The 72089-nt window shown below is 33.0% G+C and overlaps 5 protein-coding genes, 1 long non-coding RNA gene and 1 other non-coding gene across 15 annotated transcripts; 5 read left to right on the forward strand and 2 right to left on the reverse strand.

Moving 5' to 3' along the window:
* Positions 6092-10820, forward strand: LOC109328070 (two-component response regulator ARR12-like). 2 transcript variants are annotated; one of them, XM_019561327.1, is made up of 6 exons: positions 6092-6439; positions 6863-7015; positions 7700-8089; positions 8411-8487; positions 8577-9776; positions 10296-10415. In XM_019561327.1, exons 1-6 carry the CDS (start codon positions 6310-6312, stop codon positions 10377-10379), a joined length of 2034 nt encoding a protein of 677 aa, XP_019416872.1. In that variant the 5' UTR covers positions 6092-6309; the 3' UTR covers positions 10380-10415. The 2 variants fall into 2 exon arrangements, with proteins under 2 accessions (XP_019416872.1, XP_019416873.1); XM_019561328.1 differs by lacking the exon at positions 10296-10415 and adding an exon at positions 10437-10820 and having other exon boundaries at positions 6093-6439.
* On the reverse strand, positions 11950-33429 carry LOC109328069 (CHD3-type chromatin-remodeling factor PICKLE-like). 6 transcript variants are annotated; one of them, XM_019561322.1, is made up of 32 exons: positions 33343-33360; positions 33177-33240; positions 31434-31600; positions 29973-30110; positions 29717-29871; positions 29275-29436; positions 28130-28377; positions 27923-28018; positions 27467-27603; positions 27182-27391; positions 26949-27056; positions 24340-24390; positions 24135-24234; positions 23122-23264; positions 22896-22999; positions 22295-22433; positions 22019-22188; positions 21565-21631; positions 21374-21496; positions 20518-20627; positions 20358-20439; positions 18485-18673; positions 17934-18084; positions 17253-17361; positions 17088-17162; positions 16095-16156; positions 15906-15982; positions 14866-14996; positions 14237-14609; positions 13153-13273; positions 12726-12799; positions 11950-12617 (listed from the first exon to the last, which is right to left on the reverse strand). In XM_019561322.1, the coding sequence occupies exons 3-32, from the start codon at positions 31575-31577 to the stop codon at positions 12216-12218; spliced, it is 4251 nt and encodes a 1416-aa protein (XP_019416867.1). In that variant the 5' UTR covers positions 31578-31600; positions 33177-33240; positions 33343-33360; the 3' UTR covers positions 11950-12215. The 6 variants fall into 6 exon arrangements, with proteins under 6 accessions (XP_019416867.1, XP_019416868.1, XP_019416870.1 ...); XM_019561323.1 differs by lacking the exon at positions 33177-33240 and having other exon boundaries at positions 33343-33429; XM_019561325.1 differs by lacking the exon at positions 33177-33240 and having other exon boundaries at positions 31434-31580; positions 33343-33359.
* TRNAT-AGU lies at positions 34321-34394 on the forward strand. Its single transcript has one exon. It is a non-coding gene; the product is annotated as a tRNA-Thr (tRNA).
* LOC109328533 (U-box domain-containing protein 45-like) lies at positions 37288-39717 on the forward strand. Its single transcript, XM_019562039.1, has 2 exons — positions 37288-37971; positions 38807-39717. Exons 1-2 carry the CDS (start codon positions 37439-37441, stop codon positions 39714-39716), a joined length of 1443 nt encoding a protein of 480 aa, XP_019417584.1. The 5' UTR covers positions 37288-37438; the 3' UTR covers position 39717.
* LOC109327329 (stromal cell-derived factor 2-like protein) lies at positions 44348-47039 on the reverse strand. Of its 3 annotated transcripts, none has more exons than XM_019560428.1 (6): positions 46646-47039; positions 46423-46563; positions 46085-46225; positions 45309-45358; positions 45099-45228; positions 44348-44757 (listed from the first exon to the last, which is right to left on the reverse strand). In XM_019560428.1, exons 1-6 carry the CDS (start codon positions 46754-46756, stop codon positions 44674-44676), a joined length of 657 nt encoding a protein of 218 aa, XP_019415973.1. In that variant the 5' UTR covers positions 46757-47039; the 3' UTR covers positions 44348-44673. The 3 variants fall into 3 exon arrangements, with proteins under 3 accessions (XP_019415973.1, XP_019415971.1, XP_019415972.1); XM_019560426.1 differs by having other exon boundaries at positions 46423-46569; XM_019560427.1 differs by having other exon boundaries at positions 46423-46566; positions 46643-47039.
* LOC109328323 lies at positions 50216-54311 on the forward strand. The gene is made up of 2 exons (XR_002105425.1): positions 50216-51996; positions 52066-54311. It is a non-coding gene; the product is annotated as an uncharacterized LOC109328323 (long non-coding RNA).
* Positions 69835-71543, forward strand: LOC109328322 (CBL-interacting serine/threonine-protein kinase 5-like). The gene has a single exon (XM_019561733.1). The coding sequence runs from the start codon at positions 70015-70017 to the stop codon at positions 71365-71367; it is 1353 nt and encodes a 450-aa protein (XP_019417278.1). The 5' UTR covers positions 69835-70014; the 3' UTR covers positions 71368-71543.

The following is a 72089-nucleotide window of genomic DNA, read 5'->3' on the forward strand; positions in this document are numbered from 1 at the left end:
ATGCCTAGCTTGAAATTCAAACATGCTACATTAAAGAAGTTTTAATTCAATTACATTTTCATTTTCAGCTCCTATCTCAAACTTTTAATCAGTTTATAAGCTTTTAATTAGTTTATCAATTAGTTCTGGAAAACTCAATCTATATCAAGACACTAATCTATCCTAATTGTCCTATAATCATTTGTGGTATTTCGGCATTGTAGCTTAATTTTATTATAAAAGTAGTTATTGGTTAATAGTTTTAAGATATGCATGCACTTAATTAAGTCTATAAAAAACGCTTCATTCCTGTAACAAATTCTAATATACGGAGTAGTACTTAAGCCATAAAGTTCTCTTACTTGATAAATGTATTAACACAACTTATGGAACCACTTTACTCTCTATTAAAGTATGATTACATGATCCTCGGCGATTTCATTTTGTTTCATGAACATACAGTGTACCTCGTAGAGACAACGTTAAATAAACTTGAGCACTCATAATTAAAATGAAGTTTTTTGTTACACAAAAAGTTAAGTTATACATTAAGCAAGCTAGGCTGTACTGTCCTACCTCCCAACAACCCAAAAACAAATAATAACTAACTAAATAACATTGGAAAAAGAGAGTCATGTGCTTTCAAAAAGCAAGAGGAATCCTAAGATTTTGTTCCACGGTTGAATCTTTAAGATAATGTTATTATATAAGCTCAAAATCATCATGCAAAATAGAAATTTATTTGAATGAAAGTGGACAACCCACGATGGTTATTTGAATAATCATAAATTAATGAGTTCACAGGATCATATCTAGATGCATATAATGCGCGTGGATCTTTCAAAATGTGATTAGAGGAGCATACTCCAAGAAGTAAAGAAGCAATTTTCTCTTCAATCTGTTTTTTTAATCAATATTGGTTGTCGTGGTTTCTTCAGTATGTTTAGTTTCTATCTCTATATATTGGATAAGTCTATTCCAAAATACATTTGCTTATAATTAAAATGAGTAAATGGTCCTTATAACCTTGGATCATTCTTATTAGCTCAAACCCTATAATCCATTAAGTTTCTTAGTCTTGCATAACCTTTTATATAACTCTACATTTTTTTTTCTTCATTTAACCGGCTGAAAGATATGGTGCCAACATAGCCAACCATGTTACATTTTCTTAGGGGTTGTTTGAGAGTTGAATTTTGGAGAGGAAGGAAATGATATGAAAGGCTTGAAAGCCACAAAATACACTTCTAGGATAACTCTCAAGCTTTCTATTTCACTTCATTTCCCTCCAAAATTCAACTCCCAAACAAATCTTTATAAGATAAAGAAAAGTTAGGTTTCCCTAATTGTCCCATACCCAACGGTGGCACTTACGAATAATAAGATTAAATAACCTAGTAAAATAATATATATATATATATATATATATTCTATTTCATCATACTTTGGTGATATTATGAGAAATTCTCCAAGAGATTCATTATACTTCTCGTAATTTCTTATAGTGAAAATATTTTCTCATTGTTTTTTACTTATCAAGTAACGAATATGTGTACTCTTATTCTTCTGCCCTTACTCTATTTTATTTGTCAAATTTTTTTTTTTGGGCATACAGGCTATACCCATTTTACATCTACATAGAAAAGAAAAATTAATCATGTTTCCATCATTTACCTCACATCATGTTTGTCTAAAAGCAATGCCAGCTAAACATGCTCTAACGTTGCAACTATTGGATAGACAATTCTAATAATGATTAAGCTTCTCCCATAACAACCATGGTGGAGATTGTTTTAATGAGTGAATATATCATTGTTTACTCACTTAGAAGCAAAATTACTTTAGAGAACCTTTTTACAGAAGTTTTGTATATTATCTACTTAATAAATTTCCCCCTAATTAATATACTTAAATAATAATAACACCTCCAATTCAGCTAACTAATCTAATTATAGGGCAATAGTTGCCACATTATTATCTTCCGTTATGGTGGGGTTTTAGATATGATTAGGAGTTTGCAGTGGAAATTATGGTTACATACAACCAACTTTCTAATACCCAAAGATAATTTCTTTATTTTGCACAACGGGTGTACTTTACATGATAGTTAGAGATGAATAATCTGTAAGTAAAGTTTATTTTTAGAAAGATTAAAATATTTTGTTTGAAATTGGAATGAGCTCCTTCAATCATAACAGAAACCCCTAATTCGTAAGGTAATTGAAAACAAAGAGGAAGATGTAGTAATAAAGTAGTTAAGTGGTAAGAGTGGAAGAATTAGGAAATGAAGTAATAAATAAATTAAATGTTCAAATCTGTCACCCCAAAATACTAACATATTAATATTTCCCTTCTAAAAAAAATAAAGAGGAACAAATCAACATCCACTAAGTATATGGCTTTTGCTATCATATCTAAAAATCATATGCTAAAGCTTTTTTCCGGCACTCCAAGGGGCAAAGACAGTGGTCAACATAGTGGAATGAGGGATTCAACTAATAGTTAAGTTAAATACTTTAATATGAACAAAATTTACCGTATAAGACTTTTTTACAATCACCCATTATTTATACATTAATTTTCATTTACTCAAAAATAAAGTAATACATATTCATAATATACAATATTTTAATCATATAAAAAACTATACCCTAGTATTAAATAGATATCATGACTGTGTTTTAGCTTTTTACTTGTATAGGCACATGTGTCTTCCACGTCAATAAATTATTTAAAGCACTCACTTCTTCATGTCTCTAATTATATATATATCCATTTATGGGTTTTAGGATACTCATTTTTCATTGAAATATTTAATGATATTTTAGAAGTTGTAGACACAAATGAGACACCACGTCTTAAACTAAAACTTTGAGGCATTAATTCTATGAATATTTCTTATTTATAAACTATTTTACTTCTCCCCATATGTCCAATGTGAGACTTAACACTTGACTAAACACAACACTAAGTGCAAAAGTTTTTTTTTGATACAATAGAAATAAGATACCAAATTAAGAAAGAAGAGAGTGATCCAAGTCAAACAAGGATTGCAACTGGAACTGAATGTCAGGTCTTGAACTCTTCAGGAGAGTAAGACCCAATCTTAACCATGTAATTAACCACTGAATTAGCCTCTTTAATAATGAACTTCATTTCTACTACCCAATCATGATTCAACTAAGATTGAACATTGTTGACCATAATCAAAATATGAGTAATCCGAATTTGAATATCCTAAGAGATAATTTGAACAACTTCAAGACAGTCGTTTTTCATAATTATTTTCCCGAAACCCATGTTCCATCCAATGACAAACCATGCTCCATAGCTAAAATATATGCTAAAATAGAAGATCCCTCTCCGAAGTTAGCTAAAAAATCAACCATCTAACAATATGTGTTATCTCGAATAACATCTCCCTTCCCTTGTACAAGAGCTTCTTATACAGCTACCATCGATATTGAGTTTGAAAAAACCCATCTCCAAATACACCTAGTGAGTCAGGGAGAGGTTCTCCTCCAATGTTGAGGAACACCCAAGGTCACGCCACTTCCATCGGTCATGGTGAGCATTAGGAGCCACAAGATTAACATCCCACATAGTATCTCTAAGAATAGAGTTGTTTTTTCATCTCCATACCCACCAAATGCAAACTAAAAAGAGGAGATTACGACGAAAGTTATAATTCTCAGTTAGCCAACCCTAAAAGGATTGAGACACCTAGAAGGGAGTAGAAGTAAAACAAGGCGCTCCCAAGATTTTAGAAATTAATGTGTAACTAATATTGTCCAAGATTTTAGAAGAGCATGAACAGATTTAATGGGTACAAGCAGGGACTTTAGTCCCTCCCTCGTGAACATATTTTATAATTTATTTACTATTTAGTTTTGTAATAAACGTGATTAATTTTTTAATGGCTATTTTAAAAGTCATACCTAATAAATCATAACACACATTTACCCACGCTCTAATGTTGTGATTGATTAGTCACATGTTGTTATCAATTTATCAGAATTTAAACCCTAGATAAGCAAGATATAAATGTATATTCCCTTTTGATATCTTTGACCTCACATACTTTCTCATCTCGTCCAAATTTGTAGTTTTCTAGTTTCGAAGTTAAGAAAAATGACTTTCTTATTGTTGAAGAACGGAATTTTACTAGCTATTATTCCCCTCTGAAGGATTTATTTTGCCCAAGACTGGATGGAAAAATTGTTCATCCACCATTTTAGATTCCGTTAGACCATAACCCACATCAACCATTTAAATTATATACATCGTGATGCAATACTATAGTTATGGTGACAACTACAATTACAGTTATATCACATCATAATTATAATGTGATATCAAATTACAATGTTGTAGTCATATCAATCTGCTTCAAATTAAAAGCTATTTTTTAATTATAAAATAATTAAAATAATTCACAAACCAACAACTACGTTCCAACATATAATGATAACAATTACGATAGATAACTATAATGATGACTGTAACTATAATTTAAAACACTGATATATTATTGTTCTATATCATAAGAAAAAAATAGAGATTCATTATTCTATATTTATTTATTTTATTTAATAAAGTTAAAATAAAGAATTAAGACTGTTTGGTTTTTTATAATAAAATAAAGAATTAAGATTGTTAGTACATATATTTTTATAATAAAATCAACCAGTCCTACATTATATTAGAAATTAAGACTGTTTGGTTTTTTGAAATAACTATCTTAATGATTTCTTAGGAGCTGTCAAGTTTTGCATGTAAAATAATTTTGATGGTCTTCTCTTTTTAGCCTCTTACTTTCGATTTAATCACATATTATTTTTATGAATGCTTTATATTGATCTAATCAAATATGAGAGTTGGATTTATCTAATCTCAAAATCATGTATGGTTTTAGATATGGCTCTTGTTCCATTATGTTATACTAGTGTAGTGAGAGACAGTTAGTGACTATTAGCTCACATTTTTTACTTTTTGAAGGTAAAGATTTAAATTTTATATATTTTATTTTGGTGAATCAAACTATCTTTTATATTAAATATAATTTATATTGTAAATTTTATTTGATGCATTTTATTTTTTATATTTATTTAATTGTTAAATTAAGATGAGAGGATGGTTAATATGTTAATGGTGAATACAATATAATTATATATTTTTTGTAGAATTTAAAAAGGATTAAGAGTAAAATAGGAAATGAAAAAGTATACAATGTTTTCCCTTTATATATAGTATATAGTGTATATATAATATAGATATATAGTAAAACATTCCATAAAAAGTCACATATTGGACTAAACTAAACTATAAATACTCTAAAAATAAGAGTTTAATATTCATATCCATAGTTAGTATAACTTTTATTTTTTTCATCGAAAAAAACTTAGTATAACTTTTTTGTGTGTACATGAATGCATCATTAGTCAATTTTTATTTAAGAGTAAAAGATTTATAACAAAATGTAAATAATGATAGTCGGATGGTATGCTTGAAATATTAAAAAGAAAACTCCCAGCTATAATTCCTTAATATTTGTAATTTTGAATGATTGTGAGAAAGATGTATGAAGATGAGTTTTATATACCATTTGAGTATTATCTACCACTTATATTTACTCATCATAACTCTCTCCAAAAAAGTAGTACATATAAATAAATGATAATTATTGACTATATATTAATCTTTATACTGATAGTCTATAAATATTATAATTAAGAGTTTAAGATTTATGCATTGATAATGTAAAATTTCATATCATTTCATTGATTTGTATTACTTTTAGTTGAAAGTCAATAATAGTTAACAAATCAATGGTGAATGATTACTATAATGTAAAAAATTCTTACACTGTTAGTGTATAACTATTAAATCCTATCATTAAAAGCATTCTATCTCATTCAATAATAAATATTTGACCTCTATTTTTTTTACTACATAGGGTATTTTGAACTATTTCTTTTGACGTGTGTGACTGTCCTCCAAATAAATATGATTTCAGAAATTAAACTCTTGACATTTTGGATCAGTGGATAACTGGACCAACAGTTCTCTTTTAAATTATATTTCCCATTTTTGTCTCATAAGTCATAACACTTACTAGTGTCCTAAAATTAGTCATGGTAAATCCCAACTTTCATTCCTTCAAAATTAATAAAAATCCAAACTTTCCTTCTTACTTGCATCTCCTCTATTTCATAGATTGTGGGTTTTGGTTTCAAAGTTCTACAGACCCATAAAACAGAGTCTCTGATACTAATACCTATATCTAATTTTTCATTCTTTCAGTTCAGTTGTTGAATTTGTAATCAAATAATGACAGTGGAAAATACAATGGTTGATCCTAGTGACCAGTTTCCTATAGGGATGCGTGTTCTTGCAGTGGATGATGACCCAACATGCCTCTTTGTTTTGGAAACTCTCCTCAAAAGATGTCAATATCACGGTTTGCTTTTGTTCTTTTAACATCTTCAGATTCAGTTCAGTTTGAAGAATCTGTTATATCCCTTTGTTTTGGTCTTAGATTCCAATATCAATACTTGTTTTGGTCAACCACAACTTTGTCAAGTTTTTATTTTTCTGCATAATTTTTGTTAGTTCAATAGTAGTAGTAATTGGATTTTTCTGCTATAACTAAGTAGTAACATATTTTCATTTTAGGTTGATAACTAGACAAAATCTTCGCTTTTAAGTTCACAATATTTGGTTTCATGTTTTTTACCCTAGCATTGGTTGCTTGCTTTCAATGCAGGATCTATATATTATTTTCACGATTAAGAATTTTATTTGATTTACATTCGAGGATTGTTTAGTGTTATAGATGCATATAATGTTAATGTTTTTAGTTATGGCTGATGGATTTTTGCAGTAACCACAACTAATCAAGCCATAACGGCATTGTCGTTGTTGAGAGAAAATAAAGACAAGTTTGACTTGGTAATCAGTGATGTGCACATGCCGGACATGGATGGATTTAAGCTGCTTGAGCTTGTTGGGCTTGAAATGGATCTACCTGTCATAAGTAAGGGGAACTTTCATGCATTCTTCTGCAGTTCATCTTTTATATTTTATTCATTTTGACCCCGATTATTGATTATCAAGTTAGATAGTTACAATATCTGGGAGCAATTTGGTTTGTTTTCTACTTTTCATTTTCTATTGATATGTTTTTATTCATAAGGTATGAGTGAGTGAAAGTTTTGCGAGGCAGTCGACATCCCATATAAAACTTTGTGGAATCTCAATGAATGTTTTCACTCATTAGTACAAAAATACCACATCGTTTTCAATTTGTTCCCTGTTTTCAAGATTTTATGAAAGAAATGGTGAAGACATGGTTGCATTGTTGTAGTTCTAAGTCAAAGCATACCAACTGAAAATGATAATTTAAACAGGAAAAAACCAAACACCACCTTAGATTTCAAATAGTGAGGTTTTGACTTTCTAATGTTCATAGTACAAATATTCAACTACTGTCTATCTACTATTTTACTCCATAATAGTCCCAGTCCTAGTCCTACCAAAGGGTTCGGTTAAGTTTCATAATTGATTTTTGATAAAGTAAACTTTGAGTTATTATGCACTTTTGCTTCAACTTTGAGTTATTATGCAATTTTGATAAAGTCCCTAAACTGTTATGTATAAAGTAAACTTTTTTAATAAGGCTACTTTGAGTTATTATGCACTTTTGCTTCAATGATTTCAGTGTTGTCTGCAAACGGTGATAAGAAGATGGTGATGAAGGGGATTTCTCACGGAGCTTGCGATTATCTTCTGAAACCTGTGAGAATTGAGGAGCTAAAGAACATTTGGCAGCATGTAATCAGAAGGAAGAAGTTTGATTCAAAGGAGAATAAAACAAGCAGCCTAGAGAAGGCTACTACTGATAGTGGCAATGGACTAGGGTCAACAGGAAGAGGAAATTCATATCAAGATGGAAAGGTGAATAAAAAGAGGAAGGACCAGGATGATGAAGAAGATGAGGAGCAAGAGAATGATAATGAAGATCCGTCAACACAGAAGAAGCCTCGGGTTGTTTGGTCTGTGGAGTTGCACCGACAGTTTGTTGCGGCTGTTAATCATTTAGGCATTGAAAGTATGTGCCTTCAAAACAAAACAATTGTTGATATATTTTTTATCATTGATCCATTAGCCGACCCTACCTAGTGAGAGTAAGGTTTCGTTGTAGTTGTTGTGTTGCTTCAAGGGCTTAATAGAAAACTTTCTGTTATTTTATTTTATCAAGATTTTTTTAATACTTCAATAGATATTAGCATTAGCAATCCAATGTTGTCAATAATTTATAACATGATTATTCTTTTCAGATTTATTATGATTATCACTCAAATTTATGACATCCTGTGAAGCTTTCCATTACTGGATATGAATGCTTTATGATATTGTTGTTTGCTGGCAGAGGCTGTACCTAAAAAAATTCTTGATATGATGAATGTTGAAAAGCTTACGAGGGAGAATGTGGCCAGCCATCTCCAGGTAATTTTCTCTTGTTCTTAGTGCTTTAATTTAGTGTAACATAATCCTTTTCATTCCCTGAATGTTTCTTGTATATGAAACGACTGCAGAAATACAGGCTTTATCTGAAAAGAATTAGTTGTGTGGCAAACCAACAGGCTAATATAGTGGCAGCCTTCGGGAGCGCAGATCATTCCTATTTGAGAATGGGTTCCGTGAGTGGGGTTGGACATTTGCAAACACTGAGTAGTTCTGGACAGTTTCATAATGCTTTCGGATCCTTTCCACCTGGTGGGATGATTAGCAGATTGAATACTCCTTCTGGTCTGAATGTGCATGGATTTCCTTCTCCTGGAGTACATCAGTTGGGTCAAACACAAAATTTAATCGACTCCACGAATGATCAACTTAAGTTCCAGCCAGCCATAGTTCCTGTTAACCAGAATGGTGTTCAGGGAATGCCAGTGTCCGTAGGGTTTGATCGTTTGCAACAGAATGAAGGTGTGATTTCTGTTCAAAACATGACCGCTGCTAATGATGCGAGAGCAACTTTTCCCATACATAAACTTCCAGATCGAGGACAAAGAGTAACTGCCAGTGGCTCACACACTCCGCGTTTGGGTATCTCCAACGATGCCTTGATGTTGGAATCACATCCACAAGATACAGTTGGGGGTATAGTATATCAAAAATCATCTTCTTCAGTACGCTCTCAACATTCAGAAGTTTCTTTGTCTTTGCCAGATCAAGGTAGGTATCCCGATAATTGGTCAAGTGCTATGCAGCCATCTGGGGTCCCGACAAAATCTCACCCACCAAGTGAATGTCTTAAACATACATCTCTACATTCTATAGATAACATGGCATCTTTACCCTTACAAGGGGGGAACCTGGGAGGTCCTTCATATTTCCCTTCACTGTACAGTCAAACTCATGATTCGATGAGTGATATGCACTCCCGAAGAGTGCTTTTTACTAATAGACCTGGTCATATAAGCAGTGATGTACCGTTCCAAGATTGGGATGACCATAACCAGGATGGTAATTATCATTCAAATGTTGGTCGCAGCTCAATGAAACCTTTAAGTGCTCCGGTTAATGGTGCCATTTGTCCCGCAGGCCGTAACAGAAAAATGGACTTCAATTTTTGTGACCCTTTACAAATGAAGTGTCATGAGGTCGTGGAGTTAACTGCAGAGACCTCATTGAAACATCAGGGTAATAATATGAACCAGCAGAAGTCTCAACAAAGTCGTTTTTCTAACAATCTTGGTTCACTGGAAGACTTTGTCAGTTCAATTATGAAACAGGTAATGGTGTTTATGCAATTTGACAGTTTTCCAATAACTTGTATAATTCTTTTAATGCATTGACTACAATGTACCTTACATGATTGATGATGGCTTAAATCCATTTGAAGTCCTATTACAGCATTTGTAGATATTTTGAGATAGGTAGATACCATCTTCACCATAATTACATGCTACTGTTGCTTCTTAATTAGTCTCCTTTGATTAGATTTTAAAGATTCGGATTTAGGGAGAGATATAAAGATATCAGCATTATAAACTTGTTTAATACTCAACAGAAGACTAAATTGTTACATTGTAAGCATTAAAACTCTAAGACTTAAATCAACAAGATTCTCTTTTTCAACCCATATATATGGGCATCCCTTGTGGTATACCTGCTAGCCAAATGACTACATAAATTAATCCTTTTGACTCTACATTTGGCGAAACCATCTTGAATGTCTATTCGATGTTCGTAAAATAACTACATCTATAGTGTATTTGTTTTAACAGTGCCATCTTATATGTCTATTCCAGGTTGATAAAGTAACTTCGTCTGTAGTATATTTTTTTAACAGCGGCTGTAGTATGTTTGTTGATCATATGAATGATGTATCTTGAATCTGTTGTAAAGATTTTGCTCCCCCACTTATCTGATACCGTGTTCATGTCATGCAGGAGCAAAGATAATTTGTTAGATGGAAACTTATTCTGCAATAATTACTCTGCTGGATACCTATGCGATAGAAAATTTAGCAGTATATATGAGCATCACGTCTTCCTTTGTCGGGTGACAAGTCTTTCTGATCGTGTTTAACTAAGCTGTCTTAGTTTTTCTGTAGGACGTAGCTTATATAAGATTACTTTCTTTTGGTTTTAGATTTCATACTTAAGGGCTTCACAATTTATTAAGACAAATGCACTGTTCATGGTCCAATATTACATTTTGGAGTAATTCTCAGGTTGCTTAATTTGCGTAGATATGCTTTTGCTAGCAATTTCATTAGTGACCCATAAATAAGATGATTGTGATGATAGCTTTCCCCGATTTGTGATTGGAAATGTTTTGTCTGCTAAGTGCATTTATTTTAGCAGCAATGAAGCACAATCTTCCATCGTATCCAAACCTAGATAGCAATATTTTTGGCAAAAATTAATAAACACAATGCTGCATGGCAGATGTAGGAAAACACGATTTATGTAGCCTAGAATAATCTCCTGCCCCTGAATTTATATTTGATCCATTTCCATGTTTCTAGCCTTTCAAAGAGATCCTATCATTGCTAATATTAGTATAGTCTTGATGTATATGAGGTATAGGTTTTAGACAATTCCTTGAATGTTTGATTGTTATATATAAGATCGTTTGATTAGGCAGTTGAATTACCGAATAACTCCTGAGCATTCTCTGAGTACACAAATCACAGCTTAGGCAGATTCTAATTGGTTCTTTTCAATCTGCTAACCAGTATGGCTATGTTTGAGAGTTATGAAAAGAAGAGAAGAAGATACATCAAATGACTAAGAAAGGAAGGAGAAAAGAGGGCTACTCTGTCCTTTGTTTGGGAGTATGAATGTGAATGAGAATGGTAAATTAATGATAATGTTAACATATTTTGTATTTTTTCCTTAAAATGTAATTAACAATGAAAAATAAACGATAATATATAATGAACATAATTTTACTAAAAATATTTAGATATTTATACATTTTGTCCCAAAAATAAACATATGAAGAGTTTTAGAAAGTTTGAGAAACCCTTTCACACATTTCCTTCATCCAACACCAGCAATTTTCTAAAGCCATCTTTTCCCTTCTAATCACATCAGAAGATTGTGCCACTTATTGTAGCAAAGTCATCAATTCATCATACACTTATTATTTTTGAATAGGGATCTTAGTTTGGAAAGGCTAGTGTCGTCAATAACAGAAAAATCATAATAAAAATAATCAGAACCCACAATTTTATCAATAAATTGTGGGGGCGATGGAACCAGAATATCTCATTCTCAATTCCATACTACTAAAATTACAATTAAAACACAAGAAAGAACAATCCTATAGGATTAGGTAATTAGCCAACGCTACCTTAAAAAATTCCCTGTTTAATAGATTTACCTTTTCTTGTTAAAACTTAAAGCTCCTTAAAAATGTCTTGGGAGAACTTCATCAGTTCCCCTGCCACTGGAATAAAAATCAAGGTTAACATACTTCAGTGTGTACTAAATATACAGTCGATCACTGTTCGATTCAAGTCCTTAAAAGATATAAACCTCATTCTAAAATCCAGGGACCATGAACAATTTCCAATGAAGTTTATTCAAATGAAGTTGCAAGAGATTTAATGACTACTGGATATCCTGCAGTCTCCGTTGTTCTTAATCTACACCCTTAATGAGCAAAAATATTGCTCAACACTATTATGCTACAACAAAATATAGTCTACTAGGTTATGTTTAATCATCCGATTCCCCAGCACCAGATTTATCTGTGTTTTCATTCAGTTCAGCATCATTCTTAGTTTCACCCATTTCTGCATCACCTCCCATCTTTTGTACTAGGCTTGAGTAGCTTTCATTTTCAGGTTTGGGCTCTATTATGAGATATTTGCTCTCATTGTCTGCTGAGTTATCAAGTTTCCGGTCCCCTTTTGCTATAGCAGCCTCTGCTTTATTGTCTGAATTGGATACTGTCATTTCCGCAGTAGTCTGATCTTGTGCGAGTGTAAGGAGACAGTTAATATCTTCACAAATGGTTCCTAGTGAAGGGATGTTCTTCACCAAATTTCCCTCTGCTTGTTCCCTTTCCAAAGATGTTCGAACTAAATCCAAGGGGTTTTCCTTCACTACCTTGCACATCTGCCAAAACAGAGGAAAGACTGTTGACACAAATCCTCTCTTTGTATTGAATGATATTGTGAAGTGATCAGCACATTAAGATAGCGTGATAAACAAAAACACTTTTACCTGATTGTAAAGTCGAACTAGTTCCATTTGATTTGGATCCTTATCACAAGCAGCACCCGAAATCTCTTCCAAAACTGCAAAAAATTGTAGCACTGCGAGTAAAACTTTGATCCCCTAAACTGGGTATGCAGATAGCAACAGTAGAAATTACGAAAACATTATTAAAAATGGAACAATGAGGGGGAAGTCGCATTACAATAACATAAATACTGACCACATTTATAAAATATCTGGTATTGCACTCACCAGTTCAGATTTTGCTTTAATGTTTGACAGCACATTCAATTTCTGTTGCCATGTGTAATATTCTAATTGTCTAGGTTACATGAAATAATTCCTCTATTATGTATGTAAATTAGGTAGTTCCTATTGTATGGCCGTAGAGATAAAGTATCTGATAATCTAATGTGCATCAATAGAATCATACCTATTGCTTCCACCAGAGGCAGTTGATCATTCATTTGGGTGTCAGGTCCCCCTAATTTATAATTTGGAAAACTTGTAGCTTTGGGCTCACTTTTATGTTCTTCATTTGCTTTTAGATCACCCTGCATACAAAGCTCATGGGGAAGAAATGACAGTCCGCAAGCAAGTCAATCAAACCATTTCAGATACGAAACCTATAGTAGCTGATGACCAACTATGAAAACCAAAGTAAACATGCAGTCACAGATGAAGTATAATAGTGAAAATTGATATATGCAATATCAAAAGAGGCTCTTGACAAATATTTGTACAGTCCACCAACAGTAGAGACCATGGTACCGAATCATAGCCTTCCATATACATGATTTAAAATGAGTATCTGGACATAGACACTAATTTAGTGTGTTGTCCTTTGTGCCTAGAGGTGGACTTGAAAGAGCTTCCTTAGGATTCTACCTCAATTCAAAGCAGTAAGTCTTCCTCTTACCAACTGTGAAGTACAGAGCTCCTTGGTCTTGGTTTAATTCTAAGGATCAAGAATTGAATTAGATCTTTTCGAACTAAAAATAAATTGTGGTGAGCTCTTTCACTTCCTAAAAAATGGAAAGAGAGGAGAATTCTTTCCCTTCCGGGAATTAGTAGATCTCCCTCTGATAATTAGGACACTAACAGTCACCACTCAAACCCCGATGCAAAGAAAGTAGTCAACCTTTTCAGCCAGAAAATATGTTCTTAAATACCTGAAAGTTGGGTATATATGCAGAAAGGTTGCGTGTCCTCTATTATTGCTTTCCAATATATATTTTTAGCTATCTTCAATGACAACTAAAAAGAAATTTCATTAACAGGTTTCTTCATCTCTCAAACTTCACTATAAGGCAAAATTCGAGCACTCTTTTTATTTTACTCTTTAGTAGTCCGTTTGACTGGCAGTACCTTACAAGGAAAGTTCTGATTAAAAGACAATACACCATTGATCAACTAATCAACCAAAATTGTAGACTCGAACCCTACGTTATGCATTACCTATAGAAGTAAATGAAGGACTAAAGATTTTATGCGCCAAGAAACATTAATACACTTACGAAGTACTCTTTCTGGTACTCAGCATTGAGCCCCTTTTCCAAGAGAAGAACCCTCTTCTTTATAAACTCAACCAGTCTTCTCTGCATGTCTCTAAAATGATATAATACCAAGGAATCTTGATATAACTGTGCTTGGTTCTTAGCATCAGCAGAACCTTGTGCACCATCAGCTGCTATGTCAGTCTCACAATTTTCCCTAGATTGGCTGGGAGGCCCTTCCACATTTGCTAAATTTGGACCATTTTGCGCACGAGAGCCAACGTGTCCTGGCACTGGTAAAGTTACAAGGGGAAGATTCAACTCTTTACAGATGACCTCCTGAATAGTCAGGTCCTTATCATCAACAATAGCTTGCCACCTTCCATACCCGTGCCTTTTTGGAAAAGAATTATGTAAACGAATATATCAACATGAATCCACGAAGGTTACAACTAACAAGCAACAAACTACCAATCATCAATTGCAGATCATAGCATTTTAATGAAGTACAAAGAAAAAACAACACACAAAAACACACAGTAGAAACGTAAAATATCAAGGCTACATTATATTGGTAATATCATGCAGTAAGAAGATGCTGCTTGTTAAATTGTTCAAGAAAATAAAATATATAATATTAAAAGGCATACTTCAACACAGCACCCAGTAAAACTCTGTCATGCTCATCCTTCCATATTTTTGCACCCTTCAAACCAGGATAGCGAAATAATATGTCATCTGAAAACAGTGCAATTCGAGGATTTTCTGATGCAAACTTGACCTGTCATTCCATATCCCAAGAGGAGGAAAACACACTCATCAGCAAGAGGAATATACACTGAAAGAACACATTACCATCCCCACCCCCGTGATATGAACAGAAAAAAGAAATGTGATTTTAAATTTTAATACAATGTCAGTGAAGTTTTTAACACTATTAGTCATCAACAAACAAGAACAAACCTCATTATTATAGAATTTAAGATTTTTCACTCCAAACCAAAAGCTTTTACCTTCTATATAAAAAATGGTGGCATCACATGGTTCACCGAGCATAACTTTTTATGTTTTCAGCAGACCAAAATAAAATTTATGAGCATGGAAGCACACATTATTTTTTTATAAAATATTTTCCAAAAACACTAAGAACAAAGGTGTTGAAGCATAACAGACAAATAAAGAATCACTAAATGCATTTCATAGCTGAGCAGACATCCAGAAGTTATCCCAAATTCTAATAGTAATAGTTTAGAGTTCGTTTGCGAGTTGGATTTTGGAGGGGGAGGGTGGAAGGCTTCAGGCAATGAAATAACTTGTGAGATGACTTCTCTTTCACTTCCTTCCCCTCCAAAACTCAACTTGCAAATAGACCCTTAAAGGAGGGGATCCTTAGGATAATTTTGAACTCAGCATGGAATGATACTAAATTGCATACATGATTCTTGTGTGGAGAAAATATCTAAAAATAGGAATACTTGGTCAAAGTACATCTAGTGGGAGAAAAAATAACCACTCCAACCGTTAATTCATTAAGTAGTTATTCATTAACCAATCTCTGATCATTGCAAACCAATTGGATGCTTAGTTGTTCTTAAACCTCCTTATACTGGGGTAAGGAAACAGGGAAGCAGAATGATAAAATATGCTAATGATAAACAGTTAAAATCCAGAAAATGAAACTGGAACTTACTTTGTCCTTTATCAAGAGCAGAATTGCAATCCTAACAAGAACATCTTGTATATGGAGACCTTCTTTGGGAACACCGTCTACAGGAAAGTTATAAACAGAAAGTAAATATTAGGAAAATGAATATATATACATATATAAAACTCAAGAAAGCAAAAATGCAAGAAATAATAGCAATAAGAATCTACCCACCTGCAAATGTGGAGGAATCAGTTATATCTTCAGCGATATGAGACAAGAAAAGGGTCCCATAACTGTAACAAAATATATCACGTTCACTCAGAATTACTTAAGTATGAACACAAGATAGGTAAAAAATTATTAAAAAATATTTCCAAACTATCATATATCATATGTTATAAATGAAATTTGTGTAGGTAGGCTTGAGTTTTTTAACCCTAAATTTACTTATAGCTTGCTCTTCATTCATTCATGTACTAGCAGATATCCAATAAAAAATATAAGCTCGTGCCTAAGATGCATACATACCACAAACATATAAATTACCAATTAGAATGTCATGGATTATTATGAACACTATAAATCACCGAAAAATAAAAGTAAAAGGCAAAAATGAAAGAACATTTTTTTTTTTAAAAAGGAACTGCTCATAGTTAAACGTGAAAGACAAAATACAAACTTTTTCGTACACAAAGTTCAAGCAATTCTTTACAATTATTAATGAGCCAAAACTTTTAGACGCGACAAATTGTGAAGAGAAAGAAGAAGAAAAAAAGAAAACAACAAAACATCCTAACATGCAAGTCAACCACATGTACAGACTAGTTACTAGTAAACAATTACACGCAGAAGTTAACACAATCTAATTAAGCCCATTAGGTCACAGATTCAAATCCTAGAAATAACCTCTTCACTAGTGAAGGTAAGGCTGCATACATCTACCCTCCTTATACCCTCGTGCACTGGCCCACCCTTCTTATTTTCCCCCTATTCTTACTCTTATATTCAATTTGTTACTATTTTTTATTTTTTTGCTGAGAATGCATGGCACATGTCATAAAAATTAACAGCCCCTTCCCCTCCCCTGCAGCTAAAACAAAACTAAGATAAACTTCCTCAGCTTCCAACATAAAACACATGTTAGCATTAATTCAAATAAAAAAACAAAATCCGATAAAAAAATCCTAAATATGGTAAAACATTACAGAAAACCAATATTAATACTCTTTGATTTCTTCATAAGTCTTCTTTTTCATGCGGGAGGTAAACTCCTTCCAATCAAAATCACCAACCCCAAACCTGTAATTGACAGGCAATGTGAGATAGACTATGATATGATCATGCAAAAGACATTCTTCACTACATAAAGATAAAATGAAAGAAAGTTACCTCATCAATATTTGCACAAATGCAGCTCTCTGATTTTGACTAAAGCCAAGTACCCTGAATGATCTTCCTTCACCTTCCATTAGAGGGAGCGGCTCTGAGCTATCTGCTGCTAATAGATTTGAAGTAATATAAACATCACAGTCAAGGCAAGATGAATGAAGTCCACCATAGAACTCAAAAAATGAGGTTATATTGAAGGTTTAGTCCAAACTCCAAAACATTTCTAGTTTTCACTTAGACCATATATGTTTTTATACAAACATTTTCATAATAGTCCTTACGGTCATTTTCCATTATAACATCATTAATTTAGTTCCTATTAGATATTTTACAAGACAAAAAATAAAAAACAACACCTACTGGACATAAGACCACCTACTGAGAAGAAAGGAGCGCCAACAGGACTTTTGGGATGCAGAAACACATAATGGAAGTTTTACAGAAAAGAACACCTAAAAGAGCACCTACTGGAAATATGAAGGTTTACTAGGTTAGCAAACGGCTGTGTTACAACAGTCTCCTAATAGAAGTTGATTGCGGGGAGCCAGGGACTATATTGGAAAAACATACAAATGTGAGGACTAATTTTGAAAAAACCTATATAGACTGAAATGAAAATAATTGAAAGCTGTAAGAGCCAAAACTTTAATTCAGTCTAAAAAATTAATATTTTATATATACCACGAGCTTTCTTTCTATAAGGCCTTCTAGCAGAAGTAGTTCCAGTTGAATTTGAATCACCATCAGTAAGCTCTGCTTCGTAATTGTCATCTTCACCATCAGTGCTAACATCTTCCAGACCAGCAAGGTCATCCTCCTCAACAGAAACCATCTGCAAAGTTGGAGAATAATCAATACCACCTTAACAAGAATGCACATTAAGAAAAACAAATACACAAAAGGAAGATTATAAAAAATTAGCTAATCAAATGGGTAACTATTAAATAATCCCCCACCAAAAAAAACACACATAAACAGAGTTCCCAGTACCAGAATCCCAGATGTACTCTCTGACTATATAAGTCATTAGCATGTCATTTATTGAAAGGATAGAAAGAAGGAACAAGTTCCATAAGACCACACTAGGATAAAAAGCAACATTAGAGAGCAAACATAATATGTATTGGCACTATTGATTGTAATTTTACAAACTTACTAATAACAACAGGTAATAATAATCTTTTCTTCACAAATTTAATAAAAGAAGATGGCATAAAACCACAATCACATACCATCTTGCGACTTCGCTTCCCTTTGCCCAAGGAACTAAACTCCTCAACCTTATGCTCTTGATACTTGTCTTTTAACAACTCCTCCCAGTAATTTGTTCTTTCTGAACTGTCCAGAGACTCCATTACTCTTTCTTGTGCTGACTCCTCTGCTGCAGCCTGGGCTTCATCAACATACTCAAAATTTGCAACCTGGAACGCTTAATCCATTCGGTCAATCAAAGCATGGAACCCAATCAGAAACCCAAAAGAGAGTGATTAAATAGATTCAGTGCAGTTATTTCTCGCGATAAAGATAGAATAGATATTGCTAAACATAATGGAGAAAAGGTAATGACAGCAGAGTGCTACATAAACAAGAACTTCAAGCACTTTTCCAATCACAGCTTGTTCTTGGATGCTGATGTGAGAAGCAGTTCATTCAAGAACATTGTTTTTTGAGAAACCAGTAGGAAGGATTTTATTTGTTGATTATTTACTACGCATTGAGGTAAAATATCCATCTATTCGTGAGTAAGTATATCAGAGTTGTTGGAAAAGGCTCTCATGATAGAAGCTAAGGGAATGTGTCCACTTATGGTAACAGGCAGAAAGCTTACAATTCCCAACAGTAATTATGCTGATGATCCTCATCTTTATAGGTCATTTGTTGGTGTACTGCAGTAAGCAACAATTACTAGACCTGAAATCTGCTACAGTGCTAACATGTCAATTCCTGGCCCAACCCCTTGACGAGCATCAGAAGGTTGTAAAGCATGCTCTTAGATATCTAAAAGGTAACTTAATTCATGGCCTATGTCAGCCTGCTGAGTTGATTTGATTTCTTACCCTGGAAGCTTTGTATAAGCTGATAGGGCATCAGATCCAGATGACTACAGGTCAGGCTCATGTTCACGTGTATTTTCGGGGCCTAGTCTAGTTTCTTGGTAGTCTAATAAACAGACTCTAATTCAAAGATCCGAGCTGAGGCTGAGCACAACCAACAGAAGCAACAAGTTTGTGAACTGATTTGGATTGTCTCTTCTCAAAGAGCTTGGTTTATCAATTCCACCACCTGTTCACTGTAATAAGCTGAGCAGAATGACGGTCTTGCATAATCATGTTCTACACTCAAGTACCTAGCATAAAAAGCACTTGTCGAGTTCCATAAAATCCACTGTAAAACTTACATGCATGAGTTCATTTTTGCTGTTACACATGTTAATACCATTTGTTTAAGTTTTCCAAATGCAACTATCAATTTAGCAAGCCCAAGTATAGCTCTAGCAAATAGGAATCTTGTTTCAGAATAATTGAATATAACTAAAATAAAAGAAAGCAAAAGATAGAAACTATCACTAAATATTCATGATTGTTTTAATTGCAAGCAAGTTCTTTTGCTGAAAATGGTATTTTAAAAAGAACAGCAAGATGTAAACTATAGCATCAGGATAATGAATGCACTTCTGGATGAGAACAAAGAAATAGAGAACAAATTGCATTGATGGTAATGAATGCACTTCTGGATAATGAATGCACTTCTAGAAACCCACATAATAATTACATTGATGGTAGCAAATTACAAAGGCAAGTCTAGACATGCACAGTAAAGTTAAATAATCCCAGTGGTTTGCCATAGTAATGCTTTCACAACAAAACAAATTAACCCAAAAAGTAAGAGTGGCAGTAGAACTTCTTATGAAGGGACAGTCCAACCAAGTTGTATTTCGTACACCCATTTCTATTTTGTCTAAATATCTTCTGAGGTAAAGTGATAATGATAAAGTAGAAATCAAGGATACCTCAATTCACCATGAACCTAAGTGGGAAAAATCAAGGTATAGAATAAAGATTAAGACACAAAAATGTATATGCATGATCATATGAAATGGTCAACCTTGAAAGCCTTCAGAAATCCATCTTCATCTTCATCTTCCAAAGTAGCCTCTTCATTTCCAACTTGGTCACGATTCAACAATCTATTATGGAGAAATATACATGAAATAAAACTCTCAAGCATATTCTAATTCCATGCTAGTGGAGAAATGCTTGATTACCTATCGATAGCAGCAGCATCATAATGGATTTGGCGGGATTTGCCTGCTTCATCATTCTCATCCACAAATAACTCCTTTGAGCCATACCTTATGATGTCATCTAACTCTTCCTAAGCAAAATCAATAATCAAAAGTTACCATCAGATCTTTAACAATACTATTTTCAATTAGATAAGGTTCACATGTTGAATTCGTTTTTCAATACTTAACACTCTTAACCAACATATGACTTCAATATTTTCGAAAATTCAAACTCTTCATAAACATGACATATGGGGATCAACAAGTCCCACATCAATGGGTTATGAGAAAACCTAAGGACATGTCAGCTTCAGGTACTGAAGTCCAAAATGCTATGGCAATTTGTACAAACCAGCATCTCAAATGATAGCCCATATTGAAGAAGAGTAGAAGACAAGACTCACTCTCATATGTTTTAGACTTGGACGGGCCCGTACATAAATATTATCAAGACTTGATCGGTATACACAATAATTACACAATCAGGAATTTTCAAAAGTGAAGGTGGGATGGAAATTTGACCTTTAAGGACACAGTAAAACAATCATAAAATAAACAAGGCATTGAACAGTGACAACAAATGAGCCTGGATTATTTGGAAAACAAAGATATTTCTAATACTCCAGATTCCAATGCTATACTACCAGTCGACATCTATTTCCCATGTGGTTACTGCACCCCAGACACATCAGTACTTTTAAAAACAAAAGCAAAAAAAAAAAAAAAAGATGGTAGAACCTACACAGTTTGAATTAACCTAGCCCAACCAATGAGACCGGTAGCTACTGCCATCAGCTTTCACAACACAAACCTTTTTTTAAATGTAATTGCTTACCTGATTGATATTTTGAGCCTTTAGCCTCCCTACAACTAGGTGCTCTAACACCATTTTCTTTTTTGTCAACTCCATCATCCTTTCTTCTATGGTTCCCCGTGTTATAAGCCTATAAATCAACACCTACAGTGCCAGGACTAGTATGAATTAAGGCAGTAATAATAAACTACATAACAATGAAAAACTCAAACCTTGTTAGTTTGCCCAAGTCGATGAGCTCTAGCCATAGCTTGTAAATCAGCATGAGGATTCCAATCACTATAGAAAGATAATTTGATCAGTGGATGATTATGAAAAATTGGTTCAGAAATAGAGACTAGCAAATAACTCTAAGCTTTACTAAAAAGTCCCAACTGAGGCTGGCCCACTGGACTCCTTGAAGCCATCCTATAATTTGAGTTGGTTACCAAACAACCACTCAGATAAAATGGAACAACGACAATGAATGATCAGACACCAAGAAACTACTACCTTGCAGTTAATTTCATTTATTTTGCAAGAATAAAATGTGGTAGGGATATATTTTAACACAAAAGGAAAAACCTATCAGACAGCAAAAAAAATTCACGACCAATTTTATTAACATCTTTTTCATCAGACTAATCTTATAGAGAGAGAAAACAATTAAGGAATTAAAAGGTCCACCTATCATATATAATGACCGTGTCAGCAGTTGCGAGGTTTATCCCCAAACCCCCAGCTCTGGTAGACAAAAGAAAGCAGAATCTTGATGAGTTCTTGGCATTAAAACGATCTATCCGTATTTGTCTTTCGGCCCCAGCAACTTTGCCGTCTATTCTTTCGTACTGCCAATTCTAGCATATATAAAAACAACAAAAATAAACAAACTGAATATCATACTACAAAAATCAACTTAGAAAACAATTAGGTTAATAACATATAATAACTACATATCTATACCTTGTAAGAACAGTAATCTTCAAGTAAGTCCAGCATGTGCTGAAATTGAGAATATATGAGGACTCTATGTCCTTGCTCTTTAAGCTTCACCATCAACTTGTCCAGCAATTGCAACTTCCCAGATGCTTCTAGCAGCTGTCTGTCAAATAGAAATGAAATAGAAAAATAGACTAAATCAGTAACATAGTTAATTGATCAATTGAAACAAAGATACTAAAACAATGCCTAAATTCAACATGGCAACCAAATATTTTATTTTAGTTACGTTTACAAAAGCTAACAATTTTCAATAGAAAATAAAAACAGAAACAAAATTTAGCACTTTTCGGGCGTATAATAATAAGAGTGTGACCTGCAACTCACTGTTAGTGATAGGTATGTACTATTAGTTACTAACAGACTCTGTTAAACTATCTGACATTAAACATCATCTTAACAGTGTTATCAGTTCAGATCAACTATTCAGTCTTTTCTGTGTCAGATTTTCTTGATTCTCTTTCAACTTTCTTCTACATATTCTTTAATTTTCCTTAAGGAAGGAAACTAGTATTTCTAATAGACAACCTCAATGTCACGCTTAGAAAATTGGCAGATGGCTTACTTGAATGATTCTTTCGCATCATCAATATCTGGTTCAACTCCTTCTAACATGTAAGGATGGCAACAGAGCTTACGCAGTTCCATGACAACATTAATAAGAGAAATCTGATTCAAAAAATATAAAAATCCAATGATGTGAATACTGCTATGAATTTCTTCTCTCTTTGCTTGCAAAGCTAAGAATAAGAATAAACTAAAAGGTCAGTTAATTACAGAGTGAATCTTACCTGAGCACCACCGCGGCGAGTTAATATCTCATAATTGCGGGTCAAAATTGCCTTATAATATTCTTTCTGTTTGCTGCTCAATTCAACACGTAAAATAAGTTCCTTTTTAGGTGGTAGTTCTTTCATGACATCTTTCTTCACTCCTGCAAGGACATTAAAAATTTGAATCCACGACTCAGCAATAAACGTTCTTATAAACAAATAACAAACTACTTAATTTACTATAAGAACCACTGAATAACCAGAGACCCATTGAAAATTCTGTTAAAGTCAAAATTACAACCACCGAGTTAAATTATCTGAATCTGCAGTACCCCCTCCACCCGGTGCACTTCAACTCAGTGGCCTAGCATTGAGCCGAACAATATTATGGCCTCAGCAATTAAACATCATGTTCTTTCTACAAGAAAGCACGAGAATAAAAAAGTTCTATGGTCCAGTTCCAAAATGGATCATTCTAAGTTATAACAACTGTTGATCACTCTTTCTCTGATTGAGATAAAGACATACTTCTATATGCATAACAAGAGCCATGACTTCTAGGATCCTACCACTTCCCCCCAAAGTGATTGCAGTCTTTGTAGAGACTAAAACTTCTACGAGAACAAGATTTAGACAGATTGAGAAGGGGGCATCAAAATTTTAAAATATGGCATCAATCTTCAAAAAGGAGCACCTCATAGCATGATATAGATTGAGAAGCTTAATATGAGATATGCTCTTGAATTGAATGTTAAAAAAGTGTCCCGGATATAATATTTTGAGAAAGACTTTTTTCTAAATACTTAATGATATGGTAAATTTGACAAATTAAGTATCATAAAATCTGAGTATTACCAGCAGCAGCAGGGTAACAAGTTCAAACAAGAAATAGATAGACAACAAAGAACTTGCATGGGAAATAGCATAAATCAATAGCTCCAGTGCTATAACACAAATACTGAGAGCTAATAGCAATCTAGACAGGCAAATGACATGATATTGTGCCACTTATTCAGGATTAAGATGTATACTTCGCAGCAGATGTGGGGCCAACATTTTATGAAGCCTTGAAATTTGTTCCTCTTGATTGATATCCTTAAACTCTTCCTGAAACTCCTCTAAACTTCCAAACTATCACCAATAAAAAAGGAAGTACATAAGAAAATCTTAACCTCCATGAGCAAATTCAATAACTTCAAATCATAAATTTACTTCTAATACAGTCCTCATACTAACCTTCCCGGCATCAAGGAAATGCATAAGCATAAAAAGTTCATCCAGGTTGTTCTGAAATGCATCAAACAATGTGCCATCAGTACCTTCCATCTTCAAATAGATAAATTCAACATATGCACATGGGCTAAAGTGTATTGGACAAGTTGCCTTAAGAAAATTTCAGTTGAAAACTCAACAAAAAAATCCAAGTCTCCTTTTAAGATTAGTTTGTTTCTAATCAGAATCAAAAGAGAAATTAAATGATACAAAGAATAATAGCTTAATACAATTTTGATATAAATACTGAAACAGAAGGACCAAAACCTATACACCTTCACGAAGGAGTAGGGAACAGAGAATATGGCTGCACAGAGATACTGTACATCATACATACATATAATTTTTATTTAAAAATGCAAAATCAAAAAAAGTTCTGTAGGCACCCATATATTAACAATTTAGACACAAAGATAGACAACTTCATGGAAATAACACTAAATAATAGTCAAATCACAACTAATATGTAAATAAACTCTGATTCAAAATACATGATAGGTGTATGTACGCATCTAGTCCTGGGTGTAAGTGGTATTAAGTGCCCCACATCGGTTGAATAGACAAGTAAAGAACCATGTATAAGACTTGGGCAGCTCCTCCCTCTCAGATCTAGCATTTTGGGTGGAGTTAGGCCCCAGGTGATTCTAATATCCTCTAACAATGCAAACTTCAAAACAGACTTAACTTCAACTATAAATCTTCCCCTTGGTGTATGCATGCATATACTTGGAGTTAATTTCATTAGATCGTTGAAGCATAAAAGTTTAAGAGAAATAATGACACAGTAAATAAACTGTAAATGTGTCCTGTATTTGAGGTCACATTTATTGTGGTATTATTTAAAGTAAAATCATAATGAAAAATAATTTCATCAATGCTACACCTTCACCAGTAGTGACATACTGACAATTTAATTGAGACAGGAAGAAAAAAACATCTAATCTTATAGTTTTTTATATTGTACTAAGTTTTTGAAACCACAAACCCAAATCTTATCTCTCCCTCGTTTCAGCCGTGGTATGAAGAAGTCTCCAGTCACAGCCCTACAATTCATGTCAGAAGCCTTCCGCAAGATTAAAATTCCCAGTCACAACACTCCAGGAAGAAGACTCCAGTTGCAGCATTCTGTTCTAGTTGCAAAAGTCTGTTGTTGTCTCGGATCTTAATTTTACTGGGTTCCGGGGTGACTGTTAACTGGTGTTTGAGCCAAATTCTTGCTGAATATGGGCAGTTATATCCATCTATTGGCATTGGTATATCATGAGTTCCTAAAGATCCTATGTTCTAGAGTATGATCCTACAACGATATTTACCCAAAACAAGTTTTCACTGGGATCGGGTTGGTCCAGCCTACGTAGAAAGTGGTAAAAATTTATGTGCTGAATCACGATTTTGACAATAAATGCACATGGAGAGCTGCACCTCTACATAAATTTACCCTTTGCCAGTTACATGCACATTTTATTAATAAGATAATGACAACATCCAGTGTGTGATGCTTACTACATTACAGCTATTCGCAGGCACAGACTAGCACACACATGTTGGATAGACACCTGCCTTGTTAAGGCAACAAAAATATCACATAGAATGTACCTTGTATAGTAAGCATAACAACATTTCATGATGCATATATTAAAAAATAAGCAATGCTCAAAAAATATATGAACCAAGTTTAGAAAATGGAACTGTAGTACTGGTCAGTGTTGCCCATGGCAGATGGCGGCCCATGGCGGCTGCCAAAATTCAGCCGTGAAGGCGTTGCAGACGGCGTTGCGAGCAAATGGCGGACGTCATCATGGCGGTTGAAAAAAATAAATAAAAAATATAACATAGGAAAAAAATAAATAAATACAATAACACATAAATGTCAAAAGTCTAACTGTCCTCTCCAGTAATGGAGAGGGGTCTCACACATGAGATTCACTACTCCATTTATGCATAGCCGGTATACATTTCCCACTTTTTTCTTGAATTTCTTATTTCCAATATTGAAAATAATAACTATTATAATAATCAGTAACAACTAAAACACTATAATAATAATTATTATTATTAGTTATAATAGTAATCTTAATATAAATTAATTTATATTTATTAATAATTAAACGAGGATTGTTAAAGAGTATGTACAAATATAATTAGTGAGTCATTGTGATAGTATTTTACAAAAAAAAAAATCTTTTTAACAAAATAATTTATAATTTAAAAAATCTTTGAAATAATAATCTCAGTGGAGCAGTGGAGGCAGAGGAAGTAGAGGAGGAAGTTTTGAGAGAGGGAGGGTTTTAATTTTTAAAAATAGAAAGGCTAGGGTTTGTTTTTAAAAACATGGAATGGGCCCAAAAAACATATTTGGGCCCAACTTTAAAAAAAAATCTGGCCAGAAACATAAATGTCCGCCTTGGCGGCTTTTTTTGACAAAAGGCGGACACGGCCATATGGCGAATTTTTTCAAATGGCTAATGGCGGTAGCCCAAAAACCGCCGCCGCCATTGGGCAACACTGGTACTAGTAAGGAGTCAACACAATCATGCAGGAAACCAGCCATGGCAGCATAATTTATAGTAAACCTGAAGAGGAGTCCCAGTCAAGAGCACACGATGTCTGGTAGAGTACTGCTTCAATGAAGAAAATAATTTTGAGTCCTTGTTTTTGAGACGGTGACCTTCATCAACTATCTGAATACATGATACAAATGACAGGCTGTGAGCGTTTAGCAAGAACAAGAATAGAAGTAATAGAACACAACTGGCAAATTCATATTTTTTTTGTTCTGGTACTACAAAGGAAAGTAGAATGCTACCATGCAATCCCAATTTATAGGTTTCAATGATGTTGTGTCCAAGTTGATCATCTCATATGATGTCAAAAGGACATCAAACTTAATCCTGTCTTGCTTGCTTTCACTAAAAAATTGACTAGATTTCTTTCTCTTGATATTCTGTTTTTTTGGAAAGTAAAATTCATGCTCTCGTATAACAGCACGAGCTTGGGCAGATCCAACATACATAATCTGCAGAAACAAACATACAATTAAAAAAGTAACAACATAAATAACAATGTTACTGAGAAATTGCCATATACATACAACATTCATTTGAGGTGCCCATGTTGCAAATTCACGTTCCCAGTTTCTCAATGTCGAAAGTGGAGCAACCACCAGATGTGGAGAAATGCCCTCTTCAGAAAGGGCTGCTAAGAAAGCAATACTTTGTATGGTTTTCCCTGCAGGTGAAAAACTCAGCCAATAAAGTGCAATAACAAACTTTTGCTAAAAACTTCAAATTAAGGGCAGGGTATGAGAAGAAAAAATTCGTAAAAGGAGGGTATATCCCTAGTGGGTTGGTTTAGCTAATAAGGACCAAAGACCATTGCTTGAAAGACTTGTATGTCTTCCACTATAAGCTCTCATATAGGCTTGTAAAATGCCCTTGTCTTGGAATGGTATATCCTCCCACTACCCTGAATTTTTTAATTACCAATTTACCCCCAGAAAGAGGGAATAAATATATAGAGAATAAGACAGAGAACAGAGACTAATTACCCAGTCCCATTTCATCAGCAAGTATAACATGAGTTTGCTTGGACCAAGAGAACCGCAAGAAGTTCAAGCCTTCAAGCTGATATGGATGCAGCATACCTTCATTAAGGTGAAAATGAAATCAGGTGACCTAGGTCGTCTGGATCTAGACCAAAGAAAGTAAACATAAAACATAGTATTTCAAGAAGAACATCAGTAGAAAAAACATACCGCCTGAAAGAAAATCAGGGTTATGTTCATACTGTTGAAATTCTTTCTGATGTTTCTTCAACTCAGCATCAAACTTGTCACTGCTTTTTTGATTAGAGGGAGTAAGTTTGCTGGATTTAGAGCGTAATGTATTAAATCGTTCTATTTCTGGCTGAAATGCAGAAATATCTGACTCATACTCCCAATAGCATTCATCATACGGAAGCTCTTTCCACTTCACAAGATATTCCTTCTCATCATCGTCACCCCTAGACCACTTAAACGAGTTACTCAATGAAAACATGTATTTGTCGACATTTAGTGAAACAAAAGTAACAGAGAATAATTGAGTAAACTGGACTGCACATCGAAGTGTCACTTATGGTTCTATGAGTCTATGAAAAACAATTGATGGTATCATTAGCTTTTTTTCTTTTTTCATTGCATGGATGAAGAAGAAAAACTCAAGAAGAAATTGAAAATATCCTCCAAAAGATATACCAGTATAATATTCTTCCTAATCATCATGAATCCAAGATACTATTTTACACTTATAGACAAGCACAGAATCAAATATGATTCCTCACAATATAAGATGGGAAGACTAAGAGCTATTAAAAATTGTCAGTGAAAAATTGTTAGTGAATCGCATAGAGAATAGTTTTCTGAATAACTAATGTGGCTATTAAGGTTTAGTTAGTTAGATTAAGTTTCAGTTGGTTAGCTAGAATGTTAAGTAGACAGCTCTCATCACTTGTAGGATTCAAGATGATAGTTTTCCTCTCTCTGACTCTCTCTCACACACACACTTTTCAGATTCTAATAAAAAATTGTCTGGCCAAAAATAACAACCACAAACAGTGAAATGATAAAAAATTATTACCCACAAATAAAATAAGATAGTGACATTTAGTATACACGCTGACTTCCTACTTAAACAGTTAGACAGCCTAAATTGAAGAATGATAGTTTGGACCTGACCTAAGATAGCACACCAACACTACCAGAATTCTGGTTAAACACCTAAACCTGCTAAATAGCTCAAATTCTGGAATAAATGCATCAAAACTATCCAAATTTGGAATTGATCCAGACATTAGGAACAGGGTCATCACATGTTATTTTGCACATGGGGAAGTGGAAAATAACGTTTCACAAAGTTGAACCTGCAAGCAAGTACTCGATCAACTGTAGTCCATTCAGGTCGAATGGCAAGAAAATCTTCCTCAGAACTATTGACCAACGCCATTTGACGATTGAAGTTGTTCAGTTTGGTCTTTAAGCGAGGATGAGTCTTGAAAGCTTTCTGAAAATCTTTCTCCAACACCCTAAAGGAAAAATATGTGTAGCCCGTTAAGTGGTAACAAAAAATGATGAGAAAGATTTAGAGAAAGGAAAATCCTAGAAAGCAGGCTTCAAAAGCAAAAATCTTAAAATAAATAGTATTAATAATAATACCGAAAACTAAAAACTGAGAATGATAAAAAATAAACAGAGTAGAAGTGATGAAAGTAGGCTAATATAGAAATATATAATCAGCATTGCAGAAGATTTACTAGACACAATATGAAGCTGGGACATAATAAGAATGAGTTCCCACAAATTTACCAACTGCAATGCAAATATGATAGTCCCTTCCACTTAACAAGGTATTGTTTGACAAAAATTTGCTTTGACCCCGATACTGTGGCATCATTATCAGCAGCTACAGTAGGGCGCATCTCACAGTCTAATATCTTATCGATATCATTAAGTGGGCTAACCTGCAAAGAAGACACCAAAAAAATGTAGCATAGGCTATCACTCAAGCAGAAATCTACTTTAAGTATTGCTGGTAAAAAAATAAAGATATATAAACACTTACACATTCAGGGCACCTCCAACTGTCCGGAACGGGACCTTTAAGTGGTGGAAGTAAACACCTAGGATGGTAAACATAATTGCACGTTTCACAGCTAAGAAGATTTCCACTTTCTCCACAAGCTTGACACAAATTCTCTTTCTATGAAGAAGAGAATGAAACATTAAAACAGGAATGGGGAGAAAGTTATTCCAAAACATTTAGTAGTGTAAACAACGATACCGCCTATATTAATGGAGAAAGATACATATCATTCATGAATGGATAAAATGGCAAGTAGCTTCAACTTTATTATTAATTAGAATGATAATATTCCTAATGTGTATATAACAAGAAAACCTCCATCTTTTACCTTCAGATAAAGGAGGATATTTTGTTAGAGAAAAGAAAAGGAGAGCTACAAGAGCAGAGGATTAAAAAAACAGATCAAGTTAGCTAGGCTTGCCAATTTCTTCTAACAGCCAACAATGGACATCCTCTTTATTCTTAAATAGCCAATAACAGAGCATCACAAATAAGTTAAGAAGACCACTTCATGTTATTTCTAATAAAGGAGAAAATCCATATTGCTAAACAGGCTTATCCAATATGGCACTGGGGGAGAAGCTAGATGGGATCAGCACTTCTTGTTGGTTAAGATTATGTTCCTTCAAAAGCCTCTAGCACCTTAGGCACGCCTGTTCAGGTGAGTCATACCTTGTGCATTATTGATAACTGTTAAAAGGCCAAAAAAACCCAGCCATGTAACCTGATAACCATGATGTTCGAGGGGGTAAATAGTTATAATGTTAAAAAATAGCCAGTGGTCAATTTCTTAGACTCTTAGAAGCAAGCAGTTTCAGGTTTTGCAAATTGAATAACAACAACAACAACGAAGTCCTCTTTCCCCATTTGGTAAGCTGGGCTTCATGAAATGAAAGGCGCAACTGTGTTCTATAAAAAACTAACCCATCAAAAAGGCCATTTAAGTCTTATTTATTTTACACATGTTAAAATTTACCATCTCCACACATCCTATGATATTAGAAGCTTGTTGTATCTCCATATCTATGTCGTATCGTACCAGTATCATATTTAGTCTTCATACTTCATAGCTTAAGGGTGTCTTTGCCTTTACTACCTTAGCTATAGCTATATTAAACTCTTGTATGAGTTGCATCAGCACATTTAAGGACAAATCAATAGCAAGACAAAGAAATGTCCACATCTTTAATATTTATCAAGGACAACTCAGATTTGAATGGAAAGTGGAAACTCCAATACATGGAAGAACACAAACAAATATATTGGTTTCCTGGACCAAATCAACATATTAACGATCTGTCTGCCCTGAGGCACTGAGCAGTACACTAAACACTATAATACCTAAAGAGTAAACAAGATTCGATTAAAATAAGTACAAATTCAAATAAATCAATATTATATCCAAAGAAATTCATCAAAGCAATAAACAATTTAACATACTGCATCACTTCGAACTATCCTCTCAAACTTCTCCTGAGTTGTCCCAGGTTTTCTAGGCAAAAGATCATCATCATCTGAGTCATCTATATTATAAATTGGCTTGCGATCAGATCTTACACGAAGCCTCTCAACCAAGCTACTCATGTTCTGCCAAAAAGATAAAAATCCTAATATGAGCAAGAAGAATAAAAAATTAATTCTATCAACAAAATCCTTAAGAGTAACCAACTTCCATAATGAACCAAGAATCATCCAAGGAAGAAAGAATCATGGTGACTAGGTTAACATTTTTGCATATGAAATAAATGTAAAACCTGATACAAAGGAAAAAAACCTATTACCATTTAGTATAACTTCTCACCAAAAGAAAGCTTTAACAACAAAAAACATACAAAGCTGTTGCTTTGCTTCGCTTCAAATATTCACAAGAAATGCATATGATTGTGAATGCCTTAGATGCATCTTATGTGTAACAGAGATGTTGATGATAAATTTTAAAAGAAATGGCACAAAGATCATAGAATAAAAATTTTGAATTATGGAACATACGATAAGGGGGTTTAATGTTATTTCCAACCTTAGAATGGTCCGATCAGAATCATGGCCAAAGGATTCACATTAATAAGTTGTTTAGAATTAGTTCAATCTAGTGAACACCTAGATCCCTAATTTTTGTTTCATAGTGTCCCTTTGAGATAAACTAACAACAGATATACATACAAGGTGCATAAGTAATACAAAACTCTAAAACCATCCAAGAGAAGGACAGGAATTTGGGTTGCTTTTCATTGTTGAAAGATAAACTCAAGCGCAAACCATATAGTTAAAACATATTCTTAAGTAAAAACCCTTTCGTTGTCTGCCAGCTTCCATAATATCCTCAAATAGAATTCATTTGCTCTTAGTAATGTGACTGAAAACATTGTATGGATAGAGAGGAATGAAGAAGAGAGAGAAGAGAGAAACTAAAGAAGAGAGAGAAGAGAGAAACTAAAGAAGAGAGAGAATAGAGAAACTAAAAGAGAGAGAGACGAGAGAAACTGAAACTATAATTGTATTGATTTGATATTTTCTGATTACTACTGAATGCAGAAGCTAGGCTTCTATTTATAGAATATGTTACAGCAGAGGCAGTTACATTGGATTGGCAGTCACATAATTGTAACTGCCACTAGTCTAGAAGCTTCTAACTGTGATTAATTGGACAGCTAGGCATATTACTAACAAAGCTTATACACATAAGCTTAACAACTAATACAACAACAGCTTATTCTAATATACGAGGTACTTCAAGTCACAGGTCAATGTATGTATAGTAAGGATTATTGACAAATTCTCATAACACGATAACTGAATTCTTCAATTTGCAAAAGGAAATACAACGAGTGAAACAATCAAATCAACCACAAAAAATGAACTCGGGCTTAAGCAACTGCATATAAATGTAAATGTAAATGCAAATGGAAACGAGATAAATCTATTTATAAATGCTTCAATTAGGCTTATAAGTGCGTTACCACAAAAGAACAGTAAAATCATACTAATAGAAGTTTTAAACTACGGAAAGAACACTTCCTAATTACGAAAAGAAAGCAGAAACCCTAGAAAAGCTGAAAATTCATTCACCGTTTTCAAAAACGGTTACAAGAAAAATCTGTTGTGAGTAAAGGCTAAATCAGCGAGTTTATGAGGTTATCAGTGATGGAAGTGAAGTGTTGTGAGAAAATTCAGAGTGGGAAGCACCGTGGAATGCGAGATTTTCTGGCGATCTGAGAAAGTGAGTTTGGGAATTTCGCGGGAACGCAAGCTTTGAGATAGAAAAATAAGAATATGAATAATTGAAAATGGAAAATAAAATAATATATATATATATATATATATATATAAAGAGGCGGTGAAGGAGACTCACCAGGACCGAACAATGACCACAGATTAAACAGCCACGCCCAAAGCTGTTTATATCGAAATTTGGAAAAACAACTACACACAATGAAATCTTATGCCACCCTAATTATGTCGATATATAAGTACATTATGTAGATATTTAATAGATAGGTTTTCGAAAGAGGTAACATTTATGTAAAATAAGTTATGTATCTATTCATTTATATTATTTTTATTAACTTAAAAAAATTAATTATGATTAAATATAAATAATATAGTAATGCGGTAATAAAAAATGCTCTTTTTATATGATAATATTGATAATCATTAACTCTTAAAAAAATGTAATATCTATTTATTATTAATGTAAATATTTATATATAATAATTATATTTATCATTTATTTATATTATATTTAAAAGTCAATAATAATTAAATATAAATATTTATAATATAATGACAATATAAAAATTTATTATATTATCAGTGCATATATTTTATTTAAAAATATGAACTTTTTAATGGAAATTTTCGTAATTTTTTATTTATAATGTAAAAGTTAAATAATGATTATTACATATTTACTTTAAGTGTTACATATTTATTTAAGCAAATTTCAATCACATTTCACATATATGGAAAAATTCCAATTAAGAAAAAGTTGTCCAATTATATTGTACATATTTTTTATATATAAGTAATGATATTTTATAATTTTATGGATAAAGAACCAATCTCTTTCGAAGTATATAGTTATGTCTTCCTACTTTCATGATTAGTCGATGAAAATATCATCAACAAACAAAAATATGTAATTTATTTTTTAGGAGGATGAGATATTTTCAATCAATGACATTATATTATTTCAAAATTACAATGGAGTGTTAGTGTATTTTTTTAGGAGGATGAGATATTTGCATATATTTTTCTAAGTATACTTAAATAATCAGAAAAACAATTGTTATAGATAGAATCTATGTTAACTACACAGTTGACATGAATTGCTTTCATAGCTCAGTTGGTTAGAGCACCCGTTTAGTAAGCGGGAGGTCTTGAGTTCAACTCTCAATGAAAGCATTGTTTTTCCAAAGTATATCAATTGTATGTGCTTCTATCTTCTTTTGTCCCTCATATTATTCCATCATGAAATACGTGGAGTTATCCTTATGTTTTCTATGTCCATATAGATTACAAGTTGCAAGTGCTTTGTTATCACCAACATTTACTACCCTAAATGTAGGGTGGATAACATAGTTGAATATGTATTATGCCGATGTGAGAAATTAAAAGCAAGAAAGAAGTATAGGGAAGTGTGTGAGTGCTTCAGGTGAGGTTGAGCTTAAAGAGGAAAATAGGTGCAGAGCACCTTTGTGCAAAAAAATTCTAACCGTAATACCTCATTATAATTTGTTATTGGGCATAATATATGATTAAGTTTATCAAAAAACATTAAAACCTTCCCTTTTAACGCGATAGAATCTTAATCTCAAGAAATCACGGGTCGTCTAACTATATGAATTGGTTAGATTTTTGTTGTTGTAATATGCATCTTATGGAAAATACCAAATGTAACTAGGCCCTACAGGATTCTGATACATTCTCCAATTTATGCATCATATTATTGATAGGAATGAATAACATTAAAGTTTTTGTGTTGGTTGAAGATGTGGTTGTTTATAATTTAAAGTTTTTGTGTTGGTTAAACATAACCGACGGGCTTTGGTTCAAGTGGTACATGCTTGCCTAAAGTGCAAGAATATTTGTGGGAAATCAAAAAAAAAATCTATTAAACATAAATTATTTATGCCAAAATAACTTTGTACTTCTATTCTCACCCAATCAAATACTACTATGTGTATTAATGTTAACTTAATATTTATTTGATATAGATTTGTCAAAATTCTATTAACAGTAATGAATTAGGCATATGAAAATGGGATAAAATATATCAATTACATGCTACACACAACTTGCTCAAGGTGTTGCCACTATCTTATATATTTGTAGGCCACCCCTTAAGTAAAGGGTCCAAGGTAGAATCATTAAGGATAATAAATGGACAAACGACATAGTTGATTGCAAAAAAGCCAAAACTATTTAAAATGACGATGTATCATTACATTTTTCTATAAATGTTATTATATAAATTAGTCTAACAAAAATCTGAATAACGTGTCATATATTCATTCATTTTTAATGATATACCTATTTATTCATCTACCGAATTAAAATACAGTATGAATTAGTAGAACGCCGAATAATATTTTTCAACATTTCGGTGTAGATACATTCCTTAATCATTTTATCATTATGTATATGTAGTGGCACGAAAGATGATCTTATAGCTACCTAAATATAGAGACAAAAATCAACATAAAGTGTTGAAAAGTTCAACTGGGAAAACATGTTTGTCGTTAGGCAACATGGTATCTTAATCATTGATTAGAACCTTATAAATATTATTTTGGTTGATTGGAACTTGATAACTATGATTTTGTGTTGATTGTAGCTAACGAGCGTGTGGGGCTATATATATTATACATGTTTATGTTTATGAAATTCATATTCATAAATTTTGAATAATATAATTAAGCATTTGGCTCGATGATGTCAATCTAATTATTACCGTTTCTGATTTTTATAAGTTTTTAGATTTTATTTTTTACCCTTTACATAGCATCATTTTCAAACTTTTATATACATTGATTATGTTACTAATATTCTTATATCATTTGATTGAAAAATAAAATTGATTAATTAATATAGTGAGAAAATAATTTGAACAAATCTCATCAACAATGAATAATTTTGGAAAACTCCGTCTATATATTAACAAATTCATCGATACTAGCAATATTGATATTTTAACTTAATTAGAGTAAATTGTATACAAGATAGAGCATGTAAAGAGAGTCGTAAGAATTATTGCTAATTCATTGATTCACTTTTTTCTTGTTTCCTTTTCGAGAATATGAAAGTCTGTTTATAATTAAATTTTAGTCGAGGAAATTAAGTGTGTTCTATGTGTATTGATAGATATGTGTTGTATATAATAAAAAATTATTTGCTGACTTTGACTATTGCTACTTTATTTAGTGTTAATATTGGTGTGTTTTCAATTAAATCTAATAAAGTATCATTCTTTATCATACTATTATCCTCACTTTTCTTCCAAATTTTATTCTCATTCCGTACCACATTTCTCAAGCCCTCACTCAATACATTCACCAAATTCATTGTCACACTAGTTATCTCTAATAGAGAGTATGTGGGGTTTGGGGGTTTAAGCAAGTGAAAGAAAAAAGGGCATAAAAGTAAATTAAATGATTTATTTTAAAAAAGAAAAAGGGGTTCACATACGAAACTTCCCCACCTTGAACATTAGCTGGCGGTGTTAGTATATACTATTGTTTGTCTGCCTGTTTTCTATTAAACAAAACATGGCATGCTCACAAGTGATTTTGTCTTGTAATTTGTTTTTTTAGGTTAAATAATGAAAACATATAGGATTGTAATGGTGATCACTAACCGACCACCTAAGATAGTGGTAGTTGTATTTGTGAAGATGACAATCATAATCATTATTAAATGATTCAGAGTGGTGGCCAAGGTCAATGTCATGATTGTAGTGGTGGTATGAATATGATTATGGTAATTGTAGTATGGACTTATGTAGTTATAGAGACAATAGTAGTGATATCCAAAATGAGGAAAGTAGTGCTATTTAGTTGTGTGTTAAAAAAATCTAAAAGAACATCATTCTCTTATTTGATGGTAAAGAAAATATATTTTACAGATACTTATTTTCTTAACATTTGAATCAATTTTATATATGAAAGACAATACCTGGTTAGAGATAATAATAATAATAAAGAAAGAAGAAAGTGTAGGTGGCACGCATGGCTCGTTTTCCTCACACCAACACATATAATACTCACTCACTCACTATATAAACAAAGAAAACACAAAAACGTGGACTCAACGTTTCAATCTAACAATCTTCATTCTCAAAACCTGAACAAACATATCCATATTTTTTATTTTTTTTATTTTTTTTATTTATAAAAGCAAATAAATTATCTTCCACGTTCGTTCTTCTCGGTAATGTAGGTCATCGGAGAATGGCAAAGTGTCACCGTAACGACGTCGGATCTCTCATTCTCGATCACCGCCACCCTACCAAAAACTCTACCTCCGGCGGACACTTCCGCCTCTGGAATTCCTCCCTCCGCCGCATCATCTTCGACGCCGTCAGCTGCGGTGGCACCTCTCGCTACAAATATGACGACGGTGACACCTCCTCCATTTCCACAACGGGACGCAAGGAGAAACATGCGGAAAATCATAAATCGGAGAAGAAGCTATCGGATCTTCTGAACGTAGAGGAGAATGAAACGGAAGCATCGAAGAGGAAGGAAGAGGAATTGAGGGAAGTGGTGAAGGAGTTGGAAGGAGAAGATTGGGTGAGAAAGAGAATGGCAGCGAAGAGAGTGAGGATTATGGCGAAGGAAGAAGGGTTGGAAGTGAGAAGAACGCTTGCAATGCTTGGAGTGATTCCACTACTTGTTGGAATGCTTGATCATGATAACGAATGCGTTGAGTCTCAGATCGCTTCTCTCTATGCGTTACTCAATCTTGGAATCGGAAATGATGCGTTAGTTTTCCTTTTCTTTCCTCTCTTCAATTTTATTTTCTATTTTTATCTTCTTCTTCATTTATTGTGATTTGCTTACCGAATAGTAGTACTGATTTAGGAACAAATGATAAAAATGTAATCTTTTATGTGTTATTTTGTCCATTAACTCTCCATAATGGAGATGATCCTTCCTCAGTATTTATTGACGTTTTCTGTAGTTATGGAATTAAATTTGTAAATGATTATATATTCCCATTTAAGAGAATCACAACTTAAGACATTTTTATTTTGCAAGTTATGAGCAAAAGAAAATTATTTAAAAAACTCGTCTTGTATTTACTCAATTATAGAGTTTAAGATATTATTAAATAATATGAAAGTGATTACAATTTGAATATAGTATTTCTATTAAAATTCACATCGGAAACTACACTAAATAAAAATGGATAAATATGAGATGAAAAAAGATGTAATAATTAAGATTTTGATAGAAAAATGAACTATAAATGTATGTTAAAAGATGTGGGGTGGAATGTGTTCATGCGAACTCTTATTATTGAAGGACTAAGATAATGTTAAAAGTTCTTAAAGAACCAAATGGATGACACTTTCTCTTATCAAAGACTAAATTCATTACATAATCTTACTTTTCAATGACCCAAGTGATGAAATCTATACATTTGCTGTAGAAAAATAGGGTTCAAGATTATATGACTTTAATTTAGTGTTTGTTTTCACACGGTATTAATATTCTGCTCTGTTTTCAACTTTGCGATACTTTTTGTCCCTTGTGTTTTTTGACTCTGTTTAATCAACCATGAGTTTTAATGTTTCTTTGTGTGGCCTGTTACAGAAATAAAGCAGCCATTGTCAAAGTTGGCGCGGTTCACAAGATGCTTGCCCTCATTGATTCCCCAGATTCATCAGTGTGTGAAGCAATTGTTGCAAATTTCCTTGGATTGAGTGCCTTGGATTCTAACAAACCAATAATTGGATCCTCGGGTGCAATACCAGTCCTAGTTAGAACCCTTCAAGATTTAGATAATAAACATAGCACACAAGCTAAGCAAGATGCTCTCCGAGCTCTGTACAATCTTTCAATAACTCCAACCAACATTTCATTCATTTTGGAAACGGATTTGGTCTCATTTCTGGTAAACTCAACAGGAGACATGGAAGTAAGTGAGAGAACCCTCTCAATCCTAAGCAATTTGGTATCAACTCCTGAGGGTAGAAAAGCTATCAGTGCTGTAAGGGATGCAATCCCAATTATGATGGATGTATTGAGTTGGACAGATTCACCACAATGCCAAGAGAAAGCATCATACATTTTAATGATTATGGCACACAAATCCTATGGTGACAGGCACACCATGATTGAAGCAGGGATTGCATCATCATTGCTTGAGTTGACGCTTTTCGGCACCCAGTTGGCACAGAAAAGAGCCTCAAGGATATTGGAATGTTTGAGGCTGGATAAAGGGAAGCAGGTTTCGCGGCGCTACCGTGGAAACCTCGGTGCAACTGTATCTGCACCTATATGTGGCTCTTCATCATCTTTTACGAAGACAGAGGGTAGAAGCGTGGAGGACGAAGATATGATGAGCGAGGAGAAGAAAGCAGTGAAGCAATTAGTCCAGCAAAGTTTGCAGAACAACATGAGGAAAATTGTGAAGAGGGCCAACTTGCGTCATGATTTCGTTCCATCAGATCGTTTTACTTCCTTCACTTCAAGTTTGACTTCAAAGAGCCTGGCACTTTGAAGAATTGAACCTGCTGAAGGAGAAGGTCAAGAGATTGAACCATGAAGTTAGCCTTCACATCATGATTTTACTGAGCTTTTGATCTTGTAGCTATTTGCAAATTGTTAGCAATGTTATAATAGTCATCGCTTATCATAGTCTTACTAGATAATTATACAAGTATTTCTAGTTTAAGTCTCTTTTGTTCTTTTAGATATGTGCCAAGGGCGTTAAGTTTCTTTTGCCTTAGTAAGAATCCATTAAACACAAGCTCACTGTTACTGGATTGAAAATGAGGCAGTCATTTCAAGATATATAAAGATGTTAAATCACCATGTTACTATGAGTTGTATGATTCATCATGTAGTGAATGGTATGCTGTGCAAAATTGGAAACTTTGAGGGTTGTTTGAGTAACTTCACTCATACTATACTGCTACTAGCATACCTACTTTGAAGGAGTCACTTTCAAACCGTAACACACTTTTGTCTTGCAACCGACCCTACTGTTTGTTATATTATTTATTTATAAAACTAGTTAACAATGAAAAGGGTGTCGGTCATTTTCTTCTACTATATAAACAGATACTATTCGCTGTCATTTTCTATTTCAAGATTCTTTCCTCTGTTTATTTGAAAATTCAATGTGTTCAGTTTTCATGAATCTCTGTATTAGCAGAATTTAATTTAATTTGTTAACCATTTAGATTTGGATCTCTGTATTAGCAGAGTTGAATGTAATTAGTTAAGCATTTGCAGTGAGATTGTAATATGTTAACTGAATTATAAAAATCACCCTGTATTTGTTTAATGGCACATGATCTAGTTTACTGGGTTAGTTTATTTTAACAGGCATCAGATATGAATGCAATATTGGATCTAGTTGAATGGAAACATGAGCTGTTAGTGGCAAATAAGTATAGAGGCATTTTCTCCGCACCTTGTGGGGTCTATAGTCATATACAATGCAGTCTTCTAGTAAGTGCATTAATTTTGTTGCCTTTTGATGTAAATATTCTTATGTTAATGTAATTTGTTTATTTAAATATTTATTGGTTGACCCTTTTGGCAGATGTATGGGGTCAGTGTTCATTTAACTTTCTTTGAATTTAGGTATGGTTTAACTTAACCTGTGCCAGAAGTTCCAAAACCGGGCTTCAATTATTTGACCTACAGTGTATTTCTTAGTTGGATGGATAAAAAGTTAGAATTTGCATCACAAACAAAGGATTCTGCATTGATACAAAAACAACTGCACAAGGTGCATTACCTAATCTGATTCCTGGAATTTATTATATAATATTTTTCATTAATACTTTGCACTACAACAGTAAGTTTTTCATGGCAAAGATTAGTTGTGGTTATGAAAAAACTACAAGGGACCCAGTACCACATAGGCACAAACAATGATATGGCCACTAACTGTTTCTGCTAATTTTTGGCTTGAAACCTTGGCGCAATGATTAGGTTATTGCATGTCTCTGTCAAGTAGCATCCTGAACTTGATCACCCTTTTTTCTTCTAATGCTGTTAGGCAAAGATAAATAAATGTTTTAATATGTCTAACATTATCCTCAATAGCTCACTGTTTAATAGGCTTACTCATCATTCAAAACTTGCATATAACTGTTCTGTCACAACAGTATAAAGTTGCCTTGCCTAGATGGTTTTGTTTATATTTTATTTATCTATTGAACACAGTTTACACTTTACATAGATGTAGTCATAGTACTTCATATCTCACCACATGTGCTTGTATATTGTTGTTGTATGCCTAGCACATTGTCGGTTGAATCAGTATGGGCATTACAAAGTGCATATCTTCATTGATAATAATTAAAAATGATACTGAGATGAACCATGACTCTGCAGTGTGGTCCATAGTATTGTACTGTGCTGTGCAACATAGAAGTGACTTTATCAAATTGTGGTGGAAGTATGAGTTATTATTTTGCATAACCTATCATGCATGGGCAGTAGTAAAATGTTATAGCTGCAGGCAGAAACTGAAATTCAACTATCATCAATTACATGGGCAAAAGCTATGCCTCTCTATTATTCTGCAAATTCAATTTAGCTAACCAAATAGGTGAAGAAACGTGCTTATATGAATATCTCTGCACTCAAAAGAAGTAACAAGTTAGTTAGTAATAATCACCTATAATCTATAGATATTTATTTGGAACATAGAGAAGCCTATTGAGTGGGGCTATTAGTTCCTGTCCTTGCAGGCAGTGTTAGGCAAGACTAGAAGTGGTTTCCAACTTTCAGTCCTTTGGGTTTACTTAACAGATTTTTTTTTGTCAAAATAGGACATGCTTGCTGACTTTTGTATAGATGAATAAGATGAATGTTTATTGCCACTTTGTTTCGTTCAACAGCCACATTAATATTCTGAGTTTTTTTTTTTCTAGCAGTATAATCAACACTTTTCTGCAAGTCTTTGTTGTTAGGACTATACAACTAAATGCTAGTGTTGTGGCCATAAATTGATTATTAGGTGCACTCATTTATTAGGGAAAATGTTCTGATGGAGTCCAGTGCATGAGTGCTGATAATATGATACCATCTGTAAAGGAAATGGCATGCCTTGAGCTTTCAACAAGTAAAGTAACCACACCAGAATTAGTATATGGACCCTCAATATGGATCAAGCTTTTCTAAAGTAAATTTGTTTTTAAAGTGAGCTTGTGAATTGATAAAGTACAATGGAGAGCTCAACCATTGAATTATTTACGGGTCGATACATCCTTGCTCATTTTAGAAGCAAATGTACTTTGGATGAGACTTTTCCGACCTTGCAATGATCTGTTTTAACTCTTAAGTTCTCTATATGCTTTGAAGAGCTGTAACAAATAACTGTAATCATATTAAAACAGTACAATTTCCTGTGTGTGAACAAACTTATAGATTAGTACTTTTTACAATTTACACTTGCAAATGTTGAAAAGTAATAACAAGAAGCAGAAGATGAGAATCAAGGTATAAAAGTTACCATATGAGTATCTAACTGTAGATTGAGCAATTAAATTTCGCTTCTTTAGTAAAAATTCTGCTGAAGGCAAAAGAGGCCTCACCTTTTATGAGAAGGTCCACAGCTACCTGTACCACATTCCATTATCTGTGTTTATAACTATAGATCTTGCATCAGATGTGTGACATAGCCCTGATCTACCTTAAATCATGTTACATAATTACATTCCATGCAACTAGTACATGATGCATCATCACCATTGTATTAAAGTTCTATAGTGGAACTGTGGAAGTTCTACTTGTACACTATTGTGGAAATTTGATGGTGAAAACAAGAATAATTAGCAAATGTCTGAGTCTTGTTACACATTAGTTCTATGCATGTGTAGATTGCAGGCACTATTGATGTATAACTAGCAAGCATATGGTCCCTGTTTGTGACCAATGGGTACCTATGCTACTAGCAGTGTCTATGTCAATGAGTCATTTTTGCATTACTAGTTTCTTCGCCATTGAACATGAAAAATGTGAAACCACATTTCCATTGTGGAAGTCAAGACACAATAATATGAAGTAATGAATAAGTTCTTATATTTATGGCCAACCTTTCCAGTTTCCAGGTTATTATTAATGTTGCTGTATGCATGTCAATGCGAGTTTAGCATAGTTGTACCTGAACACCAATATCATGATTTCAACATAACCATATATGAAACCTGTGATCATAGCTCACAAGACTGTAGTGTGTACGAGAAAAGCCACATTGAGAATGAACATAAATGCTGGAACATGATCTTTTTTCCTTTTGACAACTACTCCCTCCTTCCCAAAAAGATTGTCAAAAAAAATACAAAGAAAACCATTTAAAAAAGTGACAATCTTTTTGGGAGAGAAAGAGAATGTATAATACACTTATACAAAACATTTCCACTACAGTGGAAGGCACTTTTTCCCCAACTCCAAAAGATGAATGAGGACCATTGATTCACTATGAAATATCCATGTTATGCATGCAGCTCTAATTCAGAATACGTACTAACTTTACAGCCAGGTAGAATTGGTGACATTATTCCTGAGCTCTTAAATCAAGTTTTAGATTAACATATTGTCTGAGTTAACAAGACAACTTAACTAGATCCAATACAAATATTTCTTGGTTGATTCAAGTTATGGAGTACCGTATTAAATGTGAAGCCATTTCGTTTAGATTTTACTACAATGACGTTCTTTGCCATACCAAAATTGCTGCCTTTTTTCTTCCCTTTTTTAATAAAAAATTACTTTTACAACCTTAACTTTTATGCATATTGGTTGATTGGATTGCTAAAAAAAAGAAAGAAAAAAACATGTATAACCTGGCCCAAGTGAGGATACATGGCTAGCCAATCAATAAAACAGTCATACCAAGTTACCAACCAACAACCAAGCCTTTATTTTAAGTAGGGATTTATAAAAAGTATCTAATATGCTCTACCAATATGTTACTTAATAGGCCAAAATCTCCTATTGAACAATTAAATTAAAATTTGATTGAAAAATTAATATATATATTTTTTGTCCAATCTCACGGTACATGACATATGGTTGACTTGATAATATAGACACAAGAAGAGGTGAAAAATATGAACAACATTACACTTGAATACATACAAAGTTCTCCAAATTAGGGATATGCCAAAATGAAAACAGTAAGAGTTCAAGGGCTTCATTTGATCATAATACAATGGAAGTTATATTGCTGCCAACTCATCCGTCTTAGTTCTATTAGAAGAATTACCAATTAGGCACATTGCATAACCAAAGAACAGATACAGTAAGTGCATTTGCTTAACAAAAGTGAACCTAAGACAAATATATTACTATCATCATATCATCATCCTAAAAGACCTCATGTATATTTTCATTCAACAGACAAACTATAATTCTATTATCAGAACTCGTAGCAGTCACCAAAATAAATCACGACCATGTTATCCATTAGGGCAACACATTAAAAGCAGTCAATTTCATTTGCTTTCAGTAACTGGAAGGTAGACTCCTTCTGCTGCCAACCAGACATTCTCAGCACGCTTTTCACGAACACCACAAACCTAATAAAACACAGTAAATGGGGAAATTGATAACTCACTTCACTTCCAACATTTTAGTTACATGACATAACATGAAATAGCGGGACGACTAAAAAATTGACCGCAAATCCCATTATCAGTATTCCTTGGACATCATAAAAGTATAGCTACGTGCATAAATCATCTACACAATACATTCATTCGTTGCTGCAATCAAAAGTATATAATATTCACATATATGGAGAACCGAAAGCAGCAAGTACCAAAAACATTATGAGCAAAAAACTTTATTTGCACTTCTTTAATTCAGTATATCATTAATTAAAAGAGAATACGAAATTTATAGATTCCAGGTTTCTTACCTCCTGCTGCCCCCCAGCAATTCGAGTGTATTTCTTATCATGGCTGTGCAGATAGCCTCCAGTGTCCACATGTTGAAGCCGAAACTTTTGATCTTGCTTCCAAGTCTTCCCACTTCCTTCTATTGTAAGCCTAATGAAAATGAAACCAATATAAATCACCGTATAGAATATTAAGATGGACATATCATTGATTTTTTTATCATATCTTACTTCCAATGGTCACCAGTGTCAGACTCAGTCTCTCCTCCAAAGCAGCTAACCTGTACTCAATTCAAATTGATAAACTCAGATATCCAATTCAAATTGATAAACTCAGATATCCAATTTATTATACTTGAACCAAAATTCTAACTTTAGTCACGAGCTCATCAAAATACGAACAACTAAAAAAAGATCTCTAGCATTACAAAATGAACATTTCTATCAATGTTGCCTATATTGCAAAAAAATTAGCACAGTCAAAACTTTCTTGCACCAGTCTATTAGAGGGCAGACATAGTATTAGACATGATGGAATATAACTAGTAATGGTGAATTGCACAAGAGTTTATTTATAGCACTATATAGAGCAAGCCCTAACGGGCAATATGGTTAGCAACATACATGATTAGATCAATTCACACCACTGAGATAATAGTCTTGATTTTGATTTATATCACCAAAGAGAAAAGGAGATGCATCAAAATGTTATGGTAAGTCATTTAACTAAATGGTAGGGGATAAGTTTGCTCAAATATAGAAGGTTTTTAATTAATATGAAAAAGGACTCCTACAATGTAACGCGGATAGCATATGTAGTAGAGATTCAGGACTTAAAGAACAAACAGCGTTGTTATTTGTCAAAATTTGAGAAAACAATTCACATTTATCTACTCTACGACAACACACACACACACGTAAATCAAGTGTTGTCTAAAAATATTTCTCAAAAGGAAGTAATGTTGGAAAGAAAAGGAAGAGAGAAAAAATCATGACATTTCACAGACCTCAAGATTGCCTGATATTGGGGATGCATGCAAGTGGCTATGGAGCCACTTCCTCGTCCTCATATGCTGCAGTCTAATAATTGTTCCACTTTTGATGGTGTCACCTTGTTTAGCAGAAGATTCCAGCTGAGGTTTAACAATCTGCAAAACGTAAAAACACACATCAATGCAAACTTCAAATGCCAAGAAGTAAAGTTTCACTTGTTGGGGATAATCTTAATCACTCTATCATTCTTATTTTACCAACTTCCCTTGAAGTATCCTTCTATGAATTCAAATTATACTAACCAACCAAAAATAGAACGAAATAACTAAAGGCACATAAATAATGAAGTTACCCAATAACTATTAGAATCGTCGACACCGGGAAAACCAGTAACTGATTGTTGCCCACTGCCACTACCATATGGCACTTCATGAGAATGCAATCGAACTTTACTCTTCTCATGCATCACCTTCAAAACCGATCCATAAGTAATCTGCACCAATAAAACCAAATTTCTAAGATCCTAACCCTAATTTAAACAAAATCGACAAAAAAAATAAATTTAAATTTAAAACCTCGACGCCTTCGGAGGAAGCAGCGGAGACGGAAGAGGTAGGAGAATGAGGAGTATCAGAATCGAGGGAGAGGAAAAGGAAGATTGCGAGAGCGAAGAAACCGATAGCCATAATGAAGAAGAATGCGATGAAGCAGTTGTGGTGCCAGAACGTGAATTCAGATTCCGGAGCTCTGTACACGGTTCGGGTCGACCCGGTTGGTTGTGAGAATGTTTGTGTAGAAGAAGTTTTTCTTCGAGACACACTCTGTGACCCTGATGAAGCCACGGTTCGACCCGGTTCACTATCCAGATTTGAACATAGAGAAACAAAGAAACAAAGAAAGAAAGAAAGAGAGGTAATTGAAGTGTTCTTGTTATAGAAACTTCCTTTGTTTTTTAAAGCTGTGAATAATGTCTATGGAGAAGAGGAGTACTTTCCTGCACGCTGCTTTACCAATAGAATTCAGGAACGTTATGTGACATGGTTTCCTCTAATTGTTAATTGACACGTGGATATTTGGATGACGTGGAAGGTTATTAGTGGTTGGAGGTATCTGTCAAAATAACGAGAACCAGTTCGTTAAATGAAGGAAAATAAATCAAGCACGTTAACAGTGTAAAACAACTGGGTCGTTTTGGGCCTCTTGGATTGGTCCATTTCTATAGTGCTGGATCGTTTTGGGCCTCTTGGATTGGCCCAATTCTATAGTGCTTGGGTCTTGATCACAAGTATTTACAGAGAAAATCATATTTAGCCTATAAAAAACATATATACTATGTTGGGTATACGTATACCACTCGCTCACAACAAAAGTTACTTCATATAAAAGATGGGAATTTTGTTTAAAGAAAAATACGCATATATCTTTTTAAATGACAATTATTGATGTTTTGGATAATTAAATTTGGTTAGTGCGGGAAAAAACGAACTAAAACGGATATGAAAATTTTATTTGAACCGATCTTTGAAAAACAATGTCAATAAATAATTCTTAATGTGTTCTTCTTTGAGACAAATAGGTTCTTTAGTTTTTCTGTCATACAAATTAATCTCTACAAATTCGAGCTAAATTCGTTGAAGTCAAAATTTTCACAAATTTGTCCATAAAAAATTATGACTATATTTTTCGTGATATCTCAAGAACAAAATTTCAAATACTATTTTAATAGTTTATCTGTTACAGATTAAAATTTGATCCAAAAAAAATAGGGATCAATTTAATTCATTACCATTTTGTCATTTCTTAATTTGTTAGTTGTTAGAACTTAGAATTCTAGATTAGGGATGGCAAAAAAATACGACTAGTGGGTACCCGTGTAAATACTCGCAATAATAGCTTATGGACGAGAGTGAGTTTTGTGATACCCGCCTGCGGATACTAGCAAATTTATATATTTAGTTTTTACTTCAATTTTTATATATTTATTATTATTTTAAGATTATATATCATATACTTATTATAATTTCACAATAAATTACACATATTTGACTATGATAATAAACTTATCATATAAATATCATATTATTCATGTAACAATTATTTTTACATATTGATTATTACAAATTATATAAATATATAATTAAAATTAAAAACACGTAAATACCTACTATCCACACGCATACCCATAAATATTGCGAGTTTGGGCACGGAAAAACACTACCCACACTTACCCGTGCCCATTGCCATCCCTACTTCAGATCCATCTATAATTGTTTTTCACTATTAACATCATAATGTCCCATCCTCTTAAAATGACTGATTAACACCAAACAATCACTATGAATGATACCAGGTGGACAAGATTTAATCTACAAACTATCGACCATGTTTGGAAGGTTAATTTGGTTTAGGGGGAAAGGAAGATAACCACTTGCTATATCATAAAACTTTCATTCATGTCTAAGACAAACTCACCACTTGAAGAGTAGGTAGGTTCACATTGCCCACACAATAAAAATAGTATAAACTCACATTTTATCGATCCGATAGGTTGAAACAGGAAATTCATCTGTAGGAAGATTGTTGGAGGGGTATGGGAAGAATGGAGAGTCACAAGTGAGACACCACGTCTTCAACAAAAATCACAAAACATTAATTTTATGAGTTTTTACTTCTCCCTACATATCAATGTAGAACTTTAAATTTAAATAAACCAAACCAAGATTTTCTAAATGTATATTGTTTTAAGCGAGAAAGTTCATATCACATATCCACTCACGATGGTCGGCAATTACTCATATTCAGCTAACTCAGGTTGCAAGTTGCAACACAGAACAACGCATTATTTGTCATGTTGTGGATCAGAGCAACTTCTACTTTTATATATCCCTTACTATTCTGGGTTATTAATTCTAGGTCTTTTCTTCACTTTATATTGGTCAAACATTGCGGCAAAGTGAAAAAATTACATGCTGCGTATCTTTATATAAGAGGGTAAATCAAATTGATGTTATGTTTCTTGAACCAAAAATTGACTTTGCTTTTGTACTCTTGCTCAATGCAAAGGTACTGATTATCAGTGAACGGTGACCACTGATCTTTTTAGAGTAGAATGTTTACAAAAGTTTGGACCTGTACTTATTGTTTGTCAACCATAGATCTGCGACATTGAATATCAATGGTTGTAGTTAATGAATTTGGCCACATAAATGAAACCGGTTATTTTACATCGTGGGTGCATGCATATACAGTAAAAAAGAGTAAAGGGAATATTAATCAATTTAACTTAGCCTTTAATTACTACGTGGATCTCCTCCCTTTCAGTATTGGTTAATGTAGGAAAAATAAATTAGTTTATGTAGGGCAATTAATTGTGTTTATTATAACTTATTTTGTAAACTTAAAATACTTCTTTTATATTCCTTAAAAACTGTTCTTAAGATACTTAACATAGGAGTTGAATAAGAGAAATAAAAGCACCCAAAAAAAATAAGAGAAATAAGTTTTGGGGTCAGGGAGAAGAAAAAAATTTCATTCTATTATTAAACTCCATAGAAATCTTTTTTATTTCAGTCATTACCTTTATTTTTCTTCGGATATACCATCAATCATTTATGTATAATATATCATGAAAATATTTGATTCTAATGTTAATCATCTTAAAATTAGCACATAAAACTATTTATTTTTCTTGATAATGTAAAATATTTTATACTCAAAACTAAATTATTTTCTAGTGGCATGTACCATTTTCTACGAATTTTGCATATACAGAAAACATTTGTTAATAAATCCAATATACTACTATTTATATTCCTAATTCAAATACGATTATTACATATAATATATGTTCCTACAAAAATCATTAGTGATTAAATATTTTCTTAAAAATTCATGATAATTAAAAGAAATTTGATGATTAAATATTATTACCTATGATATAGGTTACTAGAAAAATCAATAATAATTAAATAGGAAAACAATAAAACTTTTAAGGACTTAAATTTTTCCTTATACTTTAATATCACATCTATAGTTGAGTTGTGAAATTGAGAAATAGAATGAGGTTGTGATGATATTGATATGTGATAATGATAATAATAATGCGGTCATAGTCATCATCTATATATATACTACATTCTACTTCAGTGGGCAAGCATAAACCTAAGGTAAAAAGGCGTTTTAAGAGTCTTACTGCACAGTTTGGTGTGTGACATTTAACTATTTAAGGGTTTCTTTCGACGCCAAAGGCTGCAACATCTATCTACTCCCATTTGGAATGGATCTCAAGAGTTGAAGAGTGCAACAAAGTGAACTATTTCTTCCTTCTTCGAGTCCCATGGATCTGGCTACTTGATACGTGTCATTGCTAATCCATATGTGTTGCATCACTCAGAAGAGAGAGAAATATCTAAACAGGGTTTTGGTTGGACTTGGAATTTGTGGTTGTGTTGTGTTGTATTCACCTTTCCTTTTCTATTTTCTTCTTATTTTTTTCTCCCCTCCTCTTCCTTAATTTCTCCCATTCATTACACTCCATCTAATGCTTCTTTTCATTGATTTTATGTTAGTCTTTTGTCTCCTTTTATATGTGCTGCTTTTTCTAGAAAACCCTAATAAAAATTCTTACAAATAATTCAGTTAGGTCGATGATAGGAGCATAGGACCTTGTTTTCCATTAATGGGTGTCTCTTTTCTCTTCAGATCTGATCCAATTCTGATTTTTTTCACTTTTGATTTTTTAAAAGCATATTAATTTATTCTGGGATGTTTCCAAATTTGGGTAGGCTTTTGCATTTAGTTTCTTGGAACATAGAAATTGACAGAAGAGAGTGAGCACACAGAGGCACTTGGTATAGCTTTATATTACTGCTTTTGCGTGCTCATTTCTCTTTCTGTCATCTTCCAGTGCAGGAAATTGATTGCATATCTTTATGTCCCTGCTTGTTCCTAACCACAAACAGAACCATAACCCAAATTCAAACCTTCTCTCTCTCTTCGACATTTTTGTGAAGCTATCAGGAAGATCAGTTTCTGCTGCAAAAGAAGGTTATATCTTTATCAAACAGTGAAAATTAAGGCAATATTATCTCTTGTATGTTTGTTTTTATATGTTTTTTATATTATTAACGCATATACATCTAAACTCTTATAATAATATTATAATATTTTGGCCATGATCCAAATATTTATTTAATATTATCTTCTGTTATTAAACGGATAACGTGACTTTTGATGGCCCTAGCAGCCTTGTAAAATGAACCTTATCACTATTCTGGCAGATTAAGCGGAAAGCACTTTTATTATTACTTGTTTTTTGTTGTCATGTTAATCACAGATAGTATGGACCATTCACGTCATATAGTATGGTCCTCACAATTTTTCTTCATCTTAAATCACCGTTTTCATGATTTCATCTTCCTTCAATATTTTATATATATGATTCATCCGCATGAGAGATATCTGACGGGACCCTTGCTCGGTAAAAGGGTTAATGTTGACTGTTTTTACTCACCTACAACTATATATGCCTATGTTCGGTTTTGGTTTCTTGGTTTCGAATTTCAAGTGGATATTTTGACCAGTTTTGGTTGGGTTCTATTTCAATCTGATAAACCCTATCAAACCTATCTGTACGGTTGCTTGTGCTGTGTCTGAGACTAGGAGATAGTTGTTCTCAAAGTTTGAGTATGTTAATTCTTCACCCCTTTCCAATCTAATATTTTGCTGATAAATAAAGATCACGGACACAGAAAATTTACTGAATTTGCTCGTAATAATGCTATAATGGTTGATTTTTCTATGCAAAAGTTCTATTCTGGTGTCTTTTTTCTTTTTTTTCTTGTCTGTTTTTAATCAGATACAAGCATTGGATTGGACCGCTTTTACTAGCTTCTTTGCAGGTACCATCTTTCCTACCCATAAGCATGTAAGTCTTCAAACTTGTGAGATCATTTTTTGATGGGAAGTAACATGTTTTATGTTGTTAATCATGCAGACAGCAGCATCGATTGATATTGAAAAGGTTACCAATCTAAAACATATTCTTTGCTTTTATTTTCCTGATATACTTTTTTATTTTTATGATCATAGTATTCACCTCTTAAAACAATTAATTTATGTATATGGCAGATAATCTAGAATTGTGAATGAATGCATTAGAGATCGAGAAAATTAGTTAATTCCTATTATAGAAAAGATAGTAAAGTTTTATCTCATATGGTTTGATAAGGAAGTAAATCAAATAGAGATTAGCCAATATTTAGAGATAAATGGAGACGAACAAAAACTATGTAAAAACTAAAGGTGTAAAACAATTAAGAAGGATTTAGAGATTAGTATTTTGTCAATGAACATAATTTATATGACTTTGTTTAATCCATATAAGTCTGTGGTTGTTGTTATGAGTTACTTTTCATGCATCTAATGAATAAATTCCTGGTATATAGTAAGGGATTTGATCAAGCCTGGTAGTTCTCTCCCTAGGCCAGTAGTTAAGCCAGATTCACTGTGCCACTCTTGCAACTTGATGGTAGCCTTTAGATGACATTTAAGCCTTGTAGTTTTCATAGAATATTTGATTCCATGGCTTGGATTTTTCATGTATAACACAGCATTTTTATTCATATATAACTTTTTATATAGATTGTAAATGAATGGATTCTGACATATATAATTCCAATCTTCTATTTGGAAGCATGTAATCATAGAAGCTAATTAACATATCAGTTATGTGATGCATTTACTACTCACTATTTTGTTAAGAAGTAATATATGCTGTGTATTTCCTTAGTTTGCCTTGGAATCATGTTCTTTTTCTTTTCAACCCCTACATGATCATTCATTTTGTGTCTATGATTTATGAGTTTTTTCATGTAGTTTTGCTTGTTTCATATTTGGGACTTTCTTTGAAGCTCCAACTCATTTTTAGACACATACACACAAAAATATTCTCTGACGCTCCTGGTGAGCATTTTCAAATTATGATCATAGGTCATTATATACCTTATACCTCTAATGCTATGTTGGAGAGTTTAAAAGGTGATGGAATGGAATAGAGACTAATTCAATGGAAAGGGAAAAAGGATGGAACGGAATGAGAATCACATTTCCAATGTTTGGATGTTTTCATTCTAGTAGCTCCACCCCAATTTGGAAGGGATGAATTTGAGTGTTTAGATGGTACTCGAGGGGAACGGTTCTCTTTCTGTTCTACTAGGTTTAGTTTGGAAGTTGAATTTTGGAGGGGAATAAAAGGAAATGAAAGGCTTATGAGTCATCTCACAAATATATTTTATGACTCTCAAGACTTCCATTTTCTTTCTTTCTCCTCCAAAATCTAACTTTTGAACTAACCCTTAGTTCCCCTCGTTAAACAATGGAAAATTAATTGTCCCCTTCCATTACATTCCACCACCCTCTATGACCTTATAGGTGACTTGAATAACAAACTTATTGTTACTATGAAGTTCACCCTTTTATATACCTGATTTCTCTATTTATTTAAATTATTTTAGTATTAGTCGGAGATTAAAACAGTGCTATTGTTTTTTCTTCCATTTAAAGTTTAAAACATTTTCAAGGGGTAAATAAGTCTGTATATGTAATTTCTGTTGTTTATTGTTCTTTTCACACAGGTTTAGGGCTTTAGTCCAATCTTCAGTATCTGAGTATATTTGTGAAAACAACAATTTTCTATTTCAATAAAGTTACTAGTAAAACTTTTAACAGCAACATTTTGAAGCTTAGTAATAGGATGCATGTATAGCTTTGATAAACAAATTGTTAATACAACACTGAGGTAGCATCATATTTACTTGTCTGTATATTTTGGTGCATGTCACTTAACATGACATTTGTTTTTTTTAATAATTTTGTTTTGTTTATTATGAGAACGTGAATGCGTTGTGTAGTTTGCTTTGCGCTATGCAGTGTGTTGTTTGGAACTAGTAATTTGAAAAGTTATGTTGTTGTTGTTGCTTTTGTTTGGGGGTATTGCAGTTTTGGTTATGCTGAAGGCTACAAGGACTAAATTATTACAGAATTTCTTAGATGCGGTTTTCAATTTCAATTTGAAGAGTAAACAGTACCACACCAAGAAGCTTATTTGAAGTATTGGAACCATTTCTTATACCACTGGGGTGACATACATAATACATATGTAAAACGTGTTGGCTAGGGTATCAAATCTAGTTGTATAAATAATGGAGTTGTTATTAGGTATGGTTTATGAGGACTGAGTAATGTGTGGCAGTCATTGCTCAATTTAACTCTTTGGAACAACACTGGTTAACTACTTTGATATCATGTGATTTTATTCTGATTATGTGCTTCTGGTTATACATTTTTAATGTTAAGGTAGCGCTTGTTTTATATGATTACTATTTTTCTATGATCATTTTTTTGGATCTGTCTTGCAGTCAAATTTTACTTTAAGCACAAGTTAATAATATTTGACAGTTACCATAGCTACCTGATAATGAGGAATTCTCAAACCATGGTGCTTAACACAGAAGAACAATTTAGATTTTGGTAAAAGCAACTATCCGAAAGTTCTCTAACTGGTTTTTTAAAAAAGTCTTTACATATCCAAAAGTTGTGGACCAAAGAAGTATCAATTCCACTTTTACTAATGAGATAAAAAGTTAAGCAGTTAGTGTAGACAAATTACATGTTACAATATTAGACAAACTTAATTTTCTTCAGTCTTTGGAACCTTTGAGCTCGTGTTTACCTTCCATAATTTACAGTAAAAAGATCACAAAACAAGTGTTGCTTAATGCATGAAGCACATATGAGAAGAGGAATTTTCATGCATGAAGCTTAACTGGGAGAATGAAATTGTGCTTTGTGAATTTGCTAGTTTGTAAAATGTAAATATAAATGTGACCCCAAACATCTTAACCTTAGTATACATAGCCGATGACATCATATAATAACAAAAAAACTCAGAAGTGAAGAACTTGAACTTTATTTGCTTTTCATTCAATTTGTGGAATGCTTGAGTCCAAATCTTCAGCCAGAAAATAAAAGCATGCCTCTATAACCAAGCACCAACATCACCAAACTTTCCAAATTGCCTACTTTTGTTTTAAAAATAAACAAGTGTAAGTCCCATCAAGTATGAGACGTGGAACTAAAAAAGACACTTGGTATACAAAGCTACAACCTAGTGAACTCTGCCGAAGTAAGACTGTTATCTTCTTAGATTCTCTCTTTTTCTCAAATTCCTGTTTGATCTCAACCACAACACATAAAAACCCCTTCTTTTACGGGACAATATCTTTTGTCTCACAATATTGTGTCACTCCATATATCATTCGACATGAGACAAAAGATGTGATCCCTCCTTTACTGTGCATGTAGTGATACAGTGGTGGAGGTTATTTTCGGAATGAGATAGATTAATGGACTCAGGCGTCTTTTATCAACTTTATTGGGCTTGAAATAAGGCCCTTGTCTTACTAGCTTTATCACATGAAACCACTTTATGATTTGCTAGTTTGGCTACAGAAATCATTTCCTCTATATGTTTTTGTGATAAGTGATATGTTGTCAATTTTAAGATTTTTTATTTTGGTAGAATATATGATTAAAAATAATTTCCATAGACCTTCAAATATAAAGAAGTGAAAATGTTATATTTGGAGGAAATTTTCTCTATAAAATTACATATACTTCAAACTAAAGAAGTTATAACAATTTCCAGAAAAAAATGGTGCGAGAACATTTTAAAAATTATACACTGTGAGCGAGAATCATAATGAAACACTATTGGCTTTTTAGCATTATTAAATAAATATTGGCTTAAAAGAAAAAGAGAATGATGTGGCAAAAGAAGTGGCTATGATGAAACATTCTTGTGGCCAAGTAAAATGAGTGGCTATAGTGTAACCTCTTTTGTAGCCAATGAGAAGAAGAGGTTGTGGTGAAGCATCTTTGTTTTTGGCCATAGGATCCTCAAGGCTTTGGCTATAAATAGGAATGCTCCAAGCCATTGTAAGACACACCAATATTCTAGCCTTAGTGCATATTCTCTCTTCTTCTCTTGTTCTAATATTGTGAGGAATATTTTAGTGTTTAAGATATAAGTGAGTGAGAGTGATATTGGGTGTACTTGGGTTTTGGGAAGTGAGTGAAACACTTGAGTGAACTTGTAATTCTCTTTTATCATAGTGATAATATCATTGTTGCTCTTCAACCGTGGACGTAGGCAAATTGCTGAACCACGTTAATTTCTCGGTGTCATTTTCTCTATTATATTTTCTCCATATGTCTTCCGCATCAACAAACTGGTATCAGAGCTCGTAGAGCTCTTGCATGCTAAGCCGTACGATCTAAAAGAAAATTCTTAGTATGCTCTGTGTTTGCAGCATTGTCTGATCTTACACACCAGAAAAGAATTGTTCTTGTTACTAGAAAGGTATAATAGTGTGAAAGTGCATGTCTAGGAAAGTTCTGTCTTAGGAAAGACCTGGTATTTAAGCGTGTCTGTTAAGACCCACCTCTCTTTCCTGGGAGCTTTCCTGGTGTATGTTCACGGACTACGATACTGTTCTGGTATACGGTTATCATGGCGAGTGCTAAATTTGATTTGGAGAAATTTAATGGAGAAAATGATTTCAACCTATGGCGATTGAAGATGAAGGCTCTACTAGTTCATCAAGGCTTGGGAAAAGCCTTGGAAGGTAGAAACAAGTTACCACAGAGTCTGACCGAGGACGAGAAGGATGAAAACCTGGAAAAAGCACATAGTGCAATTTTGTTGTGCTTGGGAGATGAAGTTCTACGAGAAGTGTCAGATGAAACTACAGCTGCTTCATTATGGTTGAAGCTGGAAAGCCTGTATATGACGAAGTCACTCACCAACAGGCTGTATTTGAAGAAAAGAATATATACCCTTCAAATGCAGGAAGGAAAACCCATAAAAGATCATCTGGATGAATTTAACAAAATTATTCTTGATCTAAAGAATATTGATGTTAAAATTGAAGATGAAGACCAAGCAATTCTTCTACTATGTTCCCTTCCAAGTTCTTATGAGCACTTCATCGACACCATGATGTATGGTCGAGAAGATCTGACCTTAGACGAAGTAAAGGCGGCGTTGCACTCAAAAGAACTGAAGAAAAGAGTATCATATTCGAGATCTGAAGGCTCAGGTGATAGTCTTTTTGCCAGAGGAAGAACAGAGAGGCGAAATCAATTTGGTGAAAGAGGGAAATCTAGGTCCAAGTCTAAAGCGAAACCTAGAAAGTATAAATGTTTTCATTGTCATAAGGAAGGTCATATAAGAAAGAATTGTCCAGAGCGCAAAGGCAAGGAAAAGATTTGTGAATATGGAGATGCAGCTGTAGCAAATGACTATGATAGTGCAGATGCACTAATAGTCTCAGAGCACGATTCAAAAGATGAATGGGTACTTGATTCTGGATGCTCATATCACATGTGTCCCATTAAGGATTGGTTTTCAACTTACCAACCCTTAGATGGGGGCAAGGTCCTTTTGGGAAATAATGCTCCCTGCAAGGTCATTGGCATCGGCTCAATTAGAATCAAGATGTTCGATGGAATCGTAAGGACGTTGACAGATGTAAGGCATGTTCCAGAATTGAAGAAAAATCTGATTTCCTTGGGAACACTAGATTCAAAAGGTTATAGCTACAAAGGTGAAGGTGGAGCTATAAGAATATCTAAAGGCGCTATGGTTGTAATGAAAGGAAAGAAAGAGAATAGTCTCTACATGCTACAAGGAAACACAATCACGGGTGTTGCTGCTGTCTCATCAACAAGTGATTATGATGTCACCAAATTGTGGCATCTAAGAATGGGTCATGTTAGTGAAAGAGGCCTAGCCGAGTTGGCCAAGCAAGGATTGCTATGTGGTCAACAAGTCGGGAAGGTAGACTTCTGTGAACATTGCATTTTTGGGAAGCAATGTCGAATAAAATTCAACAATGCAGTTCATCGAACAAAAGGCACGTTGGATTATGTACATTCTGACTTGTGGGGTCCTTCCCAAGTACCTTCTCATGGTGGTAGGAGATATATGCTAACTTTCATTGATGATTATTCAAGGAAGGTTTGGATCTTCATTTTGAAACACAAAAGTGAAGCATTTGTGAAGTTCAAGCAGTGGAAAACCTTGATCGAAAAGCAAACTGGGAGGAAGATCAAGCGACTGAGAACTGACAATGGCCTAGAGTTTTGTAGCAGAGAATTCGGAAACTTTTGCAAGGATCATGGTATTGTCAGACATTATACTGTGAGGCACACTCCTCAACAAAATGGACTTGCAGAACGGATGAACAGAACCTTACTTGAAAGGACAAGGTGTATGTTGTCAAATGCTGGATTGCCAAAACAATTCTGGGCGGAAGCTGTCAATACAGCTTGTTACTTGATCAACAGATGTCCATCAACGGCTATTGACTTTAAAACTCCAGAAGAGATGTGGTCGGGTGTTCCTGCAAATTATGATAATTTGAGGATATTTGGTTGCCCTGCATATGCTCATAACAAAGAAGGAAAACTTGATGCAAGAGCATTGAAATGCATTTTTCTTGGATATCCTGATGGTGTAAAAGGATATAAGTTGTGGTGGCCAGAGAAAAGAAAATGTATTATCAGTAGGGATGTTACTTTTAATGAAGCTGAAATGCTAAAGCCTCATAAAGAGTCTTCAAGTGAAAACAAAGACCCTAGTATCTCGGAGAAGGTGGAGTTTGAGGTGGAGTTTGAGGTGGAGCCAACGAAGGAAAATACATTTGATCAAGAAGAAGAAGTTCATGATGCATCTACTAGTAGTGATGTATCCCAATTGCAACATTATCAGTTGGCTAGGGATAGGCAAAGGAGACATATAAAACCTCCTGAGAAATATGGTTATGCTGATCTGGTGTCTTATGCTCTAAATGTTGCTGATGATATCAGCAATTGTGAGCCACAATCATATGAAGAAGCTATCAACAATAAAGAAGCTTCCAAATGGATTTCTGCCATGAGAGAGGAAATTGAGTCTCTTCATAAGAATCATACTTGGGTTCTTGAGAAACGACCAAAGTCTCAAAAGGTTGTTGGATGCAAATGGGTCTTCAAGAAGAAGGAAGGAATTCCTGGAGTTGAAGATGCAAGATTCAAAGCGCGATTAGTGGCCAAAGGTTTTACACAAAGAGAAGGAATTGATTTCAATGAAGTTTTCTCCCCTGTGGTAAAACATAGCTCTATTCGCATCCTACTTGCCATTGTAGCTCAATTTGATATGGAACTTGAGCAACTAGATGTCAAAACAGCATTCTTGCATGGTGAGTTGGAGGAACAAATCTATATGAAACAACCTGAAGGATTTGAAGTTCAAGGGAAGGAAGATCATGTTTGCTTACTGAAGAAATCCTTATATGGCTTAAAACAATCTTCTAGACAGTGGTATCGACGGTTTGACACCTTCATGCTCGAAAATGGCTATTGTAGAAGTGAGCATGATAGTTGTGTCTACTACAAGAAGCTGGCAAATAAGTCATTTATCTATCTCCTTCTTTATGTTGATGACATGTTGATCGCATGTAAGAACATGTCAGAAATAAAAAGCTTAAAAGCTCAATTGAGCTCAGAGTTTGAAATGAAGGACTTAGGAGCTGGAAGGAAAATTCTAGGAATGGAGATTCAGAGAGATAGAAAAGAAGGGACGCTCTTTCTATCACAAAAGAAGTATATTGAGAAAGTGTTGGAACGATTTGGCATGCAAAATGCTAAACCAGTCACTACTCCATTGGCGTCTCATTTCAAACTTTCAATGGCCTTGTGTCCACAAACTGAGAGCGAAAATGAGGAGATGTCAAGTGTACCTTATGCTAGTGCAGTTGGCAGTCTTATGTATGCCATGATATGCACTAGACCAGATATTGCACAAGCAGTAAGTGTGGTAAGTAGGTATATGGCAAGTCCTGGTAAAGTTCACTGGAAGGCTGTGAAGTGGATTATGCGCTACCTAAAGGGTACCATGGATATTGGCTTATTGTATGGAAAAGTCAAAGGTGTTGGAAGTAAGGTCATCGGATATGTTGACTCAGATTATGCCGGAGATTTGGATAAGCGAAGATCACTCACTGGATATGTTTTTACACTGTGTGGTTGTACTGTTAGTTGGAAAGCAACACTACAATCAATTGTTGCTTTATCTACAACTGAAGCGGAGTACATCGCAGTAACAGAAGCTGTAAAGGAAGCCATTTGGGAGAAAGGTCTAATTGAAGAGTTGGGTATACAACTAGAAGAAACAACCATCTACTGTGATAGTCAAAGTGCTATACATCTCACAAAAAATCCAATGTATCATGAAAGAACAAAACATATTGATGTTCGGATGCACTTTATCAGAGATATCATTGAGAAAGGAATTGTTAAAGTGGAGAAAATACCCAGTGCAAATAATCCTGCTGACATGATGACGAAACCAGTTCCAACAACGAAGTTCAGGCATTGTCTGGACTTGATTGATGTCCAGAATCTCTAGTGGGCATGAAGAAGAGCAACATGAAAATAGTTATGATAGTCTTTTAGCCAAGGTGGAGATTTATTAAATATTGGCTTAAAAGAAAAAGAGAATGATGTGGCAAAAGAAGTGGCTATGATGAAACCTTCTTGTGGCCAAGTAAAATGAGTGGCTATAGTGTAACCTCTTTTGTAGCCAATGAGAAGAAGAGGTTGTGGTGAAGCATCTTTGTTTTTGGCCATAGGATCCTCAAGGCTTTGGCTATAAATAGGAATGCTCCAAGCCATTGTAAGACACACCAATATTCTAGCCTTAGTGCATATTCTCTCTTCTTCTCTTGTTCTAATATTGTGAGGAATATTTTAGTGTTTAAGATATAAGTGAGTGAGAGTGATATTGGGTGTACTTGGGTTTTGGGAAGTGAGTGAAACACTTGAGTGAACTTGTAATTCTCTTTTATCATAGTGATAATATCATTGTTGCTCTTCAACCGTGGACGTAGGCAAATTGCTGAACCACGTTAATTTCTCAGTGTCATTTTCTCTATTATATTTTCTCCATATGTCTTCCGCATCAACAAGCATCAATTATAGGGCACGTCAGTGTTTGCTTTTATAAGAGACGAATTCAAAATGGGATTTTGCTAAACATTTACCAATAATGATTAAAGACACTAAACGTATAAAATCAATGTTAAAAAACTAAAAATATTAATCTCATTTTTCAACACTTTACATTTTTTACTTCCTTAATCATTACCCTTTAATAATGACATGGGCAAGTTTTATGTGGTGGAATAAGGCATAGGGCTCAAGGTAGTCTCATTTTTTAAAGGTTGTTTAACTAATTAGGTTAGGTGATAAGTAATTGAAAAACCTTCTTAGCTTAAAAGACTGACTTGTTTAATATATTTTTTATAATATTATATTTTTATTATATTATAATAAGTATTGATATTTGTCAATAAATTTAATTTTTTATGCTTTTTGGTTTTTTATTAATATGAATTCTAGCAAATTAGAAGGGATTATGGAAAAGTAGTCACTTGAGTAAGTTTCCATATCAAAACGTTAGACTCTCACCTTATAAAAAAGTTTATACTTGACTTAATGTCAAGCTTACACGTTATGTTACAATTACAAGTCTAATCTTTTTAAGTAAAGCCTGCCTAAAACGAATTATTTTTAATTATCATTAAAATCTATTCATAATTTTTATTAGAGAGGGAAAATTTATTTGTGTTATCAGTGTGTATGTATGTATTATATATTGTTACTGCATCATCTATCATATATATTTAATTAACACTGACTCTTCAAAAGAAATAATTCAAATTGAATAATATAATGACATATTATAAGCATTATAATCTTTATTAAACAGTATGTCTTTTTTAGAGATGAGGTTGAATTTTGAAGGAAGTCATTATAGGCCCTTTAAAATTAACTTGGCGTGTAAGATGCTAATAGACTAGATTTAGATTTAGGTCATACCTTAGGAATTAATGGTAGGCCCACCTCTACCCAAGATAGGATGATGAATGTATTTTGGATATGAAATTTTAGATGATGCTATCTAATCTATGAATATGAGATCATACTTTTTCTGCTTTAAATCATTATATCTGATAACAGGTGGTGAAATGTTACTAGGGAAAGAGGATCATTTATTCATATAAAAAGATGATTCATACATAGGTGTCTTTAAAGTTTAATCAAATCTTTTGTCTCATAATTTGTTCAATTCTATGTGTCATGATTAAAGATAAAATGTTTAATAATTAAACTTTTAATTTAAATAAATTTTATTTAATCAATTACAATTTATAACATTTGATAGGACAAATTTTGGGACAACAAATGCCCAATTTGTTGTTTATTTTAAAGAAAGCAAAAGTCCAAAAGTTTTCATGGGAATTGGTGGGGACAGATATCCACGCGTCTTGGTTGCATTATTACAACAGTGATGGCTACTCAAGTGTTCTGATCTCACACTACCAAAACATCAGTGTACGTGTACAATAACGATTCGGTGCCAAATTGAGATTCCTCCTCAAGTCGACAAATAAGATATAATTGTTATTTGCTCTCAATTATGCGTTAGATGACACGAAAGAACGCTCATTTAGTTTAATCAGTTCGCAAACTCAAACAATTCTAGGATAAGTTTGTATCTGAGATAAAAATATCGTTTTAAGATAATCAAAATATGGTGGTTTTATAATGGAATTTGGTCAACATTTCCGTAAGTTTAAACAAGGAAAAAGTTAAAGAAAGAAATGTGTAATATTTAACATATGAATGGGAAATCGTTAGGATCAACGATTATGTATTTCGATCAAAAGCAATATTATGATATATGTTTTGTTAGGTGTAATATTGATATTAGGGGAGATCGTGTGACTTTGTATAATACATTAATGAAAATTTTCTCTATTGTTTTGATGGTCTAACATGTAGATTTATAAAATTTCTAACAACAGGAAAATTAAAATAGAATGAGAGATGAACATAACAAGTGTTAAAATTTGCATACTTACACTTCTAACAACTTAATTAATTGACCAAAAATACAAGTGATCTTTCCATTTCGAGGTCTAGTTTTGGTTAAATGCTGAAAAAGAATGGTAGAGATTTTAAATCTCCAAGTCTTTAACCTTGAGTTATCATGATATGAGACCCTATTTGCATTATTGACTTGCAATCATGTTGGGCCAATGCATCTAACGAGTGACTTAGCACTGTAGTAAGCAAATCATTGTTAGCACATGCACCATGAATTGACGTGAGACATGTTCATAACGACCCAAACTGTGTCTCAAATATTTTTTCGTACAAATGAAAATATGTTATGTTAATTAAAAAATTAAACATTTGTATTTTTTCTATTTTTACTTCAATGTCATTGATGTAAAATATAATTTATAATACAATTTGGAACAAATCAATCTTTGTTTCTTAAGGGCACAAGTCACTAGTCACTATATGGTTGTTGTGTGAATGACAAAAAGTGGTCATTAGGACCACCAATAACTCAATGGTTTGCACCATTGTGGCCAAGACTGCAAGTCACATATGTCATTGACGCTCCAAGATCGAAGTGCAACACAAGATAACACATCAAGTATTTGAATTTTCATACTTATCACTCTAAGATATGAGTTGAATAATCCTTAATAATGAAACCAACATTAATTAATATTCCTCTACAAGGAGATCTCTCTTTTTATTTTCATGGAATTATAATTAAGGTTGATATTTTTTAATAATTGTATAAATTAAAACTTAATGTAAATGAATTATTTGGTTGAAATTGTCTAACAGTGACATTTGATATAATTAAAGTATATATTTTAAGAGTGTAATATTGATACACTAATGTAAAGAATTATGCACAATCAGTATATCATTCACCATTCATAAATGATGGAGTGGCAGTATAAAAAACTCTCACACTATCAATATTTATATTTTTTTCTCACAATACATATTGGATGTTAATACAAAAAAACGTATACTCACAATACATATTCACATTGGCCCAATCATTTATAAAATGTTTTATTTGGACATTAAAATTGTTCATGGTCAATCTAAAACTAGGTAAAAAAGATAAAGTTACTGACATAAAATATATTCTAATTCTCAAAAATAAAATATATAAAATTTCACATCATAAAGTTAATTGGTATTGGTGAACAATAATTACATAATCTTTAACTTATCTGGGACAATGTCGTTGGAATCTACTGATCAATTTTTATTTGTTAATTTATTTTTTAAAGAGTTAAATCCTTTTTAACTTTCTAATTCTAATATTTTACTAAACAAATAAAAACATTACATGTGCCAACCCATATGGGTGATGGTTAAGACTAAGCAATCATAATATTCAACTATCATTTTAGCTGTCCTCGATATATATTTTTTGAGATGGATTTTAGTATATTTAGTAAAAAAATTATTATTTTTAATTATATTCAATTTTTTTATTACCAAAATACTCATATTAGTAAGAATGTATTGAAAAAAGAAAATAAATGGGTCGTAAATAACAATGAATGATTTTGTAAAAAGACATTCAATTGTTGACATATTCAAGTGAAAGTAATCATAGTAATTAACTATCTTAAATCACACGAAAAAATCAAAATAGTTCCTATAAAATGGACAAGACATAATATTACCAATAAATTAATGAGTATAACATCAAGTACATCTACGATCACCCACAAAGTGTTGGTATAATGGTGTAAGACTTTATTGAATTATCAAAGGTTAATAGTTCAATTTATAGGAATGACACTTATTTATAGTAGTAGTCACAAATGTTAAACTGTAATTCATTGCTAGTTAGAAGTTAGTTGTAATCCTTCTATAAATAGAAGGTTGTAATTCAAAAAGTGGTTAATGCATTCCAAAAATAGAATGATTTAGATTTTGATCATTCAATCATTGCAAGATTTACTCTTTCTCAATTCTAATTCATTCCTTCAATAATTCTCTCTCACAAACTCCAATTCTTCTCTTCTCTGTACACGATTTCATTCTATTCTTCATTTACTTTCCTTTTCTGTTTTCTGTAACAAAACCAGAGGCAAGGAATTGAGCTTCTGGATTTTTCAAACTTCAACAACAAAACCTAAAAGATATTAGTTTCTTACACAAAAAGATAAGAAAATACTAGTACCAAAAAAATAATTTCTCAAGTATCACATTACTATCAAGTTACTCATCCAAATAATTGATCACCAACTAAATCATTTAAAAACGGACCTTGGTTCAAGTGGTACATGTTTGATTCCTCTTAAACAAAGTTTTGGATTCGAGTCTTGTTAACGGAAAAATGTTCGCTGGGAGAGTAGCTCTACATACTGTGGATGTTCCCAGTTCAGACAGGATTGCCTCAAGTGCAAAAATACATGTAGGAAAAAAAACAAAAAAAAAAGAAATGACCACCATGTCACCTCCTTCATTAACCTTTGTCTTTATGAATAACTAATGTGCTAATCATTTTATATCTTGGGAATTTAGTTGGTGACTAATTTATCTGAGAGATTTAGTTCGCTGCCAATTTATTTTTATTTTTTTGGTTACAATGCTGCCAATTTATTTAACAAATATTTGATGATTATCTATTTTTGGAAAATTTAACAATAGAAAATGTTGGTAATAAATTATTCTTATTGCTATGATGAAATGACTTTTTCGCATCTCTGTGGTTGCAAAACTTTTTATCTTTTTATTAGATTTTGTACTAGCGTTTTAGTAAAAAATGTTCTAAGGTAAATGTATAAAAAACTTTAGTGAAAAATTTATCTTGGAAAATGATGTATTTATCAAACTGAGATCAACATTTTTATGTGTCTCGTCTTATTATTCTTCTGGTGCTAATGAAACAATTTCAGTGAATCTTAACTATACCAATTCTCTAGCGATTGCACCAAAAAATTCAAGTTCTTTGGGTGTTGTTTTTGGTGTATTGAGTGGGTATTCATCTGATGTCTCACAAGTTGTACCATTCTATGTGTCATGAGATTGTAATTGATCAAAAAATATATTTAAATTAAAATTTAATTATTAAGTATTTTTATAGCCAATTATAAACACATAGTATATGGAGTGACACAAACTTTGAAACAACATATGTAATCAAATATTGAGTGCATCACGAGTAAAAATTGCAACAAGTATACCGACATAGCTTACATCACACATGCTTCTTTGATAATTGCATTTAGCAAAAACCCTTCAATTATATGCACACATCAATGAAAATAATTACTCCGTTTGTACACTTTTAACTAATTCACATTTATTAAGAAAAGTAAATAAAAATAGGTGTAACTCTTAAATTAAAAAAGAAACAATAACAACTTTCCAATATTACATCTTTATTTATTTATTTTCCATTTTCACTTAAAGAATGTAATTGAGAATTTTGCTTCTAGATTATCCCTTTTGTGGAATAAATGTTGGGGGAAAGGTCTACTAAATTGATATTGTCCACTTTTATATAAAAGTATGGTTGAGTCAAAATAAAATATTATTTTTTGGTAGTTGTGATTCATTTGGGCCTAAATTAATTTTTTTCATTCTATTTAAAATCTATGCATTGATAGTGTAATTTTACATTGTCAACATATCATTCATCATTAATTTATAATACTTTTATTTGAGAGACAATAGTAAGTAACTTATAAATGATAGATAATTAGCTGATAATATAAAAACAGTTACTCCACTAGTATATACATATCAAATCTTTTTTAAATTCCTTAAATTAAAGGTTTGTTAGAATTGTAATTCATTGCTAATTAGAAGTTAGTTGTAATCCTTCTATAAATAGAAGGTTGTAATTCAAAAAGTGGTTAATGCATTCCAAAAATAGAATGATTTAGATTTTGATCATTCAATCATTGCAAGATTTACTCTTTCTCAATTCTAATTCATTCCTTCAATAATTCTCTCTCACAAACTCCAATTCTTCTCTTCTCTGTACACGATTTCATTCTATTCTTCATTTACTTTCCTTTTCTGTTTTCTGTAACAAAACCAGAGGCAAGGAATTGAGCTTCTGGATTTTTCAAACTTCAACAACAAAACCTAAAAGATATTAGTTTCTTACACAAAAAGATAAGAAAATACTAGTACCAAAAAAATAATTTCTCAAGTATCACATTACTATCAAGTTACTCATCCAAATAATTGATCACCAACTAAATCATTTAAAAACGGACCTTGGTTCAAGTGGTACATGTTTGATTCCTCTTAAACAAAGTTTTGGATTCGAGTCTTGTTAACGGAAAAATGTTCGCTGGGAGAGTAGCTCTACATACTGTGGATGTTCCCAGTTCAGACAGGATTGCCTCAAGTGCAAAAATACATGTAGGAAAAAAAACAAAAAAAAAAGAAATGACCACCATGTCACCTCCTTCATTAACCTTTGTCTTTATGAATAACTAATGTGCTAATCATTTTATATCTTGGGAATTTAGTTGGTGACTAATTTATCTGAGAGATTTAGTTCGCTGCCAATTTATTTTTATTTTTTTGGTTACAATGCTGCCAATTTATTTAACAAATATTTGATGATTATCTATTTTTGGAAAATTTAACAATAGAAAATGTTGGTAATAAATTATTCTTATTGCTATGATGAAATGACTTTTTCGCATCTCTGTGGTTGCAAAACTTTTTATCTTTTTATTAGATTTTGTACTAGCGTTTTAGTAAAAAATGTTCTAAGGTAAATGTATAAAAAACTTTAGTGAAAAATTTATCTTGGAAAATGATGTATTTATCAAACTGAGATCAACATTTTTATGTGTCTCGTCTTATTATTCTTCTGGTGCTAATGAAACAATTTCAGTGAATCTTAACTATACCAATTCTCTAGCGATTGCACCAAAAAATTCAAGTTCTTTGGGTGTTGTTTTTGGTGTATTGAGTGGGTATTCATCTGATGTCTCACAAGTTGTACCATTCTATGTGTCATGAGATTGTAATTGATCAAAAAATATATTTAAATTAAAATTTAATTATTAAGTATTTTTATAGCCAATTATAAACACATAGTATATGGAGTGACACAAACTTTGAAACAACATATGTAATCAAATATTGAGTGCATCACGAGTAAAAATTGCAACAAGTATACCGACATAGCTTACATCACACATGCTTCTTTGATAATTGCATTTAGCAAAAACCCTTCAATTATATGCACACATCAATGAAAATAATTACTCCGTTTGTACACTTTTAACTAATTCACATTTATTAAGAAAAGTAAATAAAAATAGGTGTAACTCTTAAATTAAAAAAGAAACAATAACAACTTTCCAATATTACATCTTTATTTATTTATTTTCCATTTTCACTTAAAGAATGTAATTGAGAATTTTGCTTCTAGATTATCCCTTTTGTGGAATAAATGTTGGGGGAAAGGTCTACTAAATTGATATTGTCCACTTTTATATAAAAGTATGGTTGAGTCAAAATAAAATATTATTTTTTGGTAGTTGTGATTCATTTGGGCCTAAATTAATTTTTTTCATTCTATTTAAAATCTATGCATTGATAGTGTAATTTTACATTGTCAACATATCATTCATCATTAATTTATAATACTTTTATTTGAGAGACAATAGTAAGTAACTTATAAATGATAGATAATTAGCTGATAATATAAAAACAGTTACTCCACTAGTATATACATATCAAATCTTTTTTAAATTCCTTAAATTAAAGGTTTGTTAGAATACACAAATATTAGTAAATATATTTTTATATGTTATTTTCTAAAATATGATTATATAAAGGAAACTACAAAGCATGATAAAAAAATGCTTAATTTTTTTAACTTCATTAAGGCAGTATTATGAGAACCAGATTGGACGGTTCAAATGGTCTGAGTGCTTACCAGACTTAAAAATATATTTAGTTTGTAGTTGTAATTAAATAAGAATTGAACCGTTTTGAACCAGAAAATTTTTTGTTCGATTATCTTAAATCTGGTTCAACCGCGTTAACCTTGGAAGTAAAATAAACGGTTCAATTAAAAAATGTAATACCAATCAAATTGTTGATATATTGATGTTATTTTTTTAAATAAATAGTAAAGATATGATTTATAGCATTAATATAAGATCATATAATAATTTCTCAATAAAAGTGGGCGAAAAGCATATTCGTTTGGTGTGTATTAATTCAGTGGGCAACAAGTAAAAACCAAATTCATGATGCGATTTTAAGATATTTTCCCTCATTCAGTGGGCATTGTAGCTCAAGGATTTGACAATACCACATGCTACAATGGTTAGGACCCAACACCACTTTTCTTTATTCCTGTCCCCACCACCATGTGAATCTATCAACTATTACAAAATTATGTCTCATCTAATAAAATGTTCATATTTATTAAAGAATGAGGTTAAAATATATGCATATAGTGTAAAACTTATTATACTATCAGTTTACCATTGACCATTGATTTATATTATATTTGTTTAAGAGTCAATGATAATTAAAAAATTAATGATAAATTACTTATTAATAATGTAAAAATCTTTATATTACCTATATATATATATATATGTATTAAATCCTTAAATAATTAAGAAGCATAGACAAAATTAGTTATAAGTAATTTTTTTATTACGTGTAAAAAAATTATTGAATAAAATATCAACCTGATATAAATTACCCAGCACTAAACGTTAACTTTCACTATCCTATAACCACGTCCTCCCTACCAGACATTATTTAATACCTTTCCCATGTCCTAACCATAACTATAGGAACCAAAATCATGACAATGTTCTCTGTCTCTACACTTCTTCTCACGCTCCCTCATTCAACCCACACTTTCTTCACTAAAACCCAATCAGACAAAAAAATGGCATTCACTATATAGACCATAGCATCCCAATCTTCTGAAAAGAGAAATTACTGAATGGAAGAAATACACTGTCACAATTTGTTTGGCAAATATGAAATGGGTAGGCTTCTAGGGAAGGGGACCTTCGCTAAAGTATACTACGCCAAACAAATAGCCACGGGTGAAAGCGTAGCAGTCAAAGTTATCAACAAAGACCAAGTGAAAAAACAGGGCATGATGGAGCAGATCACAAGAGAGATTTCAGTTATGCGTTTGGTTAGACACCCAAACGTTGTTGAACTGAAAGAAGTATTAGCGACGAAAAAGAAAATCTACTTCGTGATGGAATATGTTCGTGGCGGAGAGCTTTTCGCAAAGGTCGCAAAAGGAAAGCTGAAAGAAGATCAAGCCCGTAAATACTTTCAGCAATTAATCTCAGCCGTTGATTTCTGTCACAGCAGAGGCGTTTCCCACCGTGACTTAAAGCCTGAAAACCTTCTCCTCGACCATAACGAGAACCTTAAAATCTCCGATTTCGGACTCTCCGCCCTGCCGGAGCAGTTACGCTTTGACGGACTCTTACACACGCAGTGTGGGACCCCTGCTTACGTGGCACCTGAGGTTTTACGAAAGAAAGGTTACGATGGATCTAAAGCTGATATATGGTCTTGTGGAATCATATTATATGTTTTGCTTGCAGGGTTTCTTCCTTTTCAACATGAGAATCTTATGTCCATGTATAGCATGGTTTTAAGAGCACAGTTTCAGTTTCCTCCTTGGTTTTCATCTGATTCAAGAAAATTGATCTCTAATATTCTAGTTGCGGATCCTTCTAAACGAACCACAATTCCCGCTATTATGCGCGTGCCATGGTTCCGCAAGGGATTTGAATTCCTAGTCATTAAGGTTGATGAAGAAGAAGAAGAAGAAGTTAAAGAAGCAGACGGTTCTAGAAAGAGTCATAAGATGTCATCACCAAAGTTTTTTAACGCGTTTGAGTTCATATCTTCGATGTCTTCGGGTTTCGATCTTTCTGGATTGTTCGAGAGCAAGAAGAAAAAAGGTTCGGTGTTCACATCCAAGTGTTCAGCAACGGCGATCGTGGACAAGATTGAAACCGCGGCGGAGGGGTTGAGTTTCAAGGTGACAGGTGTAAAGGATTTCACTATTAGGATGCAGGGGCCGCCGGAGGGGAGGAAAGGGAGACTTTCCGTGACGGCGGAGGTGTTTGAGGTGGCGCCGGAGGTGGCGGTGGTGGAGTTTTCGAAGTCCGCCGGAGACACGTTGGAGTATGCTAAGTTTTATGAGGAGGATATGAGACCAGCGTTGAAAGATATTGTTTGGTCGTGGCAAGGTGATGCCACGTGTAACCCTAACATCACAGGGTCTCAAATTGAAGAAAGTCAAAACCAGGTTATTACAAATTAAAAAATAAGAGTAAACTACACTCTCGTCATGATTGTAATTACATTAAACTCCTTGGGGAGGTTAATATAATATTTTAAAGAGAAATGAGTGTACTAAAGTTTAGGATATATTAATGTAATTGACTCTAAAAATAATTGTATTATATAAGGTCGGAATCTAGTTTTATGTTTCGTCCATGTGTCCCTGCCTGATTTTAGGAAAGATGGGGATTTTTTTATTATTGTAGTGATCTGTAAATTAATTGTAAATATTATTATTGTCCTTGCAGAATAAGGAATAGAATTTAATTCTGTGTGCAAGAAGTCATGAATTAGTTGACGCTTGAATTAAATTATTCTCATTTTTTGGTAAATAATAATTTTAACTTGTATATTTAATTTAAAAAATCACACTTACTCATATGATGTTGAGTTTGATCATTTTTATTTAAAATATACACTAGCTTTCCCTATAGTTTTCATTATCATTATATTTTCTCCTGAAAGATGATTACTAAAATTGTTAATATAGAATTTTCAAAATTTGACCAACAACCTCATTTCTTACAGATTAAGTTTTTTACTTAAAAACATACTGAGCCTCAAAAAGAAATTGAGGAGGCAAAGTTATATAAACAATCTCCTTACCTCTTACTTTTATAATTATTTTTTATATTTTAATTTTACACTCGTCCCTAAAAGCTTTCTAAAATTAAAGTATTGGTTGTTGAAATAATATTTATG

The sequence above is a fragment of the Lupinus angustifolius genome, chromosome LG15 (genome assembly GCF_001865875.1).
Source record: "Lupinus angustifolius cultivar Tanjil chromosome LG15, LupAngTanjil_v1.0, whole genome shotgun sequence".
NCBI classification, from domain to species: domain Eukaryota; kingdom Viridiplantae; phylum Streptophyta; class Magnoliopsida; order Fabales; family Fabaceae; genus Lupinus; species Lupinus angustifolius.

Bases quoted from the DNA above. Each gene is read 5' to 3' on its own strand.
- LOC109328322 (XM_019561733.1), top strand. From the start codon at position 70,015: ATGGAAGAAATACACTGTCACAATTTGTTTGGCAAATATGAAATGGGT.
- LOC109327329 (XM_019560426.1), bottom strand. From the start codon at position 46,756: ATGGCTATCGGTTTCTTCGCTCTCGCAATCTTCCTTTTCCTCTCCCTC. The intron at 46,570-46,645 runs GTTTTAAATTTA...TTGGTTTTATTG, and splicing joins CTTCCTCCGAAGGCGTCGAG to GTGCAGATTACTTATGGATC. The intron at 46,226-46,422 runs GTAACTTCATTA...TACGTTTTGCAG, and splicing joins ACGATTCTAATAGTTATTGG to ATTGTTAAACCTCAGCTGGA.
- LOC109328070 (XM_019561327.1), top strand. From the start codon at position 6,310: ATGACAGTGGAAAATACAATGGTTGATCCTAGTGACCAGTTTCCTATA. The intron at 6,440-6,862 runs GTTTGCTTTTGT...GGATTTTTGCAG, and splicing joins CAAAAGATGTCAATATCACG to TAACCACAACTAATCAAGCC. The intron at 7,016-7,699 runs GTAAGGGGAACT...CAATGATTTCAG, and splicing joins AATGGATCTACCTGTCATAA to TGTTGTCTGCAAACGGTGAT.
- LOC109328533 (XM_019562039.1), top strand. From the start codon at position 37,439: ATGGCAAAGTGTCACCGTAACGACGTCGGATCTCTCATTCTCGATCAC. The intron at 37,972-38,806 runs GTTAGTTTTCCT...GGCCTGTTACAG, and splicing joins CTTGGAATCGGAAATGATGC to AAATAAAGCAGCCATTGTCA.
- LOC109328069 (XM_019561323.1), bottom strand. From the start codon at position 31,577: ATGAGTAGCTTGGTTGAGAGGCTTCGTGTAAGATCTGATCGCAAGCCA. The intron at 21,497-21,564 runs GTTTGAGTTTTT...CTGGCACTGTAG, and splicing joins GACTTGGGCAAACTAACAAG to GTGTTGATTTATAGGCTTAT. The intron at 14,610-14,865 runs GTATGCCTTTTA...TTTTCCAAAAAG, and splicing joins TTACTGGGTGCTGTGTTGAA to GCACGGGTATGGAAGGTGGC.